Source organism: Meriones unguiculatus, chromosome 5 (genome assembly GCF_030254825.1).
Source record: "Meriones unguiculatus strain TT.TT164.6M chromosome 5, Bangor_MerUng_6.1, whole genome shotgun sequence".
Lineage (NCBI taxonomy): Eukaryota > Metazoa > Chordata > Mammalia > Rodentia > Muridae > Meriones > Meriones unguiculatus.
Window position 1 is genome coordinate 107,505,479 of NC_083353.1, and position 63,046 is coordinate 107,568,524.

Consider the following 63,046-nt stretch of genomic DNA (forward strand, 5'->3'; position numbering starts at 1 on the left):
CTGTTCCTCCCTTGGGGTCAGAGAGCCAGCCATTGAGTTCATGTCAGAAATAGTCCTTGTTCCCCTTACTAGGGAACCCACTTGGATACTGAGCTGCCGCGGGCTACATCCGATGAGGGGTTCTAGGTTATATCCATGCATGGTCCTTGGTTGAAGAAACAATCTCAGGAAAGACTCCTGAACTCAGATATATTTGGTCCTTGTGGAGCTCCTGTCCTCTCCAGGTCATACTAACTCCCCTTTCTTTCATATGATTCCCTGCACTCTGCCCAAGGTTGGTTATGTGTCTCAGCATCTGCTTTGATACACTGCTAGGTAGATTCTCTCTTAAAGGGCCAGTTGGCTAGCAACTGGCGATCCTTTAAAGGGCCAGGTGCACAAGATAAATCACACTACATAGTTCCAGGAATCCCTGGCTGGTCTCAAACTCCCTATGTAGCCAAAAGGGGCCTTGACTTTCCTGCCTGGGATTACAGACATGCAGCACTGTTTTCCATTTTAGTGGTACAGGGGAATGACCACTGCACCAACTGGTCTCTATCTCAGCCCTCTAAGAATTTTCTAAGGTCAGCATTTAATGCACAATGTAACTAGCTACTCATTCTCTGTATCTAAAGCAACCAGCCTTTAAAATATGATTCTACCCTTAGAAACATTTACATAAATGAATTAGCTCAGAAAAGATTTTATCATCTATTAAACTAATTGCTGATATTGCCAGGCTTTTAAGGCCTACTTAATAAACTTATCTTAAAAGTCAAGTTCAACTAAGTTATACAACAGGCCTATCTGGATTTTCAACATACAAAGTAAACAATGTTTTTTTTTTTTTTTTTTTTTTTTTTTTTGAGATAGGATCTCACATATAGTAGATAGTAGGCTGGCCTCAAATCTGTCATGTAGCTAAGGGTGACCTTGGACTTCTCTTGCTTCAATGAGATTACAGACATGCAAACCAGTACTTGTTTAAGATACTTCTTTTTTAAATTACTATCATTTTTATAAATAAAAAAAAACTTGCAATTGGATAGTCCTGATTGAAAACCTGGTCCACATTTATTTGCCTTATTCTGTTTTTGTATATGAGGCCACCTGTACAAAAAAAAAAAAAATGTTTGGGATGTTTGTGGTCAAGAGTACGGTAGCATGTTCCCTGGCATGTAAGAGACCTAAGGTTTCGATTTTCCTCAGTGCTGTAGACCTATTATCCTACTAAGTCAAAAGCAGAAAGTGAATATATAAAGGACTTCTGTGTAGTTCTGTGTAAGGATGCTAATTGCTGGCTCCTTTATACGCTCTTGTACTCTATAAGCCTCCCATGACACAAAGCTTAGACCTCTTTACCAAGCTGGTGTCCTCTGAACGGAACTGTTAGTGCTAACATTACCCAGGTTTTCAAACTAGTTTCCTTAAATATTTTTCTTGTGTTTTATACGCTCCTTGTAACTTTATAACTGTTGTCTGTTAATCTTCTGTAGAAGTATAACTTCTATCAAAAAGAACTCAGTGTACATATATGTACAGATACATTTGGACATCACAAACAGAACTGCAGTTAACAATGGGCTCCAGGCAGACTGGGCCTAGCAGTTCTGTTTGCCTCTAACCTTTGCATGTCTCTAACTGCTTGAATTTGGCATTAATACCTTAACATGTTACCCCTTTGCGTGTGACCAGACAGACTAACTAAGGCAGATCTCATCCCTGTGACCAGAAAAAAATCAAGCTCAAACTACATGATAATTGATCACTGATGTCTTTTTCTTCAGAGTGAAGTGTTCAGGGGTGGTGGTGTTAAAATCAAAATGAAGTCATGCTGGGCCTGATAGCAGTAATGTGTAATTCTGGCTATTGGAAGGCTCAATCGAGGGAATGAATTTAAGGCCAGCCTGGATTTTCACACCAAGATCCTGTCCTTCCAGTTGTTATGAAGACATTCCCAATGGTTACCTTAGGCTTCTAAACTTTGTTTCTGTTTCTAACTTGGGCCTGGCCTGCCATTTGTTTCAGACTAAGCCATTCTAACCCCCGCTCCCCAAGACAGGGTTTCTCTGTATTGTCTTAGTTGTCCTGGTGTGGACCAGGCTGGCCTCGAAAAACAAGCCTGCCTCTGCCTCCCAGAGTGCTGGGATTACATGTGTGTAGCCAAGCCACTCTTAACTCCACACTGGACAGAAGACATTTTGGGGCATACTTAAACACAGAAAACAGAAACAAAATCCTATGGAGCTTTTGTTTTCCCAGTAAGACATGAAGCTAGTAAGTCTGATAAGAGTCGGGATGTGGCTCAATGATAAAGCACTTCCCCAACATGCCCTAGGCTACAGTGGGTTAGATGTGGGAGAAAGATGTCTGCAAGCTAACAAGAATTCTGTTGGTAACCACCTGAGGCTGGAAACTCAGCAAAATATAGGGTTTGAGGGGCAGTTTTTGTTTTCTGAGACAGGGTTTCTCTATGAAGCCTTGGCTCTTCTGCACTCGCTTTGTAGACCAGGTTTGCCTCAAACTCTCAGAGATCCACTTGCCCCTGCCTCCCTGACTGCTGGGGATTACAGGTGTACGCTGCCTGGCTCAACATAGGCTTTTTTTTTTTTTTTTTAATAATGAATCTGTATTCTTAGAGGTGATACCTACTAGACTCACACTTGTGTTCAATTTCTCTATTTCTTTATTAATTTTACACACTTGTGAACTTTCAATTTTATTAAAGTTTCTAAAAAGAAACATAAGACACACTGGTCACCATAGAAGAATCCCCACGAATCATTCTTTGATGTCTCTGTCAGCTTCAGGGTTGTCAGAATACATATAAACTACATTAAAATCTGAAGTTTGCTTTATTTTAATGTGAAGGACAGGTAGATCTATGAGATAAGAGGACAAGCCATCAAAACTACTAGAGATAGGCCTTACTGTGGCTGTCGCCAGCATGGACAACTCACAGAACTTAAGAAAACGGTTTTAGTTGGTTGGTGTCCATTCTGTCTCCCTCTCCCTGAAGCCATCTCAGACACAAACCCAAGACTGACTGATGCTCAACAGGACCCCATGGACATGCTCTTGTTATAGAGATTTGCTACAACAGGATGTCAAGGATCAAGTCTTTCATAAAAGATGACTGCATTAGGCTTATACTTACACACTTTGGATACCCTGTTGGATGTAACCATTGTCAACAGGCTATATGAAACGGGGGAGGGGAGTCCTCCATTCAAATGCGGGGAAGGGGTGGGGGCGGCAGGAGGAAGGCAAAGTTCAGATCCGAGGAAATCAAAAGAGCAGAACAAGAGTCTTCTAAAAGCTGTCATTTGTTTCGTAACTGACTACAAACAATTTTTCAAAAGAAATATAGAGGATAGTATGCGAAAATATCTCATTCTTTATTTTTAAGGATAACTGTCATTAATACAGGAAGAACTAGTATTATAAAATCAGAAAACATTAGCATTCAATAAACAAAATCGAGCTGAAGGCTGATCAGGAATGTATGCTTGGCACTGGAAAGAGGAAACACGCTAGTCTTCCTCAGCAAGTGCTGTAACGTAAGAAGGTGAAGTTCTAACGACAGTACGCTGGACAGTAACTCGTGGACAAACGTCTGCGTCAGACAGTCCGAGGTGTTCAGAGCGCAGTCTATGATCCTGTAGTTCTTTAGGCAGAAGCAAGCTGAGGCTTTCTTGGTAAGTGCAGTTTATTCATGCAGGCGCTGTTTTTAAGAGAACAGGGGAATGCCAGGAGGCCAATGGCATGATTCAACATAAACCCATTCCAATTTCAAGAAAGGTAGTGACACAGCAAAAATACCATCACAAGGACCAGTGTCAGGAAGAGGAGGTCTGTGGTCTCTCATTTTGGATTCTTTAGAATCTGTAAGAATATGGTAAATAAAACAAAAGACAAAAGCAAAGCCATATGGGGCCTTTGTACCCCTTTGATTACTATGAGAAGGGAAGAAACAAGCAAACAAAATTGGGTTGTCATTAAAGCCTTCAAACACTACAATAAACTATTATTTATCCAAACAGAACAAAATCATGTCCTTTGGAGAAAAATAGATAGAACTGGAGATCATTAAGGTAAGCATAATAAACCAGACTCAGAAAAATAACCCAATACATTTTCTGTCACTTACAGAATCTAGGGTAAACATTTTAGGTGGAAAGGGAACTGCCTGGGAGGAGAAGGAAATCAGCAGGAAGTGGAGGAGAGGGTAACAGGGGAGGATACAACCAAAGCACATCATACAGATACATCATACACACTGAAGAAAATGAAACTCATTACTTCATACAGTATGTACTAATAAAAATGAAAAAAAAACCTATGAACGTGAATGCATTTTAAAATGTCAAATACAGAATCAACACTTATTCTAATGGTTAATAAACTACAAAACAATAAAAGCATAAAAAATAGTCTGTCCCAGAATACGAAAACTCATTCCTTAATGATTTTGTCTACAGAAATTCCTAAAAACCAACTAATCATTGGCACACCTGTGAACCATGAAAGCAAGATGTCTTTTATCAAAACATAGGGAAGAAATTTCAACTAAGGCCAAGGATGCTAAATTCTCTCCAAACTATGTTTCAGTTCTTTGTGCTCCATGGCACATAAGTGGATTCATTTTTAAAGAAATGAGGGCGGCTAAACTTAAAGAGTTTCAGGCCAGTGTCATGAAACTCCTGAGGTCTCCATGCTGGGGGAGGATCAAATATCTAAGTGCTCTACCATAAAGCGTCCTCATTCTGAAACGAGAGCGCTTTTGCCGCCTCTACCTTTCACTTTTTCTTTTTAAAGCGGCCCGAGGCGGCACCTTTGACCTGGCGGAGCCCAGCCACTGCCTTCCTTCCTTTACCCGTTTTCCAGGACACCGGGTGAGTTTTGGCCCTGACGTTTTTACCCCTTTTCTGTGGCTTCTTCTCTTTGTGCACCTTCATGTGCTGCCTCAGGTGCGAGCTCTGGCTGAAGCACTTGTCACATTCCTCACACTGGTAGGGCTTTTCCCCGGTGTGGGTTCTCTGGTGCTGAATGAGGTGGGAGCTCTGGCTGAAGCACCGGCCACACTCATCACAGCAGTAGGGCTTCTCCCCAGTGTGAATCCTCTGGTGCTGAATGAGGTTGGAGCTCTGCTTGAACCTCTCTCCACACTCGTCACACTTATAGGGCTTTTCCCCAGTATGGATGCGCCGGTGCTGAATGAGGTTAGAACTCTGAAAGAAACTTTTCCCACAATCGGCACATTTGTGCGATTTCTTCCCGGTATGAATCTTCTGATGCTGGAAAAGAGTGGAGCTCTGGCTGAAACACTTAGAACATCTACTACATTTGTAGGGCTTCTCATCCACGTTTCTTCTCCGTCTACTTAAGCCTGAGTCGAACCGAATGGCCATCCCCCATTTCTGCCGCTGGCGGCCTGTCTTACGCTTGTTCTCATAGGCTTTTCCTTGGTTTGAGCTTCGAGAAATAGCCCCTTTAGGCTTTCCTATCCTCATGGTGAATAGCCAGATGTATCGTCAAGAGCTTCTACTGTCTTTTGGACGAATGTCTCATGTCCAGAGTAAGGCAACTCTGAATTTTCTGCATGTAGAAGAAAAAGAAAAATACAGATCAACAGTCATTCAACGTTAACACCTCTTCAATCAAAACTGCATCCGTATTTAAATCAAAGCACACCTAATACAAAGAAGACAAATGCAATTTTAGGGGACAACTGTTTGTTGAGACAATTCTAACTCCAGAAGTTAAACTTAATTAAATATCATCATCAATTTTCAAATTTGACTGTGTCTGGACAGGCAAAGGGAAGGATGAAGAAAAACAGAAAGGTGTTAGGGGGCAGCAACAGAGAGTATTTTGAGGGACTATGAAGTAAAAGCAAGATAAAGTCCCAATGGGAATAGGAAAATAACTGCAAAAGACAACCAAACTTTCTGTCATGCAGTACCTCATTTCAATACTGACTGTGCAAAATTTCTCATGTAATAGCTGCTACCCTAAGATGTTCAAATTCAAAAGAAACGAGAGATTATATCACTGTATCATTTTATTCTTGCTTGTTTGGCTATTTCTATAGATGATAACCTAGCAAACTGTGTTGAAGATAGAAGGGAATTTCTGTAAAAAGAATGAAAAGTGGCCTATGAGTTTTATTCAGTAAATACTAGGTGAGAAAAATCTGAAGAAATGCTTTACTCTTCCTTTCCTAGACAACACTAAGCCAAGAAGGAAAACACAATTCAAAGTTTTAAATTAATTTTATTTGTTTACATTTAAGGTTGTCTGGAGGCTGTTTAAAAATGTCAAAACACCGCCTCCCCCGCCCCCAACACACACATAAAGTCCAAATAGGTGGCAATGCGAGAGGTGTTCAGGGGTGCAAAGCAAAACAGTTATCGGACTGGATACTCAAGTGTCTTGGGTTATAGAAAGCCTACTTGCAAGTCCCTAGTAATTATCCTGTGTTTCCTCGCCTAAACGCAGTTAAAAGTAGGTAAATAAAAACACAAATGACAACCCCCACCTTCATTTTGTAGTATAATTACATTCCAAGCGTTAAGAGTGTCCAGGACTTTTTTTTGGGTGTTTGATAAATTTATTTGCTGTAACTGAAGTAACAGAAAGAGCACACTGCATAGAACACAAAGAGCAATCACTGGCCATTAACTCTCTTTTTTTCCAGAGCTGTGTCTCAGTGATGCACAGACCACCACAGGGTACATGGTACTCAATAGCTAATATGGCAATCACACACTTTTAAGCGCATCTTTTTCAATACCGAGGAAGTGGTAACTCACTGGAAACTGACGGATTATGAAATCTACTTTTGAAGTGGTCATACTTACAGGTATGCCTACGTGTGCTATCTCATTTTTAAGGGTTTTATACAGCTTTATGCCGTCGCCTCCGTTCGTGGGTTTGTAAATACAAGCACAAAGCTCCTTAGCACAACCCATCCCAACCCAGGAGCCGCCTCCGGGGCCTGATTCCTCACTGGCCGAACTGGGGGGGTCCACCACCCCCTCCTCCAACGCCAAGTCCGGTTTTCTGACAGAGTTCTCCAGCAGGGAAGGCTCCTTAAGGCTGGGCGATGGAGCTCCGGGACCGGGAACCCGCCTAACCGGCATGCACCTGCCTCCTCACCCAGTTACGAGGGCAACAAAGCGTCCACGGGCCTCCCGTAAGTCGCTCACAATGGCCCGGTGCAGCCTAAGCAATCGTACAATGGAGTCTTTCTCCGCGGCGAGCGCAGGCGTCCAGGCCGCGGCTGACCCCGGGAGGAGGCCCCTCGCCCCGGCCACCCGCCCGCCCGGCTCCGTGCGGTGCCGCAGCCCAACCCGACACCCACCCTAGCGGCCCCGCAAGCCGGGCGCACTCACCGCGCAGGCAGCCGCGGTGCTCGCCTCGCGCCTCGCCCGCCGGAAGTGCGGGCTGCCTGCGGAGCTGCGGGCCGCTCTAGGAAGAGGCGGAGAGACCCTCTATGGTCCCCGTTCCACGCCGCCGAGTTCCGGTGGTCCTTTTGTGTTCCCCCGTCACCACTCGGAAGAAAGACCCCAGGACCGCAAGGCTTCTCACCTGATATCTTTGCAGTCCGGTCGACTTACACAGAAACTGCTCTTTGTTAGAAGTTTGTTTTTTGTTTTTTTCAAACCAGCTTGTCCAACTTGTAAATTGCCCTCTTAGTACTGAGTATCTAGTATAGAGAAATAAAGTCAGCCTAAGGTGTTGTTTATATTTTTCACGGGTCGCCTTATATCACCAAATATCACCTGTGAATGAGAATTTCCGGAAGACACTGTCTGCAGAGGCTGATCGACTGATTCAAACTGCAGTGATGAGCAGAGGTTGGGGTGTTGCAGGTCCAGAACATAATTACTGTTTATCTTGGGCTGCATCTATCCCTTGACCACCTCGGTGGAAGGACGAGTAACGTCCTGACGGATACAATACCTTTGAAATGTATTGCAAAATATCCCATTCTCCGATCAAAGGGCTAAGATTGCAGTATCAGGTAACATCTACAGCCCAATTCCACAAATGTGTTTAAAAGTATCTTGACTTATGAGTTTCTCTGTTCTGTTACTGTAAAACCTTCATGAAACTAGTTGCACGTTGAAACTTGGAATTTGGGTAATCTAAATCTGTGTTCTTTGGGCCATGGTCACTCATGTTTGGCTTCAGAATAAACTTATGGGTTTCAGGTGGGAACTGGTTTTCATCGGCCATTTTGTGGCAGGAATCTCGGCTTGGAAAAGAAGTTTGCTCACGTTCACACTGAGTGAACACACTCAATTTGGAAAGGCACTACTTTGCCTCCTTCCTGGGGAAGTCCTTCTGGTCTAAGGACTTCAGATTCATCGCGTGTGCTGCACACACCCTCACTGGCGACCTCCCGGGGATCCTGTTGTCCTTAAATCCAAGTTCTCACAAAGAAACTGCACTCTCCCTGCAGGGCTAGGCAGGTGAGTGAACTTCTACGGTTGTGGAGCGGCGGGCACGGTGCAGGTCCAGAGCCAGTTATAACATATTATGGGTTATCTTCAGTCCCCTAGATGACCACTCCTTTGCCCGCCTCCGTCAGACCTGACATCCTGCTACTAATAGATAAAAATGCATGTATTAACACGAAGCTGTGCTTTCTACAACCACAAGTCCAAGAGCCCTCAGATGGGCCTCCAGCTGCGGTTCCTCCACGTTGCTGTGGCCGCCCACTCCGAGTCTCCACCAGGGTGTTTCAAAGTGACTTTCTTTGTACTGCTTTCTTTGTACTACACAAACTTCATGAAATTGCTTCCAAGTTGGAACCTGGGGTTTGAAGAAACCTAAATCTGTGTTTCCAGGCTACGGTCATTTATATTTGGCTCCATAATGAATTCTCTTGTCCCCTCTGAAGAGAGAGCTGTGTTTTTGCATTGGGAGATGCAACATTCCAGAACTCCAGGCTCATACATCAAATTGCTTGGCTTCCCCATTTGAGTGGCAATTGGGTATGACAGAACCCCACAGTCTTCAGCCAGCAATCGACAGCCATGCCATCATTTCAGCTACTCAAGCCAAAATAGTCAATGCCATTCTTGTCACTTTTTTCCCCACCCTAAACTTATAAACAACCCTACTGTTACTTAGACACACCAGGAAGGCACAAAGAAGATTAAAAACAAAAACAAAAACAAAAAACAAAACAAAAAAAACCTTTATTGTAAGTGAAGAAGCATACACACAGGACTGTGTGTGTGTGTGTGTGTATGTGTGTGTGTGTTAAAGTATACAGAGAGAAAGACTCTCCACAAGGTAAATGGGATTCAGAAACCAAAATCTGTTTTCCCTGTAGAGGCCTGGGATTTTTAAGTGTTTTTGGTTGTCTGGGTTGCATTCCACCTCTCTTCATTTCATATCGGTCAATGTCTGTTTAGTCTTATACTAACTTGATACAAGCTAGAGTCATTTGGGAAGAGAGATTCTCAATTGAGAAACATACCCCCCCACCTCCAAGATCTGCCTGTAGGCAGGTCTGTAGGGCACTTTCTTGATTAACGGTTGATGCGAGTGGACCCAGATTACTGTAGGTAGTGCTACCCTGGGCAAGTGGTCCTGGGGTATATAAAAGCACAGACTGAAAGAGCCTGGGGAGGAAGCTGGCATGGAGCACTTCTCATTGGCTTCTTCATCACTTCCTGTCTCTAGGTTCCTGTCCTGCTTTTGTTCCTGCTATGTCTTCCTTCAGTGATAGACTATTAACTGGAAGTGTACATTGAAATAAACCCTTCCTTCCCCAAGTTGCTTTTGGTTACGGTGTATATCACAGAAATAGAAACTCTAATGGAGACAATCAGTGGAGGCAGAGAAAGAGGAGCTGAGAGAGCCACAGCTATAGGTAAACAGGCTCAGGATTGATCTTGAACAGCCTGGTCCAGTCAGCCAGAAGAAAAGTCCATCAGGCCTTAGTCTCAGAAAGGTAAGAAAGAGGCTGGGAGCCTGTCAACTTTGTTATTTATCTGTGGCCCCTCCCCCTACCTGCCTGCCTGGTGGCGATCTCTCTAGCTCCCCATCCCTCACTTCCAAAACACATCCTGCTGGGCCTGTCTTTGCAGTGTGTCCAGAACCAAGCCCCTTTCTGTGCCCCTACTCTCACAACCCTCACAGAGCCTTGGGTGTGCACCTCCCCACCCCGTCTTTGTGACTGCATTTGCTTCCCTACAAGCATCCTTTCACAGCTCAGAGTGACCTTCTAAAACGTAAGTCAGATGGTGCCATTCGTGCGTCCGAAACCTCCCAAAGCCTTCTGACATGACACGGTGTGTGAGACTTGTATCTGCGGTGCTAAGAGCTGTGCTCGGCAGGCAGCAGGTTCTTATCACACACCTGTTGCAGGAACATACTGGTAAGATGCTCCTTCGCTTACAAAATCAATGTTTTTGTCATTCATCTTCTATCTACACGCCCACAAAGCAGGGCTCACCTTGTGTGTCAGGCAGATATGTAAATGGAGGCCAGACAGTTGCTTCAGGAGTTCATAGTTCTGGCTAAAGAGTTCTGGCCAGCAGGGGGCGCTGCTTCTGCAGATGACAGAGCACGGAGCTTCATGACCTTTGCATCTTGGGACTTAATTCAGTAAGACAGATGCTATCTGAACTTTCTTAAAGATGGAATGAAATAATGTACAGTTTTGTTCTTGTTAGCTTTAATCGTCAAGTTGACACAGCTTGGAGTCTTCTGACAGGCAAGACTTGCCTGAGGAACTTACCACATCAAATTGGCCTGTGAGCGTGTCTGTGGGGAACCGTCTTGATCATTAGTTGGTGTAGAGGGAGACAGCCTACTGTGAGGAGCACCATTCCTTGAGTAATGGTGTTGAATTATATAAGGAAGCTAGCTACGAACAGGCTGTGAGAGAGCCAGCAAAGAGCAGTCCTCCTGGCTTTCTGCTTCACGTTCCTGCCCCGACTTCCCTCAACTGTGGGCCGGCTGACTGAAATAAACTCCTTCCTCCCCTAAGTTGCTGGCAGATAGCATTTTATCACAGCAATAGAGATGAAGTCGGGACAGAAATGTTGCATAACCCACGAGAAACGTGATTTGTGGTTACGTTTATTACTAAATTGTTGTTCCATGTTGTTGGTGCTGCTGGTGGGAGGGGCAGCAGTTGTGGGTGCTGGTGGAGAGGGCAAAACTTCAGGAGCAAAAATACAATGGGAATATCAGTCATGAATCATAAACCTTTTTGATGCCTCACTTGGAGGTAGATCATCCGTCTTTCCTGTATAGAAAAACAACTGCACCAACTACAGAAGGCCCAAAGGTCTTCAGAGTAGAGAGTCAGTCAAAAACGGATGGATTTTTTAAAGGAGACAAATGTCAGGAAAGCTATGAGCAAAGTCACTGTGAGTGGAAAGGGGGGTAAGCAAGGAGAGAGGCCTGGGCCAGGAGAAGACATGGCATCAAAGAAAAAGAGGGCACAGACAATCAAGGGTCCATGCTTGTCAGTATAACAATATTTTATTGTGTGCCAGGCACCGCACTGTCTGAGGAACTTTTAAGGTCTTCAGTACTTTGATCACATGACTGTAATGCCTACTCGGGGACGTGGGACACCTTTGATTTTTGTACTCCTGCTTACTTGAGGGGTAACTCTGAGACCCTAGTGCAGCAGTTCTCAACCTGTGGGTTGCAACCCTTTCTGGGGTCAAATGACTCTTTGATAGGGGTCGCCCAAGACCATTGGAAATATCAGATATTTACATTGTGGTTCATAACAGTAGCACTTTTACAGTTACAAAGTAGCAACGAAAGTAATTTCATGGTTGGGGGGATCACCACAACATAAGAAATCGAACTGAAGGGTCGCAGCGTTAGGAAGGTTGAGCGCTACTGCCCTGGTGACTAATGTGCACATCTGCAGATGAGGACTTTACACTGGCCAAGAACAGGAGTGGATGCTAGACCGACCCAGGCCCAGAAGCAGCCTTGAGACACATGCTTCTGCTGTCGCTCTGCTCTTTCCCTCTGCTCCAATAATAACATGTCCCGAGGAGTTTGGGACTCAGGATGAGAACACACGTGGAACAGAACTGAGCCACGTGAACACGCCATGGCCACGATAGAGTCTCTTGTGACGCCGAGACTTCTGGCATTGCCTGTCACTGTACTGAAGATATGGCTCCATTTTACTGATGATGAAAGGGAGGCAAGTAACTTTCCTGGTGTAGGACTCAGGATGCCATGACTCTAGGCATGTTCACCATCACCACCATGTTTGCCTACCAGCTGACCTTGGCCCACACCGCCAATCCTGCAAGACAGACAAAGCTGTTAAGATCCCCAAGTATTCTGTGCTGGTCCCTGACACACAACTTTTTTCTTAAGTGATGCTGGACATGTCAACAGCTTCGGAGAAAGACCTGGTACACGCTGGCTGGCTGCAGCCCCCACTTGTCTGGAGTAGTGTACAAACGTTTTGCTCCTATTTGAGATATGAGGATTCTTCTGCCTGTGTGTCTGCCATGTTATACTCTGCACTCCCAGGCCTGTCTGTGCCATTTTTTAATCTCATGCTGTGAAGCGCCCATGTGTACACACTTACAGGGTTAAGCTTTGGAGCCATGCCATTTTTAAGTAAATTAAATTGTGAAGAACGGTCCCATGTAGTCATTAGACCGAGGGAGGAGGCATAGGGTGAAATGAGAGGCCCTGGCCTGAGTGCCTGGCAGATCTTTCTTCTGGGGAACTTTAGGTAAGAGTGGCTAGACTTGCTCAGTGGCTGTAGCTTCTCCGGAGAACGGCACCATAGGTGCCTCTTATCCAGAGTGAGCTGGATAGCAGAAGAGTTTACTCTAGAACAACAACAAAAAGCTAGAACAACACGAGCTGAGAAACTGCCTAGCAAGGCACCTTCCCTTTCCTATGGTTTTGTTCCTTGGACCCTGTTTTTTCACATAACGTGTGTTAATGCCATGTAGGTGCACATGCATGTATACAAATAAGCACTATGTCAATGGGGTGTGTTGCTGTCATTGGTAACACTGATCCACAGTCCAGGTGTAGCAGGGCTGGTCCCTTGAATGAGTATAGGGACAAGCATAGTCTATTTTTCCCGAAGTGTTCTTCAGCACATGACTCTGGACAATGAGTCTGTCAGATAAGCCTGAGACATTGTTTTGTTTCCTTTGGGCTAGTTGGAAAAGGAAACCCTGGGAATTCCAACTCCTGGACCAGTAGAAAACCTTTGTCACAGACCCGCTGGAGGGCATAGAGCCCCACCTCAGGCTCTGTGAGGCTCCCAGCACGTCAACAGCTGGCTAATACCCAAGTGCAGTTGTTGGGGCCTAAAAATAGTACATGTATCTGGTTGTTTTTACACTTGTGACTGCTTGGCTGTGACCTCCCAGGCTTCCTGCTTGCCACTGAGGAGGACCTGGTGGACGATCCCTGATAAGGATAGCCCATGGCCTGTCTCTCTGCAGCTGTGCCCACACAGCACAGTTGGTACAATTCCAATCCCTACCACATCACCTGGGCAGACTCCATGAGCCCTTTCTCCTTTCCCTGGGACCAAAGAGCCAGCTGTATCCCCGGAGAAAGGCTCTGTTTTGTCATTGAGAAAGTCTAAAGGTTATCGCTTCAGAAAAACAATTCTGTTTTTTCCCCTCTCTTGTTTTTAATCTGTTCTGGTCATTTGTTCTGGACAAACAAACCTGTTTATCCCGAGTTCGGGACTTTTGCAATCATGTGATCATGCTGATTTCATCCTCTGCTGTTTCCTGCTCTAGGCTCTGAGGACAGACCTGTTTGGAAGACAGTACTTTCTGACCCGATCGTCGCTTTATCTGTAGATAGTCTTTATGTCTGAGATATGCAGGAATATACCAGAAAGGCTGTGAATGCCCTGGCAGATGCTAGCCCTAGCGCACTGTGAAACCTCAGCTTCCGAGGCCTCAAGTTCCAGTGTTGCCATGCCCTGCCAAGGCTGTTTTTTCAGTTGCCTCTGAACGGCAAGTGTGGCACCTTCGGTTTAGTGTCTGTGAACACTTCGTAGGAGTGCATCGGAAGACACACCCCTTTTCTGTGCAACTCTAGAGAGCTTTTCCCAGCCAATACTCAGAGATTAGTTTTGATAACATTTCCAAAGCAACATGTATTCTTAAAAGCCTTTAATGATATTTTGACAACCGTGAAACACCACCAAGCTGGCTGCTGCTTGCAGGGTTTCCTCTTTTAGTGCTTCCCCAAGCACTGAGTCTCCTGCCTCAGGGATGGAAGGCATCTCTTGGCCTACAGCACCACTGTCTGCTCAATATCTAGCCTTCTTCTCAGCCTTCAACTGCCCCTGGCCCCCATGTCTCCTTCTCTGGATGAGGAATTACTAAAGCATCATCTTTGTTCTTCCAGGATCCTGTACAGGCCTGGCATAAAACAACCAAGTTAATGAATTACTGAACAAACGGGTAGACAGACAGATGTTGTAGACCCGAGGCTACAAATCCAGGCAGCAAAATGACCCGGGAGCTCCTGCTGCATTTGTTTTCAACTCCCGAGCCTCTGGCTGAAAGATTCCTATGCACTTCTGGTGCTAAAATTCTGCAGTTTAGGGTGACTCTATTTTGTTCAGGCTACCCACAGACCACCACCAGTGAGACCTTTCCTGTGTTCCTGTGTAGGGCAGCCTTGCCTCAGGCTTCACACCAGTTTCCAGCCCATGCATGAAATGAAGAGTCCTGTCATTGTGGGTGGTTGGTTCCTCTGCCAACTTCAGCTCTTCATAGTTTAGTATAAGAGCTTCGGAGATTGGAAGAATGGATCAAGGCAATAAACACAAGAGGAAAAAAAGCACAGGAAAGCTTGGCCCCTGCAGCTTCTGTTCAACATAACAGACGTTTATTGAGCACCTAAGAATGTACAGCGCCAAAGGGGCGAGGAAGCAAAAGAACTCCCTTGGCCATTAAGTGTCTCCGTGAAGACAGAGCTGGGTCTGGAAAATCCAGGTGTGATATCTCCCCTCCCTACTGGCTCCACACATCACAGCTGTTCTCAAGCTCTCCTCTTCAGGATTCCATGGTAGCTTCCACGTGTACCACATTGGAGATGAAACGATCTTTGAAGGCCTTCATCATACCTCTCTTTAAATCTACTGTCCTCAGACCTCAGGGAAGAAGTCAGCCTTCAGTTTGCTCTGTTAGACAAACACTCCCATGACTGATGTTGTAAACTGTTGCATAGTTTCACAAATGGAGTTTCCTCATTCCTTCCACAAGTTTCCATCAGCCAGCAAACAAATTGTTCTGTACCTGGCCTAAAGGAATTAGAAGCTTTCCGTCCCCAAGCAGGCATTCCCCCTTATTGCCAGGCTTTGTTAGGAAGTATTGAGAGCTGTCCCTCCTCACTAGAGGGAAGCTCAGTCCCAAAGAAGGCAGGAGGCATACAGGCATCCACAAGATGGCAGCGAAGGGGACTTGAGCGCTGCCTTCTGGAGCTACTGCCAGCCAGTATGGTTTCAATGCTACCCAAAGCAAGTCCCCAACCTAATTCAGTGGGCGTGTTTCTTGAAGACAGCTCCTAAATTTAAGGATTTCTTTGGGTCACACTCAGAAGTTAAGGCTGATTTCTGCCAACGCTGATGGAATACTGGTAGTCCTCAGTCCTGATCTGAGGAATGTTGGCTAGGAAAGCAGGCTTGGGTAGGACATGTCTCATAGCTGCTGGCAGCTCCTGCTCCAGCGGAGTTCCTGAGTGGCGATAGGAAGCAAGGGGAGACAGGGAGTTCTTCGTTCACATGGATGATGAGGGAAGGGACTTGTGGCCACGCAGAGGCTCTGGGACAGGCACTGGGCAGGCAGATGAAGCTCATTCTCCAGGGGCTGAGTGCGATACTGATCGCTCAAGCTGGAAATATTCATGAACAGGAATGGCCATGCTAGTCAACCATGCAGTGTGACTGGTACCAAAATTCTAAGGCTCTTTATTACCACCTACGCTGGCTTTGCACATAGATCCTGGCTAGCAAGTTCCTGGGTCTGTGTCTGAGCATGCTCACCACGGTGGCAAGACTAGAGATTCAGGATACTATTTAGTCTGTGGACAGGTTAGAAGGAGCATAGGTACTGGATTCCTTAGACAGCAGCCATCGGTCAGTGATCAGTTAGGGCTGGGTCCCTGGAACTCTGTGCACACTTGCTACTACAAGCATCACGAAAGACAAGCACTAGCTGGTTACTTGGTCTCCACCAGCTGCTCCAGACGCTGCAGCATTGTCAGACGCAAGGCTTGGAACCTGGAGAGAGACAAGGCCAAGAGGTCTCACTGTCGGCTGGAGGGCTAGGGAGGTGAGGGCAGAGATAGCGAGGAGACCGCTGCTCTTCATTGGCTAATTAGCAGCTACCACCTCTGTCCTTCACCAAGAAGACTCAACAGGGCAGAGGACTGTGCAAAGCTTCAAAGAAAAGTGCAGGCCATTCTATTCCAGACTCTCTGGTTGGGACAGGAATGTGTTGGGATGCAGATCAGAGCTATAGATCGGGATTCAAGAAGACAGTGTCCCAGCCCAGGGCCATGCAAATAACCTGAGTGGTATCCTTAGCCTGGGCCTGGGGCAGCTACCCTCACCCTGAATCTACTGGCCAGGAGATTCCCAAGTTCCTTCTGTCTTTAACACTCTATAGCAATGTCACCGATGGGCAGCTTACTCTAGATCCTCTCCTGAATCTGAGTGAGGCCCAACTGCACAAAAGGAAGCCTGCAGGCAGATATGGTTTCCAGGGATCATTAGTGTGAAGCCAGAATTCAAGCTGGTTCCTACTCCCAGGCTCTCAGAGTAGAGCAGCTGGCCTTCGCCCACCCAGCCCTCATGAACATTCTACACATGTCCTGTCCCACACCACACATCTCTGAAACAAAAACAGATGGTCGGGACCCAAGGCATCATTAATGGCATAGAGCCTGTCCTGATACAAGCTTGGCTGGTGACCCTTGCTACCCCAAACAGCAGCCAGAGCTGAATGGCCATAAGCACTGCTTCCCACTGGGCTCAGACTTCTTTTCAGTGCAAAAGCATTGGACTAGCCAGCTCTAGCCAGCAGACTCTCTGTGGTTGCATCCCCAGAACTTGGTCATTAGCAAGCAACCCAGGGCCCCATGCTCCTGCCTCTGCCTTTCCTGGCCAGTTTTGTATACCCGAAGTCCCTTGCTGGGGAAGAGGCCCAGGATGAATGGCTGTGGACACTAATTCAGCAGGCTATACTGCAGCTTGCTATCAGGCGGGTGGGCATTACTAGGTCTCCATGGTTAGCAGGCCTCCGGGCTGCACTTTGTGTCCATGGAAGGGGAGAAACCTGCCCTCTTGTACAGAGGTATGCCCTGCAGATGTCCGCTAATGGCTGGAACCATGACTGGCTGACGAAATGCTGCTTACTTCGTGGTCAGTTTGACGATTTCTCTTTCCTCCTCTTCTTTTAATTTTTCAACAAAACTGTCCAGCACCGGCATTTCGAACTTAATATACTGGGCAACCTAGAAAATCCAGGAACATTAACAGGTGCTTTAGATGAGAAGCCTGAGATGTGATTCCCATAGTGGTCCCAGTGGTAGTCCTGTCTTCCCGTCCTGCCGCCGACATTGCTCCGCTGGGTGGTGGGAGAATGGGGGCTGCTCTTATCTCAAAGGCAATGAGCATCCATTAGAGGAAACACTGAGCTGAATATTAGGAAAAGCACTCAGGTCTTTTGTCATTGTCACGCTGAGTGCGCTTGGCATGGGTGGGGAGTGGGAACACCATTGTGCTTTAACAATGGACTGAAACTGTACCAGCCCTGGGAAGCTGAGGGAGAAAGCCACAAGGTCTTCCTGGGGGCCCAAACTCTACAAGCCCTTTTGTTTAGAGTGCTGGATTTACGCTTACAGTTTGACCACTGAGACTCTGGAGTTGGCCCTGGTTGAGGAGCCCTTCCATGGGTCTTTAACCCCAGTTGAAGGAAAGGGTTTTACTTAGGAGGAAGAGGGCAGGGCTGGGCTCTCCTAGGACTCCAGTTCTTCTGTGCCCTAAGCTGACATGAGAGCTGAGGGGATCCTGGCCAAGATTCCCTTCAGAGTCCAGAGGAGTTCCCTCCTTGCCTCCCAGCCCCTCCCTGTGGAGCAGGCCGTCAGCTTCGGCCCCACTCACATCATGGGGTACTTCCTCGCTCAAGTCAGCCTCCATCAAGAAGATCTTGACAATTTTCTCACAAGGCCCATGCAGGATTCTGGATATCAGTGGGTACTCAGAATCTTTTAACTTTGTCTGCTCTGAAACACAGGGCATTTTGAAAAATACTCATGGGCTGTTAGGATCACTCACCCCCTTGTTTTATTTATTTATTTATTTATTTCACCAGGACAGGGGCATGATAAAAGTAGATGTTCAGGGTATCTTTCTCAGACCTCTATGGATCTGCATATTAGGAGACACATGATTCCACTGAGGGGCAGCAGAACTGGCCATCCGAGGGCAGCTAGCTGGACTCAGGATTGTGTCAAGCCGAGGCGAGTGAGAAGAAACAGATGCCTTTCCTCACTTGCCTGACAGCAAGACATCTGCTGAGACCTCACATCTGCTTTCTGCCACGGACAGAAGCCAGTCACCAGACATAACTCTAGACCCCTTGAGCCCGGAGGCAGTGACAGAGGAATCCACATGGCAAATGCCGTGAAACACTGTCTTCATCTTCAATCAGCTCCAGATACTTGGCCTTCCCCTTGTTCACTATCCTGGCTCAAAGTCTCCTCCCACGCCCCCTTCTTCTTCCGTAAAAGCTGATTTCCTTGCTATGGCAAAAGAACTCTGGGCACTTTGACTGACTCATCTCTGGGAACCTCCATGGTTTTTGTGTGATGACCCGACCCATTAACACACTAGTTTGTTTCCCTCTTGTAAACCTGCATTTGGCTCCTGTACTTTGTAGGACTCCCCAGTGAGTGTAAGGAGAATAACTGTCCTATTATATAGTATCACTGTATAGAGGCTTGGCTCAGGGAAAATAGGGGCAGAGTAGACAGAGGGGACCACAGGCTTGGGGACATGAGAGCTTGGGGACATTGACAAGAAGCTGTGCATGGGCTGCAGAGGGCCCCAGAGGTTCCACAAGAACAGATCCAGGTTGCAGCCACTGGCACACAAGTCCTGCTTTCTTATCTGAGCCACATAATGGGTCTCTCACAGGAGAAGCCCGGAGAAGGTTCTTCCTACAGTTTTAGAGGGATTCTCAGAATGGAGCCCAGTTGGACGGTGGAGAGGAAGGTGCGTGGGGAAGAAGAGGTGGCAAGCTTGCCACGTGAACACCAGAAGCTGGCACTTACCCCCAGACTCGTGGACAATGTACAGTGCGAACTCACTGGGGCCATCTTCTACCTGCACAGACAGGCAGGCACAGGAAATCAGACAGCAGCATTTTTCACCAAGGGGAAAGCCCCACACCCTTCCTTGCCTAAAATCCCAGAGATGCTGGCTCATTGATTTTCTCCTCCAGAACCGAGCCAATCCCAGCAACCCCTAGTCCTCCCACCACCCATCAAAGCACCGGCAGCCAGGCAAGGCTGCTCCCGTGTTACACGTACCCGGAACTTGTTTAGCAGGAGGGTAAGCACCTGCTGGGTGGTCATGGTGCTGTTAACCCGGACGTTGGTCACGGACCCATAGGCAGGAGTGAACACGGAGGTCTGTGTAGGGCAGATGGATGGATAGCTCAGCGCAGGCCCGGAGAAGGCACAGGCTAATGTTAAAGTTCCAAGCAGACCCGAGCAGCTGGGGACAAATTCTGAGAACACCCGTCCGTGCCCGTTTGAGAAAACCCTTGAGCATGGGGTTTGTTCCTAGACCAGGGGACACTCAGGGGACAGTATGCGTCATCAGAGCTCTCTGAAAAAGATGCTTGAGACTGTACACATCCATCAGCAGTAGCTCTCTGGATCTTGGACACCAGGACCCCGGAAGTAATTCACTGGGGTAGGACACGGGCTCTCCGTCACTCTTCCTACTGACTACATTAGCATCAACATCCGTGAACTCAGGCTGAAAGCTTCCAATTACACCCAGTCTCCCCCAAGTGCTGTCCAAGCCTCCAGTCACACTGTGATATTTGCCAACAGGCCCCTCCCTCTCACCCTCTAGCACTTTCTCCATACTGTTGCCCATGGTATTACCTTTCAAAACTCCCCGAATAACTAAGTGTGGCCTGGCCCCGCTTCGTACAGTCCCACCCTGGTCTCTCTACATCTCTCACTCCAAGAGACCTGATGGTTCAGAAACCACCCTCGGAGAGGAACACCAGGCCTGTAACCTGTATGGGACAATGTCAGAATCCCCCTTTACAAAACATGGGAAGGCTTCCCACGGCCTGTATACCTCGAGCATGTCTTCTCACTCTTAAGTGTTGCCAAGACCTCACCACAAGCACACTCCATGTTCCAGCTACATGGGTCTCTCTACAATTGCTTATTTAAGCATCCATGCGCACTTTTTGAGACAAGTTCTAACCATACGGGCCAGGCTGGCTTAGAACTCGAGACCTTCTTGCCTTAGCTTCCTGAGGGCCAGGATTACAAGTGAGTATTAGCATGTCAAGCAGATAACTTTTACTCTTCTGTGGTCCTGGAAATTGGACCCAGGGCTTTATACATGCTAAGCACCTACAAGTACTCCACCCCCATGAAGCATGTCCCCAGCCCACTTCTTTATTTTTTAAATTTGTTTTTAGATAAGGCCTCAAGACAAGATTACAGTACTTTGTCACCATGCCTGGTATGTATGCATATATGTATGTATGTATGTATTTTATATATATATGTATATGTATGTATATATCTATATATATATATTTAATTCTTTGAATGGGAGGCATGTTAGGTTTTTGCAAGTATCTTGCCTTTTCCTATAACACATCACACAGATAAGCTTCTAATTTATGATGGTGTAACTCACAATTTTTGACTTTTAGACAGTGCAAAAAAACATACATATACATAAAGCCATATCTTAAACTCTAAGTGTGGCTCCTCCCACCCACCATTAGTGACATTAGGAAATACAATGCTTCTCTCAATGCTGGGCAGCAACAGAGTCTATGCAGCCCCCAATCAGTCCCGCAATCCTGTGAAGCAAACAAAACTCTCCAGGGGAATGAGCTTCTGAGCAGTGATGCGCTGTGGCTTGGGGGCTGGGTACATCGTCACCTTCTGCTTTCAACATCTGATGAGCTCATCGGGACACATGCAGGAAATGCACCAGGACACTGAGGCTCAGGAAGCCCGCTGGAAACACTACAACCGGGCACCGAACTTGTGACACACCTTATGTACACTCCAATTCTCACAATGGCCCTCGGAAGTACCTACGACTGTCCCTGTTTTCTGAGAAACGACACCTAGGGTTGGGAGGTTGACTGCCTGGTCAGGGTCGTCCATCCGGAAAGGACAGTGCCGTGGTGAGGGAGTCTGCAATGCTTGAAATTTCATGCGCTTTCTGCCTCCTTAATGCTGGTGCCTTCCTACAAAACTGTCTCCACTGCAGGGGCCTGCTGACTCTAGTTGAGACCCAGAAACACTCCAGGTGAAAGACGGTACAGGAAACGGGCCTTCAGTTCAGTGGTTCTCAACCTTCCTATGGCTGCAACCCTTAAATTTACCCTCGGGCTGTTGTGACCAGCCCCCCCATCATAAAATTAACTTCATTGCTACTTCATAACTGAGATTTACCACTGTTATGAATCATAATGTAAATATCTGTGGTTTCTGATGGTCTTTAGGGGGGGTCATTTGACCCCTCCAAAGGAGTAGCAATTCACAGGTTGAGAACCACGGCTCTAATGCCTAAGGAAAATGCAAAGTTCATTCCAATAATCAATCCTTGTCAACAAGGCTGTCTTTGTACTGCACCAAACCTGCTTTGGACATGAAAGCAATCGAGTAGAAACAGAGGTCCTTGGGTTGCTGTCTCATCTGAGTGGACCACGTCTGAATCCAAATAGCCTGGACCGAGTAGTGGGCACAGCTACGATTCAGTGGGTCTGGGAATAAAATCCACACTGTTAGTTATAACAGTGTGGGGAAATGATACCACAAGTACCCCAGGAAATCAACGCTGGCAATTGGTATTTTTCATTGTTTGTGGCCTAAGGAATCTGTACCCCAATTTCTAAGAACATTGTGTGTAGAGGTGAAAATAAAAAGGCTTTTTGTTTTGGTTAAAGCCTCTCTCTCTGCAGCCCATGCTTCCTTCCTATGAATCACCCGTTCAGAAGCACAGCTGCTCTGACTGGAAGTTTCCCTCTTCGTTCCTCGGCAGGGCAGGATATGGCCGGTCACAGTACACTCCAATCAGGGCCACACCCAGATGGCCACTCATTCCACTTATAGTAACAATCAGCTTCTCCTTTCATAGTTCATTTGTTAGTAGCATGATGTAATTGGGGGAAGGTGATCTTTCTCTGGGGTCAGTACAATGCATAATTGCACAAAAGGAAAAGTGCTGGGAACTTAGAGATCCCCAGGTTCTCTGGGAAAAGATATTCATGCCTCTCGGCACACCTCAGCAGCCCAGCTTAATTACCCGGTGAGAGAGGCAGCTGGGTACGTGATGATCAAGGGACCCTGAGTGGGAACCTCACAAGAATGTGCTAATTAAGCCAGGCATGGAGGCACACGCCTGTAATCCCAGTACTCTGGGAAGCAGAGGCACCTGAGGGTTACTGTGAGTTCAAGGACTTCGTTCAAAGACAGCCTGGTCTAAAAAGTGAGTCCAGGACAGCCAAGGCTACACAAAGAAACCCTGTCTTGAAAACCAAAACAAAACAAAGAATGGGCTAATAAAAGATAAACTTGGCATTACTGTCTGCTTCAGGCTTTCTTGCCCCAATCCACCAATTTAGAGAACAGATGGGTGGTGGGCATTTGTGGGAAGCCCTGACTGTGGATGGAAATGTTATGCTCTGTAGCTTTGCAGAAGAGCTAGTCACTCCCTTGAGCTTCCAGCATGGAGCATAAGCAATTATCTCAAAGGAGGACCACCAAGACTAATGCTGAATGTTACAGGGCCTGCTCTTCTGTGCTGGTAAATAATTCCTGTTCTCTCAGCTTCAGGGCCCAGGAAAGCGCACATGGGGACATCACCTTGTGATTATAAAAATGGCCATTGATGGAGAACCGGTGCCGTCGTAGCTTCTGAGCTTCACTGGGTCCCCGAGACTTGGTCCTCCTCTGGATTATACAGCTGGCATCACTCTTGGTCCTCATGAGCTGTGGAGCCTCTTCCTCTTCATCCTCCTCCAGGGGTCCTGCAGAAAGAAACAGATAGGAAGGTGGAAGAGGGTGGTGGTGGCTGGTGACAGCAAGAGCCATGGCTCTGGCAGTGGCACAGACTGTTGGATTTTGTTTGTAGTGCATGGCTCTGGTGGTGCTGATCCTGGCTTGGATGCTGGGGCGGGGGCCATGCCAGTGCCACGGCACATCTCACGGTACCCACTGAGGTATGTGGTCCCTCCATCCCTGTCCCCTGAGCACTCACTCAGGGACAGGTCCTTCACTGGGAACTAAGGAAAGGGTAGAAAAAGCACAGATGAATGACAGCCGTTCTTGGAGTATGAGGATGAGGTCCTAGAGACTTGTGACAAAGGGGGACAGCACCCTCCTCTGAGCCCCTTCTTTTTTATATTACAGCTCATTTTGGGAGACTTCAGGCCAAGAACCCAAGATGACACTTCTAGAAGCCTCTGCTTCCTTGTCCATAAAAGAAAGAATGGAGTGTGCGTGGCACCTGTCTCCAGCTGTACGGATGCTTAGCAAGGGCCCCTCACGAAACAGATGCAGCTGCTGTGGCGATTCCTCATGGCTGTTCTGTAGAGACTGTGCATTACCACCCAAGACAGACTGGGGTCTTACGGGCTTTGCTTACCTGTGCTATCTCTGGAAACCTCGGCCTTGTTTGCAGGCTGAACTCTAGGCTCCTCCGTAGGGACCTTGCTGTCCTGGGGTGCAGCTTCCTTTCTGAAAACCGAAAAGCGCAATACTCAAGTGGCTGCCACAGAGAAAGGCCCCCTACTGCGTTCACAGGCAGGACAGGAGTGAGGAGCCCAGAGGCTGGGTGTGGTGAATTCTATCAGTAGAACAGAGAGCTCTCCACAACCTCTGCTGGAAGGAGTGGCTGTCTGTCCTTTAGACTGAGTAACTATTCTAGGATGCATCACAGACCCCCACGTGCAAAGCTGGTGCCCATGCATTCCTGGGACGCAGGCTCAGCCAGGTTACTGCCAAAAATGCTTTCTTGGTTTGTTGAGGGTGTTGTGGATCTAAGGAATCAGGCAAGGTTAACCTTGGGGATCAAATCTCTAGGCTTCTTGGCAGGACTGATCCCCACCCCAAGCCAGAGAAGACAGTATCAGGTTAGAGAGAAAGAACATGCATAATGAGAGGTAGGTAGCATTCTGTACAGAGGAAGTGGGCAGGATGAAAAAGGAGTCCCATGGAGCATAGGGGCTGCGGATATTTGAAAGGCTTTTTACCTTGATGAGGGTTGGGGTCAGGTGATGAGTCACACTTGCAGCCTATCTAAGGAGTCTTTATGTTCTGAATCCATGCGTCTCTAAATTTTGTACCAGTGATGAGGGACACTGGGGGTTAAGAGCTAGTGTGTTAACAAGCTGCATGTTGCCAGAGTACCCAAGAACCTATTTCATCTGCAAGTGTTAGCTTTTAAGATCTATCTGTCTATCTGTCTGTCTGTCTGTCTGTCTGCTAATGTGCATGTGTATTTGGTATGGGAGTTTATGTGCACTGCATGTTTCAGGAGCCCACGGAGGCCAGAAGAGGGCACTGGGTCCCCTGGAAACGGAGTTATAGGCTGTTCTGAACCACCATATGCATGCTGGAAACTGAACCCAGGTCCTCTGCAAACGCAGTAAGTACTCATAACTACAGATCATTTTCTCCTGACATTCCTTTCCAAGGAGATCCCAATGGCTGAGGACATAGCTCATTGGTACAGCACTTAGTCCTGGGGTCAGTCCCCAGCACCATAAAACACGTGTTGGGAGCATGACTAATTCTCCTGGAGGAGGAAGAAATGCCATATAATCATCACCAGCGAGGGCACCCTAAGTAAGCCTGCATGTTGGGGTGTGCAAGCTTAGGGAGGACTGAGGTAACCACCGAACACGAGAGGAGATTGTTCTGTGCTCCCGTGCCTCAGCCCCCTACCGCAGTGGGGCATCAACCCCACGCCTGGGGATACTCCACATATAACGGGGTGAATCACATGGCTCATGATAACAAATGTCACGAGGCTCCTGGCTCTGCCCCACAGGCCAGGCACTCACTGCAGGTAGCTGGGCCGCTCAGGCATCCACGAGGCGGACGGCAGGTGCACCCGTTCCCGATCATCCTGCATCTGCAGCCGGATGGGTCGTCTGAGTCCCCAGGCGATGTTGAGGAGGCCTTCGATGATCAGTGCCCCTTCTTCCTGTGGGGCCAACACAGGTCGGCTGCTTCGAAAACAGTGGCTGCCCCAAAGGTTGCTGTCCTTCCTCCCCGTGACCCCGCAGAAACAGGATGCTTGTCCCTTCCCTCCCCCAGATACACTTATTCCCTCAGGGAAGAGCAAGCAACGTGTACACGCTCCGGTGCGTGAGGGAGGACCTGCAGGAGGAAGAATGAGGTGGTGTTTCCGCTGCTAAGCCCAGGCCTGGCCAAAGGTAGAGCTGAAGCCAGCACGGAGCTGCTGAGTCAGGCGTTCCCCTAGGACCCTGTAAGTGTCTGGCAGGCACGTCCACACTGCTGGGAGGAAGCACGGCCTGGCCCCTCACGCTGGGTCAGGCTCCTTGGCTCAAACTGCCTGGGAAAGAGAATCCCACAGGCACCAGGTTCTACTGGACATGGTGCCCTCTGTGTGCCCTGCCTTGTCCTTCTCTCCACACATCCAGACAATGGTAGCACCAGCTGGTTCAGTTCACCCCCAGTTACGCGACTGATGATGGGGGCTGGTTTGCTTAACAGTTCTGGAATGTTCCCGTGACCCACTGCCAGTATTTCTGCAACCGTTTTTCTGCTGAGCCCCCAACCTGCTTTGGGGTCTGCAAATGAATCAACTGCTCCCCAACCCTACGTCACAGTATTCCACTGCACAGGCACCCCATCTGACTCTGCTTCAAACCCTTTACTTAGGTCTTTGGTTCTTTGTCCCTGACATGTTTTCAGCCTCTGTCTCCATGGGGGCCGTTCCAGGCTCTCTGCACCTTTATGACCGCTCCGTGAGAAACGGTACTACTGTCAGAGACCTACCTGAAGCCCCCGACACTCCTGCAGAGAGCTCAGCATCACTCTATCATGGCTATACCACCCAGGATCTTATTGATTTACTTATATGTTTTGGGCTAAGAACATTTAATATGAGTTCCCCACACACCCCTCTTCTTCCCCAGCCCTTTTCTCTCATTCTCTCTTCTCTCTGGGTATTTATTCAGTGATGTTCTGCATCTAGTCATCGCTTAAACTGCAACTAACCCCTTCCCATACCTATTCGAAACACGGTTCCCATCTTGGATTGTGAGGTCAACACGGTAGGCCTGATAACTATGATTCATGATGACTAACGTGCACTCTGAAGAAGCCTATCAACACAAGGATGCTGGGGATGATGAGGGTCCCCGATTAAGGGTTCAGTCCGGATCCCTAACCCAGGGAACCTGAGCCCTCGGTGAGGGCTGGGATTAGTTTTCTGCTACAGAGGGCCTACCAGAGTAATTCTGAAGCACAGTGTTGTAAAGGGCATGAGCAGCCTGAGAAGCTCACATACTCAACAAACGCTTATGCACGGTACAAAGGACTGAATTAGGCTCTGTGCTGCCCCGTGGATCTCTAAGATTCGCTCAGCTTGAAGAACTATGAACTCTCACCCATTTGGCAATGATCCCCACTTCTCTTTCTCCCCTACCATTCTTGATAGCCATCGCTCTTCTTTCTGCTTCTGTGAGTTTGGTTTGTTTTGGATTCCACACCCCACTTAAGCGAAAACATGCAGTTCCCCCACCCCTCCCCACCCCCACCACAAAGCCTGCCTCTATCTCATTGTCATGGAAAGTCCCCATGAGAACAGCAATGCCAGGAAAACTTCTTCACGCCTCAGCCTCGTGGGCCTCAAGGTTGGTGAGCGTTCACCTCATTGCCCACAGGGAGAACAATCTAAGGCTATGGAAAACACACGTGGCTTTCTGATATGGTCTTGCAGTGTTTGCCTTGACGGTCAGGCAAAGGCTGGAGAGATGGCTCGGCAGTCAGGGCTACTTGCTGCGCTTGCAGAGAACCCAGCATCTGCATGTTGGCTCACAATCATCTGTAACTCCAGTTCCAGGGATTTAATTCCCTCTTCTGACCCTTATAGGCAATGAGGGCATGTGGTACACTGGGAGGGGAAAACAGTCACACACACACGGAATAAAATAAATACATATTAAAGAATGCTCTCAAAATCAGGCAAATAAGAAAGCAATGATTAAAAACAAGCTCGGACTCGAAAGGCAACTCCCATAAAGAAAAGGCTGGCATGGACCTACAGTTTAAAATGTCTCTGGGAAGAGGAAGAGAAGCTCTTAGCATCCCTTGAAAATCTCAACACACAGCTCATTGTGGAGACCCACCACCCTCTCTCTAATCCTACCAGAGGCTCACGGCAGGGGGAGATGAAGAAGCCAAGGCTTCAATGAGTGGTTCACAAATGAGTGTTAGAAGAAGCATTTTGGGGGGTCATGGGAAAATGCACTGGGCCCATAGCTGATGGGGATGGGATCTGGTGAGGAGGTGTCTCTAACAGCAGGTCTAGCCTAGGCAAAGGAAGAGGCAAGACAGCAACAGGATGGCAGCCTGAAGACTGCTCATGAGTGCAGTGAAAGCTAGGTGATGCCTTAGACAGGAAGACACCGTGAAGACTCCATGATGGGAGAGAGAAATCAGTCAGGATCTGTGTGAGAAGCCACCCCAAGGGGAGAAGATCAGGGTTGGAACTGGACAGTGAGAGGGGCGGGACAAGGCTTGGCCTTCAGAGATCCTAGGCAGTAGAAGGAGGCAAGAGAGACACAATGGGACTAGGAATGTTGGGGAAGGAGGTACCATGAGTGGTGCAGAGACTGAAGCAGAACTGTCATTTCTGGGCTGAAGGGCTAGCTGTGTTGGGATAGCCTACCCCAGTAGGACTAACAACCCCAACACACCCATTTACTGTGGTTTCATAATTCTGCTCGCCATGTTCTCATCCAACTGTCTCTGTGCCCTTGTGCCTGTGTGTATGTGTGCATATGTGTATGTGTGTGTGCATGTATGTGTTTCACAAGAGGTGGAGCCTAGCCTGCAGTGGTCTTTGATCAAATCAAAAGAAAGCTGAAGCCATGGCAGGGTTCACAGGATACAGTACACAGCTGGGGACCTGCGTCTGCTCGCCCGGTGGAACAGCCAACCAAGAGAGGCCTGAACTCACCCCTCAGGCAGGCATTCTGGGCAGGTAACTCCTTCCTCTTTAGGTGAGCCTCCCAACTAATCAGCCCGTCGCTAAACAATTCTAAGAGCCAGAGAAACAGACACAGTCCTAAGGGCGTAAGTTAGGAATTGCCACCTGACTTAAACATCGTTTAGTGTCTCCAGAGTCCCATGCCTTTACCTATACCATTACAGCATCAATACCATGTGTGGACGTGGCACCAGCAGCTCTCCTTGCCTCAGGAGTCTAGGGGTCTGTCCGGCCCTCACACATCAGACCTGAGCAGTACCACACCCTCTGTAATCCCCCTTCCGCTCCCAAGGGCAGGTGAGCAGAGGCTCTGAGGCCCGACGAAGGTACTGCTGGTTCCTTCCCAGGGTCACCCTCCTTGTCTCCAGCTGTGGCTGTGTGGGTGTCACCCCTGGAGCCCCCTGGTTCCTCACAGCCACCGTCTCTAGCCTGAGCATGGCAGCTGGCAGAAGACACATTGCGGCTCCTGCCCGAGCCCGCAGCACCCTGCCACTGCTTTGGTATCCTCTGCCCCCCACCTCACCTGGGCCATGCACACAGGTTCCGCCTGGTCCCTGAGCGTGTCCAGCGCATCATGATCACAGACAGGGCCTTTGCATGTACCGCCCCGTTGTTTTCAGATCTCTGCACCGATGCCACCCTTAGAGAAGACGTTCCTGACAGACGCCCCACCCACACTGGAGGCCTATGACCCTGCTCCATCACCCTTCTGTACTTTTCCTCGCAGCCATCATGACTGCTGAGTCACCACACCTGCCCACAGATGACTCCTTCTCACTGGGAAGCAAGCTCCAAGGGGGATGATCTGTCCACACTGTTAGCTATGCGTGAACAGCCACTGGCATAAACCTGGCAGGCAATGAGTAGACAAATTTCCCCTTGAAAGCGTCCCATCTGAGATGTGATGAGAGAGAGCGGGCCAGACCCCCAGGCAGTCCTGCTGCTTGTGTCAGGGGGCGTCCCTCGATTCGAAGCAGGCCCAGGGAGATGCCGGGCTAGAGAGCCCTGCAAGGCTCGTGTGTTATCAAGGTCACAGTGCAGGAGGCCTGGGACTCAGCAGAAATTAGTGCAAGGCCAGCACGTCACAGAATAACAGGCGCCGGAGTGATACACGGTAAACAATGCTGTGTTACACCAGACAGGGGTGCCTGTGAGAGTCCCATGGTGTTCCCAAGCTCTCCCAGCACCCCCTAAGCTGCCTTCCATCTTTCCCTGTAGTGAAGCTGTCTAAGTCAAGGCACTAAGTGTCTAAGTGGCTGCCCCAGACCTCACCCCACCGTGTAAACATTTCCCAACCTCCTACAGGCACACACACAGACTGCAGGCCGCCGGCAGCTGGGCCAAGCCCCGCCCTCCACGCTGTTTTCCTCTGAGAACCTTCCTAAGAGCTGCTATTTTGAGCTTTTCCTGACAGTGATTGATGACTGGAGGGACCCTTTAAAAGCAGGAGGCAGTCCTGGGTTTGTCAGACAGCGCGGGGGAAGAAACCGGAGCAACGCCAGCCAGCCAGCCAGCCAGCCATCCTGACTGTCCTCGAGAGCTAGAGACCCGGCTGTGACTGCCGCCTCTGGGTGCTTCTTTACGATTAGACGATTAGACTTTCTTTACTCCTCTAGACTCCCGTCTGCTGAGCTACAGGTAAGAGGAACAAACTGTCCTCTGCTTTGAAGCTTTTCAAACACAAGGCCTAGTTTATCTCTGGAGGCATTTCTCACCCCGTGTTTTTACAGCCTGGCTACCGGGGTGCCTCCGATGGCTGTGGCAATGAGGTGTATATTCAAAGCTTCTGTGTTTACGCAGAGCTATGATTCCAGGCATTTCCCATAATATCCCCAGCCAGTAGGCCGATTATAACCCTGTTTTTCAGATGGGTGATTAGCGATTTGGAGAGGTGACATAGTGAAAGCTCTCTAGCATCAAGTGGCAGAGATGGATTTAAAACCTGGGTGTCCTCTGACCCCTACATCAGCACCCTCGGTTTTCTTACCTGTTTGTTTTAAAACATTTTATTTATTTTACTTTATTTGTATGAATATTTTTACCTACACAAATATACGAGTACTACATGCATGCCAGTCAGATTCCCCACCACTGGATTTACACGTGGCTTAAGCCACCATGTGTGTGCTAAGAATTGAACGCAGGTTCTCTGCAAGAGCAAGTATACTGAACTGCTGAGCCATCTCTCCAGACCCAGGGACCTGGGTATTCTTAAACTACACTAACGATGAAGTCTTAGTTAGATGTGGGTTTTGATGCCAGCAGGAAGGAAGGGCCGGGGGATGAGCCCTGGTCTCAGAGCTGCAGGTTCCTTATTGCTTTCTGGGTACCCGAGCCCTGTGTAGCTTCTACAATGAGGGGGAGGAAGGAAGAGGGTGTCAAGATGACATGGTAGCCCCTCACCACTTGTTTTCTGTTGCCCAAGAGGTCATTTTTGCTTTGTTAGCAGGCAATGAGGTCCCGGCTTCTGCTGCCCGTGCCCCACTTGCCAACGATTCGGGAAACTGCGGAGGAGTTATCACATGGGGCACCTGGACAGGAGCCCCCAAGCTCTCCCAGCCTGGAAGACTATGTTAGGTCTATCTGTCAGCTGGCACAGCCCGCCTCAGTGCTGGACAAAGTCACAGCCCGGAGCCGACCCAACAGACCCTACCGGCCAGCCTGGACTAGAGAGAAGAGACCCCAGGCTGAGTCCCTCGGAGATAGCTCCCCTCGCTTCAGCAGCCTCCAGCCCACACTGCCATCTCCTGGCACTGACAACCCCCTAGACTGGCTCTTCGGGAAGTCCCAGGAACAGCAGACAGAGAGAAGAGACCTACCCAATGGGACCGGCCCTTCTGATCACTGGGGTGTGCACAGACTGATGGACAAGGACAGGAGGGGGCCTTGTGAGGCCAGGGTACCCGAGCGCTCTCTGGGAAGAAAATCAGGGCACAGACGCCAGACCTCCAACCCGAAAAGCTGGACTTGCAGAAGACCCTGCCAGGCCTTACCCACCGTCCCCAGCTCTCGCCCCAGCAGCCTCCTCAGCTCTCTGTGTTTGCACCTGCCAGTGATCCATGAACTCTAACCCCTCCCCCAGCAAAAGATCATAAAGAATATGGCGCATCCTCGTGGCCTCCCCACCTTCTCTCTCCTGTGGTGGACACTTCCTGGCAGGTGTGCAGGGACTGGGCAATTCCTCCTCAGACCCATCCTCGAAAGAGTGATGGCAGCCTAGCTCCCATGATGCAACTTGACTGGTACTGTCTATTTGTGACTGGCTGGCTGGTGACCTTAAAGGAGTGACTCAGTGTCTATTTCTTGTTTTTTTTTTTTTTTTTTTTTTTAATCATGGCTAAAATGAGTGTGAGCGGAGTGACCGCCTCCCAGATTGCTCTAATGAGGAAATGTGGGCTGTAATCTGGGTGGTTGCAGCAGTCTCTTGTGAAACCAAGGACGAAGGGCCAACGGAGGGGGTCTTGGCTCCCTAAAGCAGTGGTTCCTACCCTTCCTAATGCGGCGACCCTTTACTGCAGTTCCTCCTGTTGTGTGATCCCCAGCCATAAAATTTTTTTTCATTGCTACTTTATAACTGTGTTTTCCAGTGATCTTAGGTGACCCTTGTGAAAGGGTCATTCAAGGCCCGAAAGGAGTCACGTTATTTCCTGAGGCCCAACAAAATGAATGAGGTCTCGGTAGACGTACCTCTGTTTTCACAGGGACTGTGACCAAGCAACCCGGGGAACCTGCTGTCTTGGCTCCAGTGTCCAGATCTCACTGTGGTGCCAAGAGTTCCAGTTCTCAGCACCAAAACAGCACGCAGCACACAGCACACAGGCTGCCATATACCTGCATCTGGCCTGGTCTCTATCTGTCCTTGCATGTACCCACCATCCTCACCTGGGCCCTGTTACAGGAAGGGGCTCCAGCAGGAAGCTGTCCAACCTTGACCTAGCTCAGTCTGGGTGTCCTAAGGCTTTGCAAATCAGGTCAGCACTGAGTCCCCACAGCCCAGAGAATGCCAGCTCCTGGAGACATCTTCCAAGCTGGAGGGTAGAGATGGGGAGTCGGTGATGAGAGGGTTTCCTTTCTCAGAGGGCAGGTATGGTCTCGGAGAGTGGAAAAGAATCAGGACTCAAGACCCAGTGCCTTCTCTTTTGTATGGGCTGGAGCCAGTTGACTGTATTCTGATGGGAGAGTCCAGGAGAGAAGAGAGACAGAACTGCGGTTGCATTGGGGTTTGCTCGGTGCACCGCCAAACTGTTCTTTTCCTTCTGTGGGTTTGTTTGTGTGTGCGTGTGTGTGCGCGGTGTGTGTGCTGGTGTGTGGCTTCAATCACTTCGGTATCCTCTCTTCTCTGAGGCTGAATGTAAACCACACACCCAAGAGACAATGTCTCGGATAAGCGATTTGTTCAGTTCTCTTTTTTTGTTAAATGCAGGACAACAACATAGTCCTTCATCCCTAACAGGCTTGCGAAAGCTGGATGAATGGATGTGGACAGAGATGCAGTCTGCATCTTTCACAGCTTCCTGCGTCTCCCCAGTAGCCCCAAACTGGCCTTCCATAACGCAATCGTTAGGTAAAATGTCCCCATGTGTGCTAGGAAGCCTGACCTAGTGCAGAGTGAGTACCTGGCCGGAGACTAGACGGGCGAGACCGGCTTCACCCATTCTCTCTCTGTCCCCTTCTGCAAAGCATGATGAAGAACGTCCCAAGTGCTCAAAGTCATGCTGCTGTGCAGGCAGTCAGGGACTCGCTCAGGCAGTCCCTGCCGTGGAAGATGCTAACTGGCAACTTGAGAAGGTGCTGTGCCTCCACCTCACCCCACTTCACCCCCTGCCCCGCCACACAGGTTGAGTCCAGGAAAGATCTGGGGAGGGCAGTGCTCCCACGTTGCTGAAATGCAACAGTCTTGTACACATTTTGCAGCTCCCAGGGAATAGATGTGCAGAAGGCCACCTACTCACTCCAGTGTTCAGTGATCTTCCAGGCCCAAGAGAGGGGGTGCGGTCCAATCCTTTTAGGGAAGGAGTACAAGGAAGTACAAGGAAGACGTACAAGCGTACAAGGAGATGCTGTTTGAGTAACTCAGACACTGTCGATCCGGAACAGAATAGAACTAGATGCAGTGCGGTGTGTGGCCACCAGGGGAAGACTGTGGACCAGGTTTAGCATCAATGCGGGCTGGGAAAACCTGATCCGACAGCTGGGCGGGGTTAGTGAGTCTCTGCTCACGCTGATAGGTTCGTGTAATCAGCATTTCCAGAAAGAAAATGGCCACTTCGAAAGGTACTGATTGTCTTAGCAGTTACACCGTTCCTGGTGACAGAAGCAAAAGTATCCCAAAGGCAAGTTTTACAGTAAAGGGGGCTGGCACGCCATCCTTGGGGAGTGAAATCGCTCCCGCTAGCTCTTGGTAATTGGGATAAAGGTCACTCTTTCCTTGTTGTTCCATGGAGTGGCCCCACCCAACAGGTGCACCTCATCTCTCTACAGGCATCCCACGTGACAGTGAGAAAGTTTGTCCCTCTCCCCCACCCCACACCCAGACTGTAGTGGCTACCAGCGAGGCTTAGGACAACCAGGAGGGTCTCTCCCAGCCCCACCCCCCAAGTGGTGAGAGTTTCAGCAACCTGAAGGAACCTTATAGCCCGGGGATCAAGAATAATAAACTGCCCAGTGTCCTAGGCCTCTTCAGGCCTCCCACACATTCTAGACCGTTAAGCCAGCAATGGCATTGCTCTCCTTAACACCCAGCCTCTGGGAGCAACGCCAGCCTGCTTCCTGCTTCGCTCACTCCAAAGTCCTGTGAACGGAACAGGCCCTTCCAGGAAGGAGCAGGGGAGGCTCAAGATATCCCGGAAGTAAACAAGCTGCACATCTGGGAAACTCAAGATTCCCCAGGGCCTTCCCCAGGGCAATCAATCCACTTAGTAAACAGCTGCTGGGGGAGGAGATTCCCAGCCAGCCAGCTGCGGAAAGGTAAGTTTCCCTACCTATACTTTGTACAGAGTTTCTAAGGGTGCAGCTTTCATGTCACCCACGGTGGGGTGGCGCTGTTGTGACAGCTGCTTTTGAGCCACTTGTGCTCCTCTAGGGCACTCCTCACTCATCTATCTCCCATTAGAATCTCCCAGGCTCACTATGCTGGCCTTTGGCGAAGTCGTTACTTTAGTCTGTGAGGGGCTCAGTTTCCAGCAGACGCCTGCCTCTTCGAGTTTCTGCTGGCCCCTCTCAGACACTGAGAGGTGGAGCAGACCCAGCAACCATGGAAATATCCCAAATAGAACCTTACGCTACGAGCCTTCCCCTCAGACTGCAAAATGTATGGGATTACAGACAACTGGGATACAAAGCCACAACTGAAGTACTGTTGTGAGGTGATGGATGGTGGAAGTCCAGGGCCGGCTTGATGGGTGCCCTCATGTAGATCCCAGCCTGGACCCTTCTAGACACTCCTTTAAGAAAAAAATCAGTCTGTACGAGGGCCACATTCCCACATTGCGGCCTTGGGTGGCTTCTGACGGGCGGTTGTCACTTTTGATTAGGACCCAACTTCCCATCTGCCCCTTGTCACATGAGCTTGTACCCCAAGATCAGGTGACGGTGCCAGAGTGAAAGCGCCCCTGTGAGAGGGTCCAGGACGAGAGGCTGAACTGGTGAGGTGGAAATGAGCAGGTAAAACGGGTGTGGCATACATGAAATGAGTGTCAGGGATGCTTCGTTCTCAGCACCGGGTCAGCAGGAGCTGCTGGTACACTGTTGTGTGTGAGGTGAGAGAAGAGCATACAGTGACCAAGCTCCCTTCATCCCCCCCCCAACATGATGGGCAGAGGGAAGAAGGGGCTAGGCAGCCCCCAAGACTCGACGCCCATAAGCATAGCTACACATAGGTACAGGCGATGTCCTCGCTAGGGAGCCTCACAGCCTCAGCTCCACCCTGCCTGCTGGTCCCCTGGGTCCCAGCTAGGAAGGCTGACAACAGACAACCTGGCACACGTGGAGCATGAAGGGGCCAGGCCGCGTAACTGCCCTGGGAATGACAGAGCCGAAGCATGACCCTGCAAGCCAAGAGCATCGTAGGCCTCACCTCACGGTGTCGTAGCTGGAAGCTCCGGCCCTCATGGTAGCAGTTGTAGGTTTTGAGCAGGCTTAAGAGTTCTGACCTAAAAAGACACAGACACACATGTCCACTTGGGGCCTCGAACACGGTACCGCTGACCTCACGTTCTTCGTCCGTAAAATAAATACAGTAGCGCACAATTTTGGGGCGGGCAACCACATCTAATAAACCATGCCCTTGGACCTTCCAGCAGCTTCTGAATCTGGGCCCTCGTATGGACTGGAGGAAGAAAGCAGTCAAAGCGAAGGCGCTGAGAAGTAGGCAGAATTCCCAGGCAGGTTCCCACCCCGCAGGCGGCACCTACGCTACGTATGTTTACATGTTCACTATTGCCACGATAGTCCTAACAGACTCCCTGTGCTCACCTCTGACCTGTAGCCTCCGAAGACCTCGCTGGTTTGGATTACTAGCCGCTGTGGGGCCACGAGGGAGGTGGGGGCCACCTGCTCCCTGTCTTGACTGTCCAGGGGTGCAATCCTGGGATGAGGGTGACAGCGCCCAAGCAGGCCGCTAATCCCAAACACTTTGTCCCAGCACACTGGGAAGCCATAGTGCCCGAGGGAATGGGACGGTCAGGGTGAGGAAAATCAGCACAGCACTGCAGGCTGGGGGGGGGGGTGGCCTCTGGGGTGTGAAATACACAGGTGATTTTTCAACCTCCCAGAAGGCTGACGGGGGAGAGGGGGGAAAGGCAGGTAAAACTAGCAAGGCCTCACTTCCGAACTGAGGGGTCAGGATGCTTGCCCGGCAACGTGGAATCAGAGTTTGTTAACTAGCGTGTGCTCTGCCTCCCTGGCCAGGGTCTCCTGATGGACCCCAGGGAGAGAACAGCCTGGGGCTCAGGCAGGTGTGTCCTGTGTATGGAGATGAGGGGAGCCAGCAGGGACAGCCGTGTGCAACTTAGTGACAGCAGCAAGCAAGGGTTCCACGTTGCATTTGTCCCGTGTCCACAGAGATGGACAGGCTGGACACAGACTTATTGGGAAATACACAGGTATGTGAAGTTAATCGTGTCCAATTTTAGAAAGGATTTGTACTCAGGACTCAAAATGCAAAATAAAATGGGGAGGGGAACCTTAAAAAAATAAAAATATGGGCCTCAGGCTGGCAAGATGGCTCATCAGGTAAAGGTTCTTACTGCCAAGTCTGGTGATGTCAGTTTGATCCTTGAGACCCACGTGGTGGAAGAGTGATTCCCAAAAGTTGTCTTTTGACCTCCACAGAGTTGCTGTGGCAGACACCTCCCTCCCCAGACACACACACACACACACACACACACACACACACACACACACGTATAATAAAAAGATGTTTTTCTTTGGTTCAGAGAAAATATTCCAAGTAGTTTTTTTTTTATGCGATACAGTAAATAAAAATAAGCAAAGTTAAAATACATCTGTAAGGTACACCTTTTTTTCCCCATGAAAACGCACTACCAGAATTTTAAATGGTTTTATACAATAGTGTCCATATAATTCTAGTCTTCAAACAAATTAAAGACTGTCACTGTAGAGCCCTGTGGGCACCCCACTTCTTGTTCAAACCATATCCTGAAGAATACTTTAATCTCCGCAGAAGGGCAGTCCTCCGACAAAAGGGCCCACCGCTGTCCCCAGGGCACGGAGCCACATCTGAGGAGCCCTAACACCCACATCCTGGCCTGCATGCAGGGTTAGGCCACCGGTGGCTGCCGAGCTCTCCCCGCCCCCGACAGTGCTACACTGCCCCCTCAAACTTACTTCAGAATAGACTTGCTGTCACTGATGGGCACATGGGAACTGGAGGAGCAGTCTTCCTTCATCTTCAGCTCCCGTCTTCACACCCAGAGGTCACCTGTCAGAAAGGTGACGGAGGGCGTTGTCTTAGTTAGAGTTTCTATGGCTCTGAGGAAACATCGTGACCAATGCAATGTGGGGGAGGAAAGGCCTTACTCGTTTCCTCACCAAAAGAAGTCAGGACAGGAACTCAAATAGGGCAAGGACCCGGGGGCAGACGCTGATGCAGAGGCCATGGAGGGGTGCTGCTTACTGGCTTGTTCGTCAGTCAAGGCTTGCTCAGCCCCCCCCCTTTTTTTTCCTCATAGCATCCCTGGGACCACCAGCCGAGAGAAGGCCCCACCACAACGGGCTGGGCCCGCCCCCACGAATCACTCATTAAAGAAAATGGCTTGCAGCTGGGTCCTATGGAGACATTTTTCTCAGTTAAGGTCCCCTCCTATTAGACAACTCTCATTTGTGTCAACTTGACCTAAAACTAGCCAGGACAGGTGTTAGTTCACGAGCCCACTAGCCCGCTCCTAGGTTGCTTAGCAACCTGACGTCATTACCTGCTGCCACCAGGTGTGTCTGAGCAGCGTGCACCAGATATAAAGGACCCAGCCCATCGCTGCATGCTCTCTCTGCCTTGGTTTCTCTCCCCCGTCTCTCTCTCTTCCTCCTCTCTGCCTGTCCCTCTGATTCTCTGTCAGTCTCCCTCCCCACCCTGTATTCTCCTCTCCTAAGCATTCCTGAAATCTCTGTCTTGCCTTTCCCATAAATAAACTTCACCGAACCACTACCTGTTGCGCCGTGTGTAATTTATATTATAGCAACGGGCGTGCTGACCGGGGAGCCAGGCGGAGCCCCATCCAGTGTTGTCCAGCACCGAAAGCCCTGGTATGAGAACCTTTATCCACTCTGGCGTCATATTTGCCCAAGTGCAGGGTGGTTTAAGTTGGGAGCATCAGGTCAAGGAACTAGCCCAACTATCCCTCTGGGGAAAGTTTTACACAATCTCCAAGACTCAGGATCAGTTCCTAAACATTTTAAGCCACATTCTCTTTTCTCCTGGGTGGACATTTTAGATGATGGCTTCTTCCTGGCCTTTCTAGAGTCTTCCTAAGATACCCTCGTCCTCTCCTTCCTTTCCCACTGAGCTGGGGCAGTGATCCCACGGGTTACTTTGGAGTCTACTCCCTTGGGCCAGCTCTGCCAGTGTGGATCCATCAGCACTTATTCCTTCCGGGCTGCAGGGCAGTCCTGTGAATCCTCTAGTCCTCACAATGACACCAGGAAGCACTAAAATCAATGTTCCCACCTTGTGAGTGAGAACACAGGACCGAGGTAAAGCCCCAAACCATCCAACGAACAACAATAGGGCACTCTTCAGACACAAGAGTCTGTGTGGGTGTCTGATTCTGCTCTCTTAACTTCTCCACTCTTTAATATGCTCTCCGTGAGTTCTTAACCTGAAAAGCCAGGTGGAGCTGTGTCCAGCCTCCGGGTACCGTGGCTGACTCACATTTGAAGCTCTCCCTGTCTCTTCTCCACTTGCAACCATAGACGCGTGAGGGCCTTCCGGCCTGCCCATATGCTTCCATGGAAGATAAAGTAGGAGAAGTTTTCTTTATCCTTCCGGCATCTTCTATTATAGCTACCCCCTCTCATGTATAGGTATGCTTTGAATTCCGGAGACTTGATTTGTAGTCCAGTGGATCATAAAGATCTAGAAGGTCTTTAAATGTAATCTCTTGCCAGAACAGCCATGTTCTAAATTTAAATCCTCTAAAACATGGTTACATTTTTGTTTGTTTGTTTGTTTGTTTGTTTGTTTCAGAGACATAATCTCACTCTGGAACTTAACCTGAACCTCAGTTTGCCATGATTTTCCTGGTTGGGATTACAGGAATGAGCCTGGCTTACATTTTGTGTTACTGCAGTATGTACAACTCTGAAAGAGCTAACTTTTGGGGGAGCTTATGAATCTTGTACGCACTTCTTAATCCCACAGCGTGCTGAGCTGTCCCTGGTACCAGAGATAAGTGGTGAGGCAGAAAGGCACAGACGCCCATCCCATCATCCCACCGTGCACCTGTGCTCCTGGGAGCATCCCTTGATCAAGCAGGGTTATAAAAATCGAAGAGGCCCCAGGTCAGAAGCTTTGCCCCACCCTGGCCAGGGTTGGCTCTGCTGCTGTGCCCCAGGGCAGCAGCTAAAGATTGGCAGAGAAGAAGACTTTCCTGGCGCCCAGCACCTCGAAAGCCACCTTAGAGGAAAGAGCTTCAAGAGCTCTGGGGCTGTGTACAGTGGGCAAAGCTGGGCTTCATGCAGGACACGGGCACACCCTGGATGACAATGCAGAGGAAATCAAGGGAAAACCCCATTGCCCATCATTTCCAGTAAGCTCTGTTCTTCCTATAATGAGCTTTCTCAAAACTGTGTTGTCCCATGTGTCCATGGAACCAGTGTTGACCCAGAAACCCCAAACACGGGCATTCCCCAGGACGGAACACTTCTGCTTAGCAGTGTTTGAGGAACTACCCCAACAAAGAGTACGTCCATACTTTCCACAAGTCAAGCAGGGCAACCCAGCCCTATTGTGAAACCCCTGTTGGCAGGCAGTGCTGCATCGCTATGGAGATCAAAGCCTGTCCTGCGAGGGGCCTGGCTTCTCTGCAGGCCACGGCTGGTCTCACTTTAGAGCGGGCAGAGCTGTATGGATGGCGTAGCTCTTAGGTTGCCATTAAGCCCCATGATCCATCCCATGCCCTTCCATTTCTCCTGACCAACAGTAATTCTCCTGCCTCTGTCATCAATGTCCATTCAGGGACAGTGTTCATCTTGTGGGTATCTGGCAAGGAGAGAGAAGGAGCACACTGTACTGGAAAGGGGGATGAAGAAATAGAGCTTGCATAGGTACTGAGGGTGTGCTGGGCTTCATCTTAAGGCCCAGCAAATAAGAAGGACCCTTAGGAAGGGTCATCAGCCAAGAAGCTGTAACTCTAGCCTATCTCTATTTTCTATAATGGGGTGGGGTAGGGACATTGGTCTCAAATTATTAGCTGGAAAATTCTAGAAACAAATAACTGGTAAGTTTTAAACTGAATGCCATTCCGAGGAGCAGGCTGAAATCCCCCCACTCGACTTCTCCCTGCCTAGGCGCGAAGCATCCCCGAGTCCTTCATGCACACTCTATGCATTCTGTGCCTGTTAGAGGCTACACCTCTGTCATCAGAAGACTGTCACGGTATCAGGGCTTGGGTGTAGGGAACCCCTGTTTTACTTGTTTGATTTAATAATGTACTGTCTAGTCAGACACACCAGGAAGTGAAAGCAACAAATTCTTCACCCATGAAGAAACAGCCATGTAGCAGGGAGTGGTGGCACACCGCTTTAATTGGGGAGGGAGAGGCCGTCAGATCCCTATGAGTTTGAGGTCAGTATGGTCTACAGAAGGAGTTCCAGAACAGCCAAGACTACACAGCAAAACAAACAAACAAAACAAAAATAAAAACAAGCAAACAAGAAATAGTGATGTAGAGGGCTGGGCATGGTGGCATACACCTTTAATCTCAGCACTCAGGAGGCAGGGGCAGGCAGATCTCTGTGCATTAGAGGCCAGCCTGGTCTACAGGAGTTTCAGAACAGCCAGGACTATGCAGAGAAACCCTGTATTAAAAAAAAAAAAAGAAGAAGAAGAAGAAGAAAAGAAAAGAAAAAGAAACAGTACTGTGTTATGTTGCTAGACTCCAGTAAAAATGAGTCTCCATCCATGAATATTCTGACAGAAAAAGAATCCATGTGAGGTTTTCTGTTTGTTTGTTTGTTTGTTTTGCCTTAAACTCTACAAGTTGTAAGCACAATCCAGTTACGTTTGTAACTAAGCTGAGAAGGCGTTCAGTCACAAGTTTAAATCCAGGAGAAAGAGATAAAGCGATCTGAGTTCAAGGCCAGCCTGATATAGAGTTTCAGATAAAGAAAAGCTTAGATCCAGGCATGGTGGTACATGCCTTTAATCCCAAACTATGAAGGTAAAGTTAGTTTGTAGAAGGAAACACCTGTGTTTGAAAGTGATGTCTAAGTGCCAGAAACAGTTGACAAATCAAAGAAAGACTTGACAGAATAGGATATGCCAACTCTCAGGAGAACAGAGAGGAAAGGAAAGACAGTGAGAGAGAGAGGAAGGGAGGGAGAAAGAAGAGACAGTTTTGTTTGTTTGTTTGTTTGTTTTACCGGAGACAGTAATAGAGAGACAGGTTGCAGAACTCAGGTGAAGACTGAATGAACCAGAGAATGAGAAGGAGCCAGGAGATGAGAGCAGATTGCTTGAGTTAGTTTGAGGCCAAACAAAGCAATTCAGAGGCTGAGAGAAAAGCCAGATTGAATAAATTAGTTGGGAGAGGAGTTTGTGCCAGAACAGCTGAGTTGAACCAGCCAGCCCAGTGCTCAGTAAGAATAAGAAATCGTGAACTTATTCAGCAGTATATCTCAGAGGCTGAAAACATTCTAGGCCATGGTTAGAATGTATGGAGGTGAGAAGCTTCCAGGACTAGGCGTAGGTTAGAAGAAGGAGGCAATAAGCCTCCCAGGCAACAATTGAATCAAGTGAATAAAAGTTCTTTTTATATCATGTCCCAGGGATTGAAGGGATGGCTGATTAAGGGTCAGTTGTTACAGAGCCCACAGGGGACTGGGGACACATTCCTCTTTCCAAAGTTCAGATCTTCCAGTTTCCTCATAGGAAACCAGAAGTCTGAGTTTTTATGAGTTTGAGTGCCCCCCATTTAAAGTTGGGTGCTTTGGACAGAAACACTTGCTGCCCCAGAATAATTATGTAAAATTATTATCAGTTTTTCCCAGCTCCCTGAACGTGGGGCTATGTTACCAATTCTGGCCTTTCTGCTACAAAAGGACACCTTCCAGATGGCGCATTAAAGGATAATTTCCTGAGGCCTACCCACAGTCAACCCAGGACGAGTACACACACGTGAAAATTAGGAGTGAGGCTTTACATCTGAGAGCCAATGTGCGGTATGTGTCTGGCCAAACCCGGACTACCTCACTTGATGTAGGATTTCCCAGTTCTACCCATTTTCATGAGAGTGCCTACATACATTGGTTTTCAGAGGCTATCCTGCGTGGTATCTTCCCCCTCTGATTTCTTCCTTGGACAATCTGCTACGCCTATTTAGAAAAACTACTGGCTGTTTATGACGACTTTTTATCCTATTACTCTTCTGAGAGTATTTATAGGTCCTGTGAGTTTTTGGAAAATCTTTAGGGTCTTTTAAGGACAGGATCATGTCATCTGCAAATGGGAATAAATTGACTTCTTCTTTTCTTTTCTAATTTGTGTCCTCTTTCTTTCTTTCTTTCTTTCTTTCTTTCTTTCTTTCTTTCTCTTGTTTAATTGTTCCCACTAAGACAGCAAGCACTATGTTTTGAGTAAGAGAGGAGAAAGCTGGTGCTTGTGAAGTGAAAGTCTCTGGTTTCTTTGAAGACTCAGTTGAGTCATGCGATGTTTGGCTGGAGGCTGGCTTGTGAGAGGGCATGTGATGTTTTGCTGTGAGCTGTCTTGTGCAAGGGGTGTGACTTTGGCCAGCTGGAAACATCCCTGGCCGGACTCTGAGAAGATGAGACACATAGAAGCCCACAGAGAGCGAGACATCCCTTTTGGATCAATGCCACTGTACTGATGATCTTCCTGCTTCAAAGCAATCCTTAGCAGAATGAGCCATGCTGAGGTATAAGAGCCCCTCACCTCATTATGTCACACATCTTAACAGAAACAGCAGAGCTGATGTCAGCTCCGCAGAATAAATACCCAGAAACAAAACACACAACTCTAGTCACCAAAATTTTGATGAAGGTGTCTATCAAAACCGTACATTGCCAAAAGGTAGCCTCCCTAGTAAATGTGCTGGGAGAAATAAATCTCACGTGTCGATGAATGAAACTAGACCTCAATGAGCCTGACAATTTGAAAGCTGCTGGAGAAAAACAGGTAAAACACCTCAAGGACTTCCTGAAAAGGATTCCCACAGTTTACAAAAGAATCCCAAAGACTGACAAGTCATGTTATGTGAAAAAGGAACAGTGAAGGAAACTAGAGAATGTGGGAAAATCTTTGCCAACCACACAGCAGACAGATATTGAGACTACATAAAGAACAACAACAACAACAACAAAAAACCCAAACCAAACCAACCAACCAACCAAACAAAAAAACCCAAAATTCGAATCATCCAATCAACAAATGGGCTAATGAACCAGAAAGACACTTAAAGTAAGAAACATATCCCCATGTGACTTAATGAGCTGGGGTGGGTGGGTGATTAAAAAAGAAAACAAATGACCTAGCTATGCCACACCTGTGTATGTGCCCAAAAGTCAACATACCCATGAGCTTTTTGTTGTTGTTACTAAAAAGAACCAGTTTCTGTCTATTGCCATGGACACAGTGGTGCATGCAATAGAATTTTATTCAGCTGTGAGAAAAAAGATAAATCAGGACATGTGCAAGAAAATGGATGGAGCTGGTGATGATGAGGTAAAGTAAACTAAGCCAGACTCAGAAGGACCGTTATCTCAGATTCTCTCACATATGGAACCTAGATTTAAAGTTGTGAACTCCAGTCCTCTGGAAGAGCAATACATACTCTTAACCACTTAGCCATATTTTCAGGCCCTATAAAATTCTTTTTTTTTTTTTTTTCTAAGAAAAAGGACCACTGCCTGTCTATTGCCATAGTTAGCTGGAAAGCCATGTGTTCTAAGGATGCCACCACTATGTGGTCACCTGGGTCCCTGAGTCATTCTGTGCATCAGGATCCTTGAGCCATCTACAGTGGATTTGCATTTGGGAAGAGAAGCAGTCTTTGTTGGGCAAGACACTGGTGTTCCAGGCATTTCTTAGTGCAGCGTTTTCCAGACTGACTAACACCGAAAAGTGTTCCATTAAAATAGCATACATTTAAATATATTTCAATTAGAAAATAGGTTCCAGCTCTCAGGGGGCAAAGGGCAATGGATTTCTATTAGTTAAATGCCACTGAAGTCCAGGCACCCAAGTACATAGTGAATAAGGGGGAGGGGGAGGAGGAGAAGAGAGAGGAGAGAAGAAGAGAGGAGAGAAGAGGAGGGGAAGAGAGGGGAGGGGAGAGGGGAGAGGGGAGAGGGGAGAGGGGAGAGGGGAGAGGGGAGAGGGGAGGAGGGAGGGAAGGTAACGGAAGGGAGTGTTGGGGAAGGGAAGGGAAGGGAATAGAAGAAGGGAAGGGAAGAGGAGAAATCTCATGCCTGGAGAAGGAAAAGGCACCAACCAAAGGGGAAACTTGTCTCTTGGAAAGAGATTTCACAGAGTCCTAACAACCGGTTACATAACCTTACAGGACCAGGCTGAAGCCCAGACAAGGTTGGGTAAAAGGTGGGCAGGACCACACTTTAACCAGTGTGCATATTCCTGACCCTCTATTCAAACTTCCACTGTACTTCAGGACCCTGGAGATACAATAGACTTGTGCAGTTTCCAGGCTTCCTTTGTCTCTCTTCCTGGTGTGGCCACATGGAATAAATCTCTTTTTCTGTCTTCCACTTTCTTGCCTTTGTTGAGACAAGGTTTGGGGCCAGGCCAGCCTAGAACTCACAGAGATCCACCTGCCTGTGCCTTCTGAGTGCTAGGATTCAAGGCGTGTGCCACCATACCTGACTTCCGTTTTCCACTTTGAACTTGGCTCTTCAAATTCTCGAATGGAAGATGGGGCAGCCAGACCTGAGTCCAGGCCTCAGCCTCCCAAGCGCTGGGATTAAAGACATATGCCAGCACACCTGGCTGTGACTACAGGTTTGACAAAAACTGAACATTGTTTTGCCTTTAAGCTCCTTCACTGGGTTGACCCGAGCCTGCTGTCACTTATTCTCACGCTCACAGTGCCTTAGTGGGTTGCACCATGCACCTAAGGGGTGATTTAGAGACTATTGCTTGCAGGGAGAGCTTGCAGGAAGCACAGTGGAGTGTCTATTTGGGTCATTTTCCTGACACCGCTTCCTTAGTGCTGAGCCTCCCTACGCCCTGGGCAGGGCGTCCAAACGCGACCATCTTCAATGGCTTACTTTCGCTCCTTTTCAATAAAAAGCCATAATCATAATCTTATCTGGAACTCAATGCGCAGACAGACGCTTCTCCGTAGAAGTAGGTGGGGAGGGGAAGCAGCTGGCCCGGCCTGCCACCGGGCAAGTCTGAAAAGCCACAGCAGATGTAACTGGACAGACTGATTCAGCAGGGCTGCTCCCCTCCCCCCAGCAGCCTTTGTCCTGGTCCTGCTCTCCCCCCCCCCCCAGCCCCCTACACCCTAGCATGAGCAGCTCAGGCCTCCCAGGAACCTCAGGCAGGGTGACATACCTGGCTACCTTCCCTCAAGGAACAAAGAGTGAGCCTTCCCCACTTTCTGCTTCTGTCCCCACAGACTGCTCTGGGCTGCCAGCGTGGGGAGGCAGCGACAGCTGGCACAGAGCCTGCTTCGGAGGGACAAAGGCCACAGAAGCTTTTACAACTCCCAGGTCTAGGCCCTTCTCTCTTTTCTTCTCACAGAGGGCCAATTCTGATTTCTTGACGTCACCTTGGGACCTAGCCGCTCTGGATCAGTTACAGAAGGAGCAAGGGGAAGCCACCGGAGCGGAATATTCAGGAAACTAACTTGAGTGCGCCTAACAGCCTTCCACTGTGAGCTTATGGACGGCCTGCTTTTCAGCCTTTTCAGCCCTTCCCAAACTACGGTGAATAGAGATAGTTACCGTCCTCACTTCGCAATGCGGTCAACATCTAAAGTAAACCGTAAGTGGGTCAGTGAAACCCAAGAGCTTGACTGTCCCTGTTCTAACCTTTCCAGGCATGATTCGGATTTCGGTGTGATTCAACCCAAAAGAAATAAAGTGGCCTGTCCTGCATGACAAAGGAAGACAGCCAGGCACAGCCAAGAGCCTCCAGCAGGGAGGGCTGCTAGGCCAGAAGGGAGGGGAGATGCAGGTTACACTGTCCTGCACAGCTGGGAAGCCTAATGCGGGGGACAGGAGCCCGGGTGCTGAAAACAACGAAGCAACCTCTAAAAGGCCACTCTGGCACCTGTCAGCTCTCAGAGGGCAAGGGCTTCCCCAGGACGGAACCAGCTGTCCCGTGAGGGGATCTGTCTGGACACGGGCTGTCTGTCCTCAGCAGTGTAGCTACCTAGCTGGCCGGCTACTTAGGCATAAACAGCAGGCAGCCACTTAGCAGCTGCGGCCCTCTCAGCTGTTCAGTCCCAAGGTTCCCTCTCCTCCCCTCCTCTGCCAGGACCCACCTCCAGCTTAGCCACGCCCCCTCTGCCCCAGTCCGAGGCTGCTCTGCCCCACCAGCTGGGAAAGGCAGCTTAGAGGATGTGTACACAGCCAGATGGAGGTGATGGAGATCCAAAGGGAGACAGACAAAGCAGCGCCATCCCCATCCCCATTCCTGCCCTGCCCACGGCTGACTACCCTAGCCAGGCTCCCTCTGCTATCTGTCCCCTATGGTCCTGGTGACCTATATGAACCTGTTCTGCCTTGTCACGAAGGTCTCCTTGGCAATTCCCCATCCTCTGAAGACACCAATCCTTGTTCTTGGTCCCTTTGCGGACTGCAGGTCAGACATCTCCCCTCCCCTGTGACTTCCTGATGTAAGTTGCAGTCCCCCACCCATGCTCCTACAGGACAAGATCGCCAGTTTCTCTCCTAGCCCTCCAGGGTTCTTTCCTGTAAACTGAGGCAATGAAGACATTGCCAATCCTCCCACTGCCCCTCAAACAATATCCTCAACCTTCCTGGCCCTGTGTCCTCACCACTCCAATCCAGGCTCACTCCCTACCTATGGAAGAGAACAGTGATCCACCCAGCTATGGTGTGTGGGGAGGGGCAGACAAGTACTCCTGTTGCCTGGGTCCAGGAGCGCAGCACAGCCCAGCAGACCCTCCGACTACTTGTCGCTAGCTGTTGCCAGGTTTTCCTTGGCACTCTAATAGTCCCTACCTTTGCCTACGTCTGTGTGCCATGTGCAGCTACTAGGAGCGGTTTCTCTGGAGATGAGGTGCTAGGTCTTGGAATGCGTTGGGACACCGATTCTTCTGAAAACATAACACCAAAATGTCTGAGCGTGATTGGGCTCATGTGTGCATGCAAGTACACATGAGGATGGTCACAGAACCATGAGTGAATCAGGATGCCCGCTTCTGCTTGCCCTGGACCCCAGGCTGAGAACGCCTGCTGTGTCTCGGAGACACATTCTGGTTGAGCTTTTCTTTGACACCGACGTGGTGTGTGACCTCAACTGTTTCGCCATCTCTTTAGCCAGTCGTAGTGGCAGCTGGTCTAGAGTGTCCCTGGGGCTCCTCTCAGGACTGCAGCTAGGGGACTTCACCACAGCCTATCTCTGCTACCAAAGGTCAGGCAAGGGGATGGGCAGGGCTCCAGTTCTATCACAGGGTATGTCCCAGGGAAAGCCCCAGGGAACTACAAGTTTGGGGGAAACTGCAAAGCTTTGGGTGAGCAGCCACTTCCTAATTTAGTTTACTTTGAAACAGTTTCCAGTGCCAGCAAAGTGGCTCTGTATATCAAGGCGCTTGCCACCCAAGCCCCAAAGACCTACAAACCTCAGACCTCACGGAAAAGTGGATGGAGAGAAATGACTCCACAAAGTTGTTCTCTGATCTCCCCACATGGACCATGGCAGGTGACCCACAGCATGTACATGTAATTCACACACACACACACACACACACACACACACACAAATAATAATAATAATAACAATAATAAAGATGACTTCAAAATGTTTTCCTCAACATACTTTTAAGAGGTTAAATAATTCAGCTTTTCCAAGGGTCTTGGCTAAAAGCTTACCCTGACTTGGGTGTAGGACCCTGTCAAATGCTTTCTAGTTTCTGAACTGGAGTTCATTGCCAGTGAAACAGTTACTATCCTAGGGCTTCCATGCACAACAAACACTTGAATCCTAGGGGTTCTTTCAACACAAACACTGTTGACGTTAAGCTTCAGGATCCAGAGGAATAGCAAGGTGTTGAGAAGGAAACTGGGGGACTCAGAGAAGGGGCCCAGGAGACAGGTAGAGTTCAGCTCTGAAAGCAGCTCTCAGGTCCCCTAGAGTCAGGCTGTCCCTTCTCAGACTTGCATGCATCCGGGCTGAACTTCCACATTCTGTTCTTGTAGTCTGTGTCTCATAGCCCCAACGGCTCTGACTCAGGGAGACCTGTACTAGAATCCTGTTCTCAACCTCATCCCACCCACCAGACACTTCAATCTGCACATCAGTCTTAATTTCAGTGTCAAATCTGCAAGAATGAAGCAGACACAACAACACACCCCATCAAAACTTCCGGCAAGCAACATTTTGACCTAAGATGAATTTCTTCTCTTTTCTTCCTTCCACCCCACTTCCCTCTTCCCCACTTCCACTCTCCTGGGGATCAGGAAGCAGCAAGTCTGCATTTTCCTGTTCTGCTACTGTGCTTCGCCGTTTTTGTTTGTTTCCTATGGCTGCTGGCAGTGAGTCCTGAGTGACACCCTAGTACCCTGAAGGCAAACTGCAAGCCAGGACAGCAAGAATCTTTCCTGCCAGCCGCGGGGTCACTCTGGTGAGTAACCTGCTTGGGTTTAATTCCTGGATCCCAGCCCTCACCTGCTACGTGAGGTGAGATTTCTAAAGCTCTCCAGAATGGCTCTGGCTGTCTTGGCTCTGTCCTAGCGTGAGAGGAGGCAATCTCCTGCAGTCTAAGAGCTGGGGTCACAGGCAAACCACAGGCTAGGGGGCGAAGTTACAGAGACTTGGAGGCGCAGCTCCCATCCTTGTTCTGCTCCCCAGCTCCTGCTCTCTCGCAACGCTTGAGATCTCATCCTGACTTCATGAATGCTCCTCAAGCACTCTACCAACTGAGCGACAGCCCCGGCCTTCTGTAACTCCTCTAGCCTCGCTTTCACATCTCAGAATGTGATAAAGAAAGAAAGCACCATCGCGGCCCCCCGCAGTGAGGAGCCAGCAGCGGCGGCTACTGTGTTAAAGCCCTTCGCTCACAGCGGACCGTCACAGACAGCGAGCGAGAGAAACAAGTGCCTCAACGAGCTACAGAGTCCTGGCGTTGGCTTTCTATCCGTGAAATCGGCCGGTTGTGCTGGAAAGCCCTCCTGCCGCCTCTAAGACCGCGTCTCTAGGAGACTGGCTGAGAAGAGGGCGAGGCGAGCACAACTGTAGCTGGCAGTTGGATTCACGTGTCCTGCTAAGATCTAGCCCCTGAAGTGCCTTATCCTAGAAGATTAAAGCGCCGTGCCAGTTTCAGCCCGGGCTGGAGGACCGCAGGGCGCCCGGGTGGCAAGGGGAGGAGACTCTCGCACAGCGGCGAAAGGGCACAAGTGCTCAAGCCCTAGTGCCCGGGGGTTGAGGGTGGGGTGCTCCGAGGACGCCCTGATACCACCTTTGCGGCATGAACATCACTCACCATCCAGTCATCGCGCGGTCCAGAGGCCACTAGCAAGGCGGTCCCTCAGCCTGCACCAGAATTGTGCCTGCACTGGGCTCCAGAGCACCGCTTCTGCTGCAGGGGGTCAGGCCCGCCCAAGCCCGCCCTAGACACACCTCTTCCCGCCCCTGGACACGCCCCTCTCTGTCCTCGACACGCCTCTTCTTTCTGGTCAACAGCATTGCCTACTAGGCCATCTCCTCGCTCCAGAGTGCTTGCTACCTGTGCCCCTCCAAAAGACCCCGGGCATCTGCCCGCTTGCTTGATCTCTACGGACGCCACTAAGTGCTCCGCGCGCCCCTTAAGTCCCCAATCCTCGAGGGAACCCCAGGACGCACGGAGGAAGCGGCTGGACTGGGCCCTAGGGGCCTGCTCTCCTGGAGACAGAGAGGCCAGGGAGCCTGGGTAACGCAGACCCCTGGGTTTCAACAAAGGCCTCTGCGCAGGCGCTACTGCTACTACTCTGGGCATCCATCCGCCTGGGACATTTATTTATTCTCTAGGCACCTTCAAGGAAAGGCATGGCCTCTCAGAAGGCTACGTTAAGAAATCGGAGCTGTCAGGCAGTGGTGGTGCACGCTTTTAATCCGAGCATTTAGGAGGCAGAGGCAGTTGAATTTCTGAGTTCGTTTGAGGCCAGCCTCGTAGTCTACATAAGCTAGGGCTACACGGGGAAAAACGAGAGACAGAGACAGACAGACAGACAGACAGACAGACAGACACACACACACACACACGCAGAGAGAGAGAGAGAGAGAGAGAGAGAGAGAGATCATCGGAACTGGTGACTTTAAATAGTAAGTTTCCCCTCTCAGTCCCTGTCTCCTGAGCACAGATTTGCCAGCGCTGAGTCAGAGCCCCAAACCATCCACCACTGTGGGAGCACAGGAGAGTAGGGCAGGAAAGGTTTGTGGGCTCTGTTTTATTTCACCATTCCCAGTCCTGACCTCAGGACCTCTTGGCTGCCCCTGCAATGTAAATCACCTCAGCTCGTCTCAGCCCCTGGATTCTAATCCTCTAAGGGTCACATGCCCATTTTAGAGTATGATTTGGATCTTGTAAAAAGGTAGGTGTTCATGTAAATACGTGAAAATCAGCCTGTTATCCGAGCCCCTGGACCCCAATTCAGCAGACTGTGCTAATTATTATGGCTGGTGAAACTGAGAGCAAAGACACTGCTCTGTCCTTTTCTTCCGGTGTTGTAGACTCTCTGTGTCTATTTCCCTACCTGCAGGGAGCTAAAGGCCACTGGCCCGGGACCCCTCCAACTCAGCCTGTACTTGTATTTTTTGGGAACGATCCATTCTCTGGCAACTCGGGGTTCCTGTAGTTGGAGGCCTGTAGGAACACACACGTTTTTTTCCCCACAGCCCAATGCTGGGCATTGTCAGAACGGAGACCAATATTAGGGCGCTTCTGAAAGTGTTCACCCAAACGCACAAAATCCCGCAGAGACTCCCCACGTCTCCAATCCACCCCGCCCAACTGAAGAAGTAAACAGCAGGTGGGAGGGTGAGCTTCCCTCAGGCTCTAGCGTGAATCATGCTCCCTGCCCCCATTCGTGCTGAGGCCTCACCTGGTTTGGGACCTGGGCCTGAGGTGGACTTGTATGTTTGACAGATGATGCTGGTCTGTCCCTCCCGGGGCTTCTCAGCCTTTAGCCGCAGTGGCTACTGCTTGTATTTCCTCTGAAGTACAAACTGCCCATCAAAGGGACCCCAGTTCCTCAAGTAAGAGCCCCCCCCCCCCCGCCAGCCCAGTGTTGGCTGCCTCTCACTTATGGGGGGAAGGTGGGAGGAAGGGGTGGAGACTGTGGTTACCCACAGTTGCCTCCTGAACATCCACTGTCTTCTTTGGAAAAGGAAGGGAAGGAGAGAAGTAGAGAGGGGGGTGGGGAGAGAGAGGATAGAGAGAGTCCTACTTAAGAGGAACGGCAGCATGCTAGTCCCAAGGGACGGATCACAACTGCCCGTAGTTTTTGTGCTATGCTGACAACTTGCCCAGGGGATGGATGGTGCGACTAGAATTTCAGTGGGCAACTGAAAAAAAAAAAATCTCGATGTATAGAACACATCGTGTGTTGTATTTTGCAGAACTTTTGCTTCGCTGTTTATGCTTCAGCTGTGTGTATTAAATTGCCATATAAAATGTGTATTACAGCGGGGGGGGGAATGGAAACGGAAGTTTCAGTCTGTCCTGATAAATCCTCATCCTGCCTTTTTTAGCTACTTTGAAGTTAGCAGTGGCCCTCGCAACTGGGCATAGAGAGGGGAAAGAATTCAGGGACGAAGACCGGAGGGGAGGCCGGAGAAAACTTTAGCTTTCTTAGTAGAAAGAAGAGCTGTCTCCCCTGCCTCCTTACGTCGTGTGGATATAATATGCAATGTCTGGAGCACTAGCAGCCGATTTGAGATCGCAACACAGGATGTCCACACGCTGAAGCTAGTGGATTATAAAGAAATAAGGGGAGCCTTGGTCTTCCTTAAACGCCTGAGGGTTTCTGTACTGTCTTCAGTAAGGCAAATCACACCACAGAAATGGTGGTGTAATCTGTGACACGTGGGCCAGGGTGACAATCCCTTCCCAGTGAGCTTGCCTCTTTTACCCTTTCTGCCTCCTATCTCCCTCCTGCCTGATCTGGTCACATGAGCATACCTCTCAGCCTTTGAACTTGGTGTTCCTTTGTCCTTAAATCTCTTCTCCGGACACTGCCAGGCTGACAGTGTCAGCTCCTTCAGATCTTGACTCAGAGATCGCTGTCTTCTAGATCTCTGGCCCTTCCGACCCACATAGCCCTCCACGTCGGTGCTCCACGTCTTCATCTTGCAGCCCTAACTGCGGAGCACTCTCCCCTCAGCTGCTGAGCACTCTGGCTGTCACGGGGTTGTGCCAGTACTCAGTGTGATATTGGCTTTCTCCCTCGGCAGATCCAGGAAAGATGAAGCCCCTAGAAGGCCCTTCCGGACAAGGCCTAGCTAATGTGGGATTGTGGTTCAACTTCTGGTGGCACCATATTGAGGAGCGCATTCATGCCTCTGGGAGGAAGGCTCTAAGGATCACTTCAGGTCTCAGGGGCTGAGGCCTCGCAGAAATCTGTAGCACCCCAGCAAAGGGGGCTCTGAGGGATTTCAGCTGAGCCCTGTTCATGGTGGGAGAGCCATTCGTATCTTTAGAAGGCATTGTGATTTTCTTAATTTGTAGAAAAGGGCGAGTGGAAAAGCTCCTGGCCCTCTCACACACGAGCCAGGAAGCAAGAACTTTGGGTTGATTTGCAAGTGGGAGTCTAAGGTGCCCTGGGCCTCAGCTAAAGCCCACAGCACAGTCCTAGGTGAGGCTGCCATCCGGGGCCTGCCCCGCTCTAGGTTGGCTAGAGGCATCTTGGCACCAAGTTCTGTTCTAAGGCAGCTGGGAAATCATCTTTGTCCCTCTGTTCAGGGGCTCATGTGCTGATATATAATTTACACAGACACATGAGTTCTGAAACATGGGCTACCAGATATTCATATAAATGATGTAAGGTGAAACTTTATTTTTTTCTTTGAAGTATTTTATTTTACATTTATTCAGTGTGTGGGTTTCTACCTCACACTCATGAAGGTCAGAGGACAACAGGTGAGAGTTATTTCTCTCTGTCATGTGGGTCCCAGAACGTAGGTCACTAGGCTGAGGGGCAGGCATCTTCCCTGCTGAGCCATTTTACACACCCAGCCTCCGTTTTTGGAGGCCAGGTCTCAGGTAACCCAGGCTGGCCTGGAACTCACTATGACTGTGTAGCAGAGGATGGTCTTCTTGTCCCCATCTCCCAAGTGCTGGGATGACAGGTGTGCAACGCTGTGCTTGGCTCTGAGAGCCATTTTTGAGGCCGTTTTCTTAAATAAGTTGGACTGGGTGGTGGTGGCTCAGGCTTTTAATCCCAGCACTCAGGGAGGCAGAGGCAGGCAGATCTCTGTGAGTTTGAGGCCAGCCTGGGCTACAGAGTGAGTTCCAGGACAGCTGGGGTTACCCAGAGAAACCCTGTCTTGGAAAACAAACAAACAAACAAACAAACAAACAAACAAACCACAACAAAGAATAAGTTGAATTTTTAAATTAAAATTGGTGATTGATTTCTTAAGGCCCTTGGCAGATGGTTCTGCCAACATGAGATTCAGAACAAATGTCTTTTCTGAGCAATTAATTGTTCAAGTTTTTAATGTGATTCCCCCAAGGAACTTCTGGTGAGTGTACCTGGGTCAGCTGGAGAGCCGGTCCCACTTCGCTGCCAGTGCTGTTTGCTTGGGTGTGGTCCCTCAGTTTGGGCACAGTGAGCTCTGAAGGTGCAGGAGGCTTTGTGAAGGCTTGCCCTTGGATTTCAGGTAGTCCCTCCGAAATTTGGCACACCTATCCACCTTTTCTGCGCCCAATGGTTTTTAGCAACTCCATTTGTTAAAGGGAAATAACAACTCTGGGCAGATATAAGAGATTCTCAGCCCGTATCAGAGCCAGGCTGGAAATGATCACTTATTCCCCATGTGGGCATAACTTTCAATGGCATAAGCACAACTGGCTTCTCATTAAATGTGCGCATGCTCACAGACTTCATGAGTGATTTTTTTTTTTTTTCTTTATGGCAATGCTTTGGAATTGTCTTTATACCCCAAGCCTCATAACTCCTCTAAATGCTAGCTAGCACGGGGTTTCCTAGGAGCCTTTCCCAGGTCATGTGGCCCAAAGTGCTGCTGAGAGCAGAGAGAACTCTTTGGCTTGAGCCCTTCCTCCATTTAGTCCTGGGGGGGGGGGGGAGGAGGTAAATGGTGGAACCAACGGTTGCTTCCAAAACGTGGGAAAATGGGCTGGCCTGAAGTCACCTTCAGAGAGCGCCTTTATTAGCCATTTCTTCTTCTACCTGCTTCTCTTCCTGATTCTGGAAATACAGCACATTAAGGGAGACGGTAGCTCTATCCAAGAGTACAAATTAGGAGGCTGAGGAAGGGATACCTTAGCTTTCTTGTGCTTCCCCTATCTTCTGGGCTCTCGCCCAACACCACCTGAGACCCTCACCCCTACCCTCCAAACCACTTCCTCACACTTGTGGTCCTTCAGCAGACATCCATTCTTCTGTCTTCTTCAGCCTCCGAGGGCTTGGCACATGGAGGGGTCAGGAAGCAGGGAACTGCTGAATATTATTTTCAACATGGCCATTGCTATGCAAATAGTACAGCCACGCATGGTTTCCCAACCTGCTGCCTTTGACTGAACTTATCTTAGTGACCTCCGAGCTCGGGGAGCCACAGGAAACAGTTCAAGGGCAGGACAGATTACAGGGGGACACCGCTCTTCACAGAAATCTTCAAAAGGGATTATCCTGCCACAAAAAGCCTGGGGGTTGACTGGGTCCCTAATTCCTGAGAATAGGGAGCTGCTGCCAGAGAGAGACACAGGAACCAGGGTCTTCCCTCAAGCCAGGATGTGGAGCCGCCATAGGAAGCCGAGGCCTCCCAGAGGGAGAGACGAGGAGCCTCAGGGAGCACAGAGCACTCACATACACAAGGGCCATCTGTCCAGCTCTGAGTGTCTCTTGACGCAAAGCATCCTGGGGAATTCACCGAAATTAAGAGGCTTCCGAGGAATGCAAAACATTCCTGGGGCCAGGGACAGGCCGGCCTCTAGCCTGTGGGGCGTTGACATGAAGAAATAAAAGATGCTTCAGTTGAGTCGACCTTTCTTCTCTGGAGCAAACCCCGCCCCTCCTCCCCCAAGTTGCCTTTAGTCTTTGCATCTGGGTTCCAAAGACTTGTGTGCTGGGGAAAGCTGAGAGCCATAGACTTTTAATACTTAGTCTCCATTTGGGAACAGGCACTGGCTTTTCATCCCAGAAGCTCTCTCGTTGAAAAAGGATAAACGTTGTCATGACAGCTGGGCGAGCATAATGACCAGGGTGTTCATTAGGATTCACCAGAGCACAGATAAGGACATGTATACGGCGTTTTTGTCCTCTGCATCTTACCCATTGAAGTTCCAACATAAACAGGAAAATCAAAGTAACTGTATTTAACACTGTAGGATTTCCCGTTGTTAGTCCCTGCGCTTTACAGTTCGAGAATTACTTATATCGCGTTCACATTGCTTTATGGAATGAGCTCAGTCAAAGTGTCTGGCAGCGCACATGTGACTTACATGGACATACCATGCCATTTCAGTAAGGGTCTTGAGTATCTGCAGAGTTGGGTATCCACAGTGGACTGGAACCAGTTGCCCAAGAAAGTGGCTCGGAAGGTTACGGGCTGGTGAATGGAAAGTCTGCTAGGCAGGACCCACAGGCCCTGGAGACAGGGTCGATGTTGCAATCTGAAGTCTGCACATCCGTGAGCTGGCAGAGAGCAGAGCAAAATGGCTGGCAGAGATGCGCTTGCATCATAAAACCCCCATCTTTCCTCTGACCAAGTGAGGTCCCACCCACATCGAAGGGGCCAGTCTCCTTGTTGAAGGGCTTATTAAGTTATACGTTAATCTCACTTAAAATACTCGCACTATAGCAACCAGACTGGCATTTGATACAGCAGCTGAGCCTCTGGGTCTATGGGCCAGCCAAGCTGCTATGTGAAATTAGCCACCACAGGCAGTGATGACTTATTCTGGGGTGTGACCATTATTCTGCATTGCCTCTTGTCCCCATGAGGACAGATGCCATGCAAAGTGTGAGCTCATAGCAGCCTTCCAGGACTCCTCGGGATAGAGACATCCTCTTTTCCTTGTATGTCAGTTAGCCTCGCTGTGTAGCTCAGGCTGGCCTTGAACTCACACCCACCTGACATTTCATACTTTAATGTACCTGTGTCACTGCGGCAAGTCAGAGGACTTTTGTTCCTCCATGGCCTCATGAGTCTATGTTACAGTGGCCAAGCATTTTTTCCTGAAGGGACAATGGAAACTATGTTCATGTTTTCAGGGCACTGCAACTCTCTTGCAACCATTCAAACAAAAGTAACCATAGAGCATAAGGAAATGAGTGTATGTCACTGTTTGACAATAAAACTTTATTTATAAAACAAGCCAAAAACCTGACCTCATTCATTTTTTCTCTCTGCCAAACATGTGGAAGGACACCTAATCTGCACTGTGGCCTAAGATTCTTTTAGGTATAAAGAAAGAAATAAAACAAAGAAGACGTCATCATTTCACAGAATGAAAAGCCCCGATACTGATAGTCTTCAGCCTGGTTTATCAGTGTCTCAAAGTCATCTTTAGGCACCACAGCGTGTTCGTCATCCGTCATCTTGAGCATTTTGGTCCAGTGACTCCTGCTGTTTGCCAAGGGCTTCTGAACTTCCTGAGGTGGACACATTCACATCTGGGAGGAGGAGGGGGAGTGGGGAGAGGGAACGCTATAGCGATGTTCCTATTAGTGCTGAGGAAACCCTTCCAGAGGCTTTCTCTCACTGCCGCTGCTCAGAGTTAGCGATGGTGCCTCTCTGAGGCTGGGTGAAGTACACAGCTATCCAAGGAGCAGGCAGGTGCACGGTGACACTTCAGATGGGAATCATGCAGTGCTGAGCAGCCAGGTAGTGAGGAGAGAAGGGAACTGGCTGGACAGACAGAAGGGCACCCCCTCTGCAGATCACCGTGCAACCACAGCTCTAGGGAACTGGAGCAAGACAGTGTGACCATGGGGCACAGTGAACCACCCGCAACCCCAGCATTAGGAACTGAAAATGCCTACAGAGGAATGAGGAACAGCTACTGCCTAAGCAGAGAGTGTTGGGGTGGGGGCTGGGGGCAGCCTGCAAGCTCGTGGGGTCTTGGAGATGCTGTTTGAGCCGGTATCTTTGTCAACTGTGCTGAATTCCTATGCCACGCTTGGAGATGGCAGGGGGAAGACCTGGAGTAGTTGTTACAACACTTTCTGCCCATCAGAGATGGGGGAGGGACACTCCAAGCAAGCATGTGAGCACAAGAAATGCTCAAGTGGCAGCAGGTGGAGGTCTGGCCCTGCTTGTTGGGGTGCGGGCCAACAGCTGCTCAGTGTGGCACAGACACAAAATGATGTGAACTAAGTTCCCTAAGGCATCACACCCGTGTTGAAGGTTCTTCAGACTAAGTTGGCTAAACAGAACACCGTGATTTTAAAAGGGTTTGGATGTTGCAGAACCAGAGCAAAATAATCATCCTCGGCTGTGTAGGCTGCACGTTACCAACTTATCTCCCGCATCTTTACCTGGCTGACCATCACTTATTGCCTGTACCGTGAGAACTGTTTTGTGTTTGTAGTCCACTAAGGTGAAAACAAGATAAATGCTTTTGGCATGCCTAGTTCTGTCCAGGCTGGCCATCCCAACCCCCCAACTTCCCTCACCCTCCCTATTAACCCTCTCCTGTCCTCTTCTCCATCCTTGATAAATGGGGTCTCAGGTGACTTAAGTAGACGGAAAAGTGTCTACTGAAGGCTAAATGTTTGTCTGTCCATCCCCCAAATTCATCTACTGAAGTCCTGGTCCCCAGTGTGATGGTGTTAGGAGGTGGGTCACTGGTAAGTGACTGGTAAGCCTGCAAGAATGGGAACAGGGTCACAGTAAGGAAAGACACAAAGAGATGGCTTCCATTGTGGAAGTTGCATGACTCAGGAAGCAGCTCTCCCCAGCCCCTTACTATGCTGGAGTCCTGATCTTGAGCTGTTAGAACAATGAGACACTATTTGCTTGTTTCTGCTGCCCAAGCCAAGACAGGACATTAGGTCAAAACTCTCCTCCCTCAGAGATGAGAACAAAGGTCTGTCCATTCCACATAGGACACGAATGGGGGTCCCTAGAAACAATTCCACCAAGTCTGGCCTAGTGAGCCAGCATGGTTATGGGGATACCTAGCTGGAGTGTGGACTCAAAGGCAGCTCCGTCACCAGAAAGCCCAGGCGAGCATCAGTGATGATTCACAGAAGCTGCATCCCTAGGCTCCCCACACAGCTTTAAGGCACGATCTCTGCCCTGAGCACCATTGCTTTCACAACACTGGGAGGGGCCTGTGGATCCTGGAACTCTTGCTTTCTGGATCTTCTAAGTTTTGTTATCTTCTGGGCCTTAAGAGCCTCCAGCCTCCAGCTGCAAAGGAATGTTCCAACCCTCAGGAGACACCTTCACAGCAGGTGAAGGGATTTCTGAGTTGGCTCTGGAATCAAAAGCAGGTGAAAAGCACAGATAGGTGAAGTCCACAACCAGCCCCAGCCTTTGGCCTCCTGCTGATGTTAGAATCCTTGCCCAAACCCAGTGGGGAAGACACTGTACTGTTTTTTTTCAGTGGCAGACCAATGTGCACATGGCTACATTCTTCAGGCTTTGGTTTCCCTGTTCCACAGGTGGGACTGAAACAGACCTTTTAGGGCCCGAGTACAGAGGAGATGAAATGTTCAAAGCAGGGCCCACATTCAGGGCTTGGTTCTGTCAGTGGTTACAGTCCTTGTGATTTTCCTTGTGTTTGCTCCACTGCATGAGAAACTGTCTTTGATCCCTGTCTAATCTGATTGCTTCTGACTATTCCCTTGGGCCACACTCCCTGTCACCCAAGACAGATAATGGAGTATCTGACCAGAATCTCACTCTTATTCTGGAGGGAGGGCCAGGAGAGGCATGAAGGAAACCAAAGTTTTCTAGGTCCCAGGGTTCCACTGCAAGGTTCTACAAGCAGTAAACAATTGCTGGGGAGACATCAACCCTTACAAGCCAAACTGCCAGCAAGCTGTTTGGGATGGGTGGGTGGGTGGCATGAGGGGTGCACACGGATAGGGACAGATATACAATGCACAGATGACAAAGACACGCGGGACGATGAAGACATGCTGATCAATAAAGGCACATGGGACCATGACTCCTGAAGGTCCTCATCCATGCTGGGGTGGCTTTGTAGAGATGCAGCCTACTTCTGAGTCATCTGTGCTCCTGCAAGCAACTCCCTACCTGTAAGTAAACCCAATAAACTCACTGACTCACCAGGCTAGACCCCGCATGGAATCGTCCTGTTTGTCTGTTGTTGTTGGAGCACAGAGACATTAAAGTTCACATCTTCCCAGGAAAGGCCACAAGAGAGACACAACCCAACTCTCCTCGTATTTCCAAACTCTGCCCAAATCCATCCCTCAGCATAGCATTTGTGATCCACTGTGAGGCCCACGCTCTCTCCTGTTAGCCACACTTGGCAAACATCTGTGGGATCCGGCAGAGTGATAGACTCGGCTCTTTAGCCTCGCTACCTCCTGGGATACCCAGGCCACAAAGTAATGAACATTAATGAACATTAATGAACGTTTGCTGAGCTAAACTGATTCCACTCCTTCACACTGTTCTCAGACCTCACACTGGAGCTAATGGTCGAAAATAAAGGAACAAGCTTGCTCCACTCTGAAGAGGAACCAGCGCTTGGGGCCTGAAAATATCTCGCCCAGTTTCCTGGAAGCCGGACACTCCATCGATAGTGGGCTGGAGCCTCAAACAGAGCAGCTGCTCAGGGACGACTGAGTCACCGTTCACTTATGTGCTCTCTGAAGGGCATTTTGATTTGAGATTCCCCAACGGCGCTTCCCTATCTGTGAGCCAGTAAACCTTTCCTTCGAAAGACTCCTGAATCAGCCCTAGGAGAGTCTCCACTCCCACAGGTTGTCTTAAGAGATTACAGAAAGCCCTAGAAGTTCTTGCTATTAAAAAACAAACAAAAACTACGAACAAAACCCTCACAGCTTATTCTAGACTCTGGATGCCCCCCAGGGGTGGGTGCTTGCTCTGTTGCCTGGTCACAAGTTCCTCATTGATACCCACAGCTGGATGGGTCAAGCATCAGAGAGGCAGGACCCTTAGGAAGGGTCTCATATGAGGAACCTAAGGCTTCAAATGTTAGCAGACCTGTATTACTCTTAGCCCTTTGCCTTTGGGCAATCCAATCTCTCTGCAGCTGTTTCTCTCCTGTGAAACCCTGGAACCCAGACTGTAACATCCCCTTAACTGAAATTCCACTTAACCGAAACTCTATTTCTTGTTCTCCTGGACAAAAGTCATGGCTTAGCTCCTCTCTTTTTTTCCTACAATGACCAGATATTTGTCCACTTAGGTAAGTTCCAGGAAAAACCTCATTCCAATTGTCATAGTCCTTTACCCCTGAGATTTCACCCTTGCTTCCATCTCTAGCCTGTATAGTATCTTATTGTCCTACAGCAGGCCAGCAGCTGTCCCCAGAGCTTTGAGGGTCAGGTGATAGGTGAATCTCTGTCTACACAGAGAGCTTGAGATTCAAATGTTCACAGGTTATGGAATGAACGTTTTGGTTTTTTTTCCCCCTTTGAGAATTCAGCAAGGAGTAGGATGGGATAGAACCCAGGAAAAGAGGTGCACTTAACTTTCTCAGACAAATATGCCCTTGGTTGGGATAACAGCGGTAAATGGAATGTGATAGGAACATCTTGCAGCCTAGAGAGACAGCTGTGGGCAAGAACTGACCAAGAAGGGAGTGTACTGTCTCAGAGTGGCTGCAGGCACCCACATCCCAGGAATGTGGCAATCAGGGACAGAGGGGTCCTGTGAAGATGTTACTGCATCTAAGCCTCAGCCAGTCTCATGGAGAGACTACAGTCAATTCCTCTTTACAAGTAGGAAGTGGAGGCTCAGAGGAGATCAGTAAGCTCCAGCTACATCGCAGTGGAGAAGAGACACAGAGCTCAAGTGTGGGGAAATCCTCACCAATATGCTCCATGTTCTCACAGTCATAGAAAGGAGTGAGTGAGTTAGTGAATGAGTGAATGAACGAGTGAAGCAGCTCTCTTGGACTCAGAGTAGCTCAGAGCACCCTTTTCCCTGACCCCCCCCCCCCCCAAATTAAGTGTTTCATAAAATGTGCTTCCATCTTGGAGAAAATCTGAAACACTAATCTCTGGGAAAGGCAAGGGAACACAGCACGTGGAGAAATAGTCACAAAAGGTCAATGACCCTGACTCGCTCTCAACCTGAGTGGCTTCTAAAGACCCCTCCTCTTCTTTTCCAAGACAAGGTCTCATGTTTTCCATTTCCAGCTAGACTGGATGGAAATCATTATATGAAGACTAGCATGACTTTGAACTCCTGGTCTCCTGCTTCTTCCTCCCCAGTGCAGTATTACAGGCATGAAGCAATGGTCCTAACCTTTTCTGGCAGGGGATTGAATCCAGAGCTCCGTGCCTGGTAGGCAAATGTCTATCAACTGACCTGCACCCTCAGTTCCCTAGTTCCACCTCAAAGGTGTGATCCCATTCTAAGAGGAACAAGATGCTGTGTCCCCGTCTCTCTTGCCTCTGTGCTTCTGAAGTTCCAGGAGGCCCAGCAGGGTGATGGAGCCCCTCCTCACACCCCAATGCAAGCACTTCATCTCTTGGTGAGTTCAAAGCCAGAACAATCGTAGCCAAGTCAGAGTGGAAAAGATTTACTACTTGCAGTAGGCAAGGAGAGTAATTCAAAATCAACGCCCGTCTCCAACCAAGAGAGCACAGGATCTCACTTAGGAAACCTATATCCATTTACACAGTGGTAGACTTATTCCTGAGCATGATCGCTTGAAGGTCATGACTTAAGAAGGAAAAATAGTGGATCCATTTTTAGGGCATATTTAGGGCAAGGTCATGGTAAAAACAGAAAGACAGAAAAACTATGGGAACATTGGAAGGGAAAAGTGGCTCTAACCTGGAGACCTAGTTGGTGTCTAAAGAAACTCCAATACAACTGATAAAACTAAAACAGCTTATGGAAATGCTATTTTTTCCTGAAGATATCTCAGGCAAGAATGTTACAGAGCAACAAATAAGGCATGCTTATTTAGGGCCAGGGCATTTGTAAGCATGAGTTAAGCCTATTAGCATACCTTTCTCATCCCCAAACCCGAGTGATAAAACCATAAATTCACTTTGTAATTTTATCTATAAATGAAAAAAATTTAAACATAAGATAAAAAAGTAAATCAGCTCATATACTTTTGCTTAAATTTTGAACTGCTTGTTATTTTCATTTTACGTGCATTGGTATTTTGTCTGTATACATCTGTGTGACGGTATCATGACCTGCCGTGTGGGTGGTGGGAATTGAACCTAGGTCCTTCAGAATAGCACTCAGTGCTCTTAACCACTGAGCCATCCCTCCAGCCCTGAACTGCTTAATTT

General features: G+C 49.0%; 3 protein-coding genes and 1 long non-coding RNA gene across 8 annotated transcripts; 2 read left to right on the top strand and 2 right to left on the bottom strand.

Moving 5' to 3' along the window:
• Positions 1–3,356: 3,356 nt before the first annotated feature.
• Positions 3,357–7,479, bottom strand: Znf22 (zinc finger protein 22). 4 transcript variants are annotated; one of them, XM_060384004.1, is made up of 3 exons: positions 7,380–7,479; positions 4,859–5,580; positions 3,357–3,867 (listed from the first exon to the last, which is right to left on the bottom strand). In XM_060384004.1, the coding sequence occupies exons 2-3, from the start codon at positions 5,493–5,495 to the stop codon at positions 3,713–3,715; spliced, it is 792 nt and encodes a 263-aa protein (XP_060239987.1). In that variant the 5' UTR covers positions 5,496–5,580; positions 7,380–7,479; the 3' UTR covers positions 3,357–3,712. The 4 variants fall into 4 exon arrangements, with proteins under 4 accessions (XP_060239987.1, XP_060239989.1, XP_060239988.1 ...); XM_060384006.1 differs by having other exon boundaries at positions 7,349–7,406; XM_060384005.1 differs by lacking the exon at positions 7,380–7,479 and adding an exon at positions 7,144–7,316.
• Positions 7,480–14,849: 7,370 nt separating this feature from the next.
• Rassf4 (Ras association domain family member 4) lies at positions 14,850–50,033 on the bottom strand. The gene is made up of 11 exons (XM_021663246.2): positions 49,888–50,033; positions 37,355–37,448; positions 35,583–35,658; positions 25,329–25,471; positions 23,909–24,000; positions 23,128–23,291; positions 19,579–19,680; positions 19,321–19,372; positions 18,149–18,270; positions 17,402–17,499; positions 14,850–16,264 (listed from the first exon to the last, which is right to left on the bottom strand). The coding sequence occupies exons 2-11, from the start codon at positions 37,414–37,416 to the stop codon at positions 16,204–16,206; spliced, it is 972 nt and encodes a 323-aa protein (XP_021518921.1). The 5' UTR covers positions 37,417–37,448; positions 49,888–50,033; the 3' UTR covers positions 14,850–16,203.
• Depp1 (DEPP autophagy regulator 1) lies at positions 29,913–32,081 on the top strand. 2 transcript variants are annotated; one of them, XM_021663248.2, is made up of 2 exons: positions 29,913–30,145; positions 30,957–32,081. In XM_021663248.2, the coding sequence occupies exon 2, from the start codon at positions 30,960–30,962 to the stop codon at positions 31,575–31,577; it is 618 nt and encodes a 205-aa protein (XP_021518923.1). In that variant the 5' UTR covers positions 29,913–30,145; positions 30,957–30,959; the 3' UTR covers positions 31,578–32,081. The 2 variants fall into 2 exon arrangements, with proteins under 2 accessions (XP_021518923.1, XP_021518922.1); XM_021663247.2 differs by having other exon boundaries at positions 29,915–30,145; positions 30,954–32,081.
• LOC132654260 (uncharacterized) lies at positions 45,842–49,889 on the top strand. The gene is made up of 3 exons (XR_009591920.1): positions 45,842–46,202; positions 48,866–49,029; positions 49,257–49,889. It is a non-coding gene; the product is annotated as an uncharacterized LOC132654260 (long non-coding RNA).
• Positions 50,034–63,046: the final 13,013 nt, after the last annotated feature.

Excerpts from the sequence above, each read along its gene's own strand:
- Znf22 (XM_060384004.1), bottom strand. The coding sequence starts at position 5,495 with ATGAGGATAGGAAAGCCTAAAGGGGCTATTTCTCGAAGCTCAAACCAA. Across the intron at positions 3,868-4,858 it reads CCCGGTGTCCTGGAAAACGG|ATTCTAAAGAATCCAAAATG; the intron begins GTAAAGGAAGGA and ends ATATTCTTACAG.
- Depp1 (XM_021663248.2), top strand. The coding sequence starts at position 30,960 with ATGAGGTCCCGGCTTCTGCTGCCCGTGCCCCACTTGCCAACGATTCGG.
- Rassf4 (XM_021663246.2), bottom strand. The coding sequence starts at position 37,416 with ATGAAGGAAGACTGCTCCTCCAGTTCCCATGTGCCCATCAGTGACAGC. Across the intron at positions 19,681-23,127 it reads GCCATTTTTATAATCACAAG|ACCTCCGTGTTCACTCCTGC; the intron begins GTGATGTCCCCA and ends TGCCCTACACAG. Across the intron at positions 17,500-18,148 it reads GCGAGGAAGTACCCCATGAT|GTTGCCCAGTATATTAAGTT; the intron begins GTGAGTGGGGCC and ends TGGATTTTCTAG.